This window comes from Pararge aegeria, chromosome 10 (genome assembly GCF_905163445.1).
Source record: "Pararge aegeria chromosome 10, ilParAegt1.1, whole genome shotgun sequence".
In the NCBI taxonomy this organism is placed as follows: Eukaryota; Metazoa; Arthropoda; class Insecta; order Lepidoptera; family Nymphalidae; genus Pararge; species Pararge aegeria.
This window is the reverse complement of record NC_053189.1, coordinates 8,269,216-8,341,304: the sequence shown is the minus strand read 5'-3', so window position 1 is coordinate 8,341,304 and position 72,089 is coordinate 8,269,216. Positions and strand designations below refer to the sequence as shown.

At 34.8% G+C, this 72,089-nt stretch overlaps 2 protein-coding genes across 2 annotated transcripts in view; both read right to left on the bottom strand.

Moving 5' to 3' along the window:
- LOC120627040 overlaps positions 1 to 2,499 on the bottom strand; it is a 3,264-nt gene extending 765 nt beyond the window's left edge. The window contains exons 1-2 of the mRNA XM_039894878.1: positions 1,884 to 2,499; positions 1 to 1,191 (exon numbers count right to left, since the gene is read on the bottom strand). The exon at positions 1 to 1,191 is cut by the window's left edge and continues 455 nt beyond it. Coding sequence (XP_039750812.1) covers positions 1 to 1,191; positions 1,884 to 2,499 — 1,807 coding nt within the window. The remainder of the gene's footprint in view (positions 1,192 to 1,883) is intronic.
- Positions 2,500 to 31,575: 29,076 nt separating this feature from the next.
- LOC120627147 (roundabout homolog 2-like) lies at positions 31,576 to 48,320 on the bottom strand. The gene is made up of 15 exons (XM_039895016.1): positions 48,003 to 48,320; positions 38,344 to 38,536; positions 37,871 to 37,974; positions 37,363 to 37,516; positions 36,771 to 36,975; positions 36,277 to 36,460; positions 35,731 to 36,185; positions 35,368 to 35,650; positions 35,180 to 35,295; positions 34,367 to 34,578; positions 33,106 to 33,260; positions 32,893 to 33,021; positions 32,657 to 32,811; positions 32,079 to 32,510; positions 31,576 to 31,914 (listed from the first exon to the last, which is right to left on the bottom strand). The coding sequence occupies exons 1-15, from the start codon at positions 48,109 to 48,111 to the stop codon at positions 31,885 to 31,887; spliced, it is 2,916 nt and encodes a 971-aa protein (XP_039750950.1). The 5' UTR covers positions 48,112 to 48,320; the 3' UTR covers positions 31,576 to 31,884.
- Between the last annotated feature and the right edge of the window lie 23,769 nt (positions 48,321 to 72,089).

Genomic DNA, 72,089 nt, shown 5'->3' with positions numbered 1-72,089 from the left:
AAAGATTCAAACTTTGAGTTCTAGTTTTATTTAAATTAGCTATAGATTTAATTTTACTCCAAAGTACTTTGCTATTATTTACAGAAAGAGCTAATTGTTGTCTATCATAATTCCGTTTTATCTTTTTAATCAGGCTGTTACAGTAGTTACGATACCGCTTAAAGCTGATTTTTAATATTTCATTATCAGGATCGGCCCTTAGCCTATTTTGCATATTATTCCTGTTTCTTATACATCGTAGGAGGCCAGATGTCATCCAAGGTTTGATATTGCGTTTATTTTTAGGGAGGTACATAACAATCGAGCTCTCTTTCAGTGAGTCAGTCAATTTCTTTACAAGTTCTTTAACTACCAACTTAGGATCTTCAGAGTAAAGCAATGTATCCAAATTTTGTTCCATAAGTATTCTTATAGCTTTGTCATAGTCTACGAAGAGCTTGGTTTTTGGGCACTTGTGGTTACTATGCAATTTAGCTATGCATAAAAATATCATGTAGTGATCGGTAATCGAAGTGTTGAGAACTGATATGAAAGGAGATACGTTCTTTTTCTCTAATTTTAATATGAAATGATCAAGGCAGTTACTACCTCGAGTTGGAAGGGAATGACCTGGGAGTAGGCCATACATAGAGAGCATGTTTAGGTAGTTGACCCTATTATTGGATTCATTATTAGATTCGTTATCTTTAGGTATAAGGTTTATATTTATATCTCCCGTAATTATAATATTTTTATGTGATTTGATAGAATCAAGATATCCACTAAGCGAGTTTATATAGTTATTTGCATTGGTATTTGATGGAGACCGGTAGATTCCTAAAATAATATAATCGTTAATTTCTAATTGCAAACACGATGCATGTTCTAATATTACCTCCTTAGCACTAGCCAAAAGAGTATTTCTAACATAGATAACTACACCATCGTTTTGATTAAGGTGGTGTTTAGTGTTGAATGAGTTGTAATTATTGAGGGATGGAATGATTTTTAGAGGATTTAGTCGACATTCTGTCAGGACTAAAACATCTATATGAAACTTTAGTTGAGATAATGAAATTTGAAGATCATCCAGATTTGAATAAATACTGCGTATATTCTGTGAAACTACTTTTAGATCATTTTTTTTAATAGTCTTTATTTGGTTAAGCTCCTCAATATCACATTGCTGTGATAATGGAGCCATAGACTGGTCTATTTCGTTTAAAGTGACAAGAGAATTAAAATTCATACTGAGGCCTGACTTATGAATACAAGGTGATAAATTAAGTTGATACCTGAGGGTATATCGATAAATAACCAGTAAGATTTAATGATATACACAGTGCAACATTTATAAGTTATTTGTATGCCTGACTTATATATGTGAGGAGTGATAACATTATTTAATGAGTATGAGTATTTGTGTAGTATGTATATTGTGCCACGTATTGTGTGTGTAGATTTTTGTGTGAGCTCAAGCAAAATGAATAATGAATCGCTTACAGGTAGACTAAACAGTAAAATACAAGTGCAATAACAATAAACAAAACTGTTTGCAAAGACTAAATAAATATTATAGAAGTCAGCATGCAATGACAAAGTGAGATTAAAGAGTATGGCCATTTTAGAGAATAGTCATTTTTCTTGCAATAGCTTGTGAATTTGGGGTTCATTCGTGATTAGGATAATGTGGGAACCCTCATCTTTTCTTAAATATACCTTGCCATAGGCCGTCCAGCAGAATTTGTAAGCTTTTGATTTAACAAGATCGCGTGCTAGAAAATATAAACGGGCCGCTTTAGACGTAAGCTGTTCCGAAATGAAAATAGGTGTGTCTTCACAGGTACGGAACCCCAGATGCTTGGCACATAACTTTGATTTGTGTTTGATATTATAAGACTTACTCATCTTAAGAATCTCAGTTTTTAATATAGTAGAAGACGTTTCTACAATAATTGGTGTATTTTGGACACCCTCTTTTTTTGAACGAATTCTGTATATATCTCTTATATCAGATTTATTGATTTTACAGTCAATGTTGTTAGACAGGCTTAATATCATATCCATTAAGTCCTCTTTAGTTTCATTGTTTTTCTTAGGTACGTTTTTCATCTCAAAGTTTGTTTTGCGGGTATCTCTCTGCACTTCTTCTATTTTATCCTCTAGAATAGTAATATACTTCTTGTCCTCCTTTATTTGTCCTTCTAAGCCTTCTATCTTTTTCCTATACTCTTCGTTCTGTGCAGAAAGAAATGCCACCGAGTTCTCAATGTTAGTATTAGTTCGTAAAATTTCTTTGAGGGTAGTTGCATTTTTCTTAAACTCACTTTCTTGATTTGACATTAAAGTTGAAATCATTTTCCTCACTTCCTCCTTAAAATTGTTAAACTCTTGGGAGATATCTTCTTCTCTTTTCCGTTTATTTCGCATAGATATGAAATTGGGTGGTGTAATGGCGGATTGTGTACCCGATATGTGAATATCAGAGTCCGAGATGAATCTATCTAATGTGGTATCCATTTCTCATGTACCAGGGAAGCATAAATCAAAAGGCTGGTTGAAGTCACAGCCTGATAGGGGGTGTGGCCTGTTGTTTGATAATCATATAGTCAGAGGCGTAGCCCTCAAGTTAGTGGGTGTGACCTATTGCATGAAGAAGGTCCAATCTCGTTATAAGAGGAGAGGAACTATGCCACATTAACATTATCAGGAACTTTATTACCTAAATATGTATGTCATAGACACCGTGTAGATGCTATTTATAACATAGCACTAAGAATAAGAGTGGCCACCAACGTTTAAAAATAGGTGACCAATTTATTCCCGTTAAATATTAAAAATATGTACTCACATATTGTCATATTGAAACACACACTTCTTTTAAAAAGTCGTTCAAAAACAAAATTGGTGCTTAAAGCACCTTCAAACGCAAGGCTGATTCGTTCGAAACTCAATAACCGACAGTTGTCCAACTATAAACTTTCTATTAAAGGACGAAACATAAAATAAATCCTATAATAATTTCAGAGAAATTATTTAATCTGCCAGAAGAAAAACCAGTGATTGAGTTAATAAAAAAAATCTGTTAAGTAATCTAAATAAAAATTTAAAAAATGATTTAGACTGATAAGTAATACCTCGTTTACAGATGCCCAAGGCACATGTGAAAATAAGTCTATGAAACAATTTATTATACAATTTATAATCTAAAAGCCATTGCTAAAATAACCTTCCTTCGCAATTCTAACAACGAGATTAATTAATAACATCAATTTTAATATTATACGGCTAGAATTGCTGACTGTTTAATTGCCCGAGCCAACCAATTCTACAGCAGACAGGAGCGGTGGCAAATAAATTTCAAACACAACCGGGTGAGAGCTGCAATTGCATGCTAGGCTTAAATTGCAGTTAACTGTGATTTTCGGCGAACATTGCTTCACTATATCTGTTGAATTCCATTTACCGCTTGTAGAGGCCTACAAACAAAGCTAACTTTTTTTTTATATAACTCGTATTCACTCGCATCGATTGGTCATGGCTGAAACGGAAATCACAACGGAATGAATCACATTCCAAATGAATGCAAAGCGGACTAGTTGTTTACGTAACTATTTATTTTATACTCTGTGTTTTTTTGTCTGCGAACATCTTAATCTACAACAACTCTAAGCAATATTCAAAATAATTAAAGTTAAAAAATTTATTTAGAATAGTAGACTTTCGACGGATTCATTGGGACTCTGCTGTACGATGAAAAAAGGCAACGTGTGTTTTATTTTGGTTAATTTATATGAAATATAATTTTCAGGACTAATTTATAATTTATGGTTTTATTCCTAAACTAAGTAAGTAAACAAGCATGACACCATGAATATTAATATACCTTATTTCGTGTTTTAAAATTCAAGTCGAGCCTCATATAGCAAGATAAGCTGAGTCCTTATCAGTAACACTAAGTGATAATAAATTACACACTATGATTCTTAAAACTGTTTAAGAAGTGCAAATTCGATGCAAGAAAATGCGTCAGTATTCGACAGATTTCATGTGACATTATTTTAGCCCTATAACTTTCAAATACACTTGAAGCTCTATAACCAAATCACCTCAAAACCCCTCTTCGTTCCAATTATGGCCAAATCGATCAGTAATCGTTCACCTCTATAATTTAAAGCGAAGATGTGCTCACCTTCTAAGGCGGCCTATTCTGGGTACCCACTCGACCACCCAAGCTCAGGCTGTTATTTTAGGCTCGTATAATTGAGCTGTCGCGAGCGTAGCGAACGACGACCCGCTGTGACACGCATAATGCGCTGTTTTACATTTGTACCTTTACCCTGCGATCGCTTAGCGTCAGACCACACTTCGGACTTTCTGCTCTGTCGCATACACTTGCAACGAGGACACAAAAAAACTAACTACTTTAATGGGGCGTATATCTTAGGTAGATCACTTATTAGTGATTGAAGAGCGTATGCTGTTATCTTAAGCTCGTATAATTGAGCTGTTGCGAGCGTAGTACCTATACGACGACCCGCTGTGTCACGCATAACGCGCTGTTATACATTTGTACTAGTATGCTGCGATCGCTTATCGTCAGAAAACATTACCTCCAAACTTTTTGTTCTGCTACCTGCTTGCATACATTTACGACGAGGATATGAAAAATTAACTATTTTAGAGGGTCGTATATCTTAGGATAAAGTAGCTCAATTAAATATAAAAAATTATATAATAAGAAAAGCATAATTTTAAGCTTATATAATTGAGCTGACACGAGTTATATTTTTCATCCTAGCTTTTATATCATCTAGTGAGATGATGATGGTATTGACTGAAGTGTACCATGCGTGGGCAGTGCGCGGTCAACTCGTCGTAATAGTAACGAAGAATCGCGCCTGGTCTTATTTCCATAAAGACAAATGTTTTGAAGTTTGATAACTTTGCCTTGAGTAGCAAAATTAAAGGCATAGGCAATGTTACCTGTCTTTTTAACGAAATTGTTTTGGTGACCCGGTGAAGCGTCCTACATTGTAACGCCGCAGTATAAAGTTGTACTTAGCAAGGCAACAGGGCGAGAAGTTGCGGAACAAAAAGTCACTAGTGTGTTCTAAACCTAACCCTGCCATCGCTTACGGTGAAGTGTTTTATGTTTCAACATTTGTAATGCGATTGTAAAGTACTCAGAACGTACGTTCTAAAGAAAAATATATGGAATTATTAAATATTTATTAGTGACTTTAATGGCACTTGTATAAATTCACAGCTTCATGTTATACCAACAGAAGATATTACGCTTCAAAGTAACATCCTTACCTCCCTAGCCTATTCAAAGTCTTACTGCTAAATAATAATAATAATAATAAGATTTATTGCATAAATACACGTAGATAATCAGATGTGACGATTAAGCTTTTTTATTGAAACAGTGTATTACCATTAATTTGGTGTGCAACTCACAATGATATATGAAAAAAAAAAACATTAAAAAAACATTAAAAATAAATTTACAACCATAATCAGAACGCAAAAATATATAAATTATAATAGGGATAATTAAAATAATCTAATGATAAAGGCCTCATCTCTCATAGAAGAGGGGTTTAGAGCACAGATTCACTATATTGCTCCACTTTAAGTTGATCATCATTCATCATTTTTTAATTTAGACCATCAAGAATGTTAATCATAAATTTAATAATAATTAAGTAACAAAACTGTAGATATAACTCTTTCAACATAAATTTCGTATAACTACTAGGTAGGATTTATTAAACTGCATCATAGAGCGAGAGTTAGAATTGCTCGAAGAATTTACTTCCGAAGTTAATAATAATCTATTAACGGCCAAATTAAAAATCAAAATTAATAATTAATATTGAATCTAGTAGTGTTACTCTTTTTATGTATGTACATGACATACTAAATTTAATCTGCCATCTGAAACTCATGCTGAAAGTTTGTATTCTCGTATTCTTGTATTTATATATATATAAATACCCGGCTAAGTTTGTTGTGGGCTTCTTCTTAGACCAGGACGCGCGTTTGTAACCCTCGTAGCTTTAGTTTTAAGTTTACGAATGTGGTTATCGCCATCATCTCACTACCGTGTAATTCTTATGTACGCATCAAAAGTGCCACCTATGGGCCTACTTGAATAAAGATATTTTTGACTTTGACTTTGACTTTATAATTGGAATCTCGGAATCGGCTCCAACGATGAAATTTATTATACATGAAGTTTTGGGGGCGATAAATCGATCTAGCTAGGATTCATTTTTAGAAAATGTTATTTGTGTTTTCCGGTAATAACCGATTTGGTGCAGACGAAGTTGTAGGGGTGAGCTAGTTTTTGCGAGTTTTGTGAGTTAGTTCACGCCTCAACTACTCAACTACAAGAAGAAGAAGAACTACTCAACTATACTGAAATATATCATGAAACTTAACATACGCGTTATTAGAAATACAAAGAGGACATATCTTTCACCCAGAAAAATACTGTTGTCCGAGCGACAGAAAAACTTTTAGAAAAGGACAACTTGAATTGTTTGTTAAATCTACTAAATTAATGCAAGCAAAGCCGCGGGCAAAAGCTAGTTTTGCTTATACGGGTTTCTGTGCCAAGCAGTCGGATGTAATGTGTCGGATGTAAGTATTGTACAATGGAATCACCTAACAAAAAAAAAAGTTTCTCTGACCGATTTCTGTTACGCGTGTCAAACTCTTGAAGACTTTCCAACTGCGCGGGATGTGTGTGATTATGTGAAAACTGTGCACACACCAGTGCAACGTCTATTCCCTCCCTCTCATACTCCGAAGAAAGAGAGGCGTAGGAACGACAGGTTATCGTGCTCTCCGAGATCCAGGGTTAAATTACCGCTAATTTCTAAATACCGGGCTGGTACTAAGAATTTCTTAATAGAAAAACCCAATACTATAAATTGACCCGACACAGAGATCGAACCCAGGATCTCGTGATCTACAGTCCGAAATGCTTACCACTAGACCAACGAGGCAGTTAATCTTTACCTATAAGCAACTCCTATATACTCCATATTGTATTACGTCGTTTTAATCCTACGCTTGGCATTTTGTCCTGACCCAATTCACGGGAATGTCAGGAAAAATATGTTGCAGGAAAAACCCCGTATCACTAATGCGGCGTCACTATTAATCATGTTAGTACAATGCGTGTCAGTAGAGTTACATGGGGTTACAAAGGCCTGAACTTATTATAAGCTGAAATTGGATGAACTAAAAGGGCGTACTTTTAAATGTTGCTGAACGTTGTTGCTTTCAACACATTTTAATAAATTCACAGCACGCTTTTGGTATTCGTAATTATGGGTATGTTTGTAACTGTTACACATAAGTCATACAATCTTTTTTTTGTGATATGATGTAAATGAAATGCTTGGGTTATTCATAGACTGACCTCACATCAACACAATAATATAGTAGTGGTATTACCACATTTTTGTTTCTTCCAAATATAAACTCCTGGTAGTTACAACTTAACGAAACTAAGTTTTATGACACGCTTACAACAATGCAGTCTGTGCATATAATACCTTGCATAATTTTTCATAAGAACATTATGAGAACGATAACAATATTTGGTTGTAAGTACTTACACGCAGTACATGTTTTGCTGATTAATAAAAATACTCAATTATTTATGCTGGCAACAGAAACAGTTTATTGGACGGAAAATATAAAGGAATACAGACAAACTATGGTGAGAGAATCCACCGATCCGGGCCAGCGTGGTGGACTTCGGCTTTAACCCCTTCGCATTGTGCGATACACCCGTGCCCTGTAGTTGGCCGGTAACGGGTTTATATGATGATGATAATGATGATGATGATGATGAGAAAATGAAAAGCAGCAACCGTTGTTGTGCAAACATACCCTAACAACTGCAGCTACTTCCACTGACATGGTATGTTCAAGAAATAGTCTCGTTGTTGTCTGCAATTCACTTCATACTGCATCAAACACCTACATTGGAAAAGACAGTCAAAGATCTAGGAGTCTGCAAACCTTTCAAGTATTTGAAAGTAGAAAAAAAGACTGTCTGTAGAGTTTAGTAAGTAAATTGAAGATTTTAGTAACTCGAGAGCAAAAGATTAAAATAAAGTTATTTTACTTAGAACTCAACCACTAATATCAATATAAGCTTCAACATGTTTAAGACCACCTTTGAGATTTATGGAAGAATTATGTTTATAAACGAGAATTTATCTCCTTGTTTGAAGAAGCGGCTAAACCCGGTAGATAGTCTAAAATAACATGTAATTGTGAAAATAATAAATTATCTTATATGATTTACCGTCGAGATTAAGTCACGGAGACTAAGTCGTAGTACCTATTTATAACCTCTTTGAGATTATGCGAATTAAAATGAATATGATGCCGGAAGTGCATTCAACACCTTTGCAGAAAAGAGGAATTAAAAAAAAGTATCCAACCACCGATGGTTTTGTAACAATATACAAATAGTCACAAACAGGTCACAAACGTTAAAATCTCATTGAAATCGGATAATTAAGATTGCGCAGACTTGAAAATTTGTACATCGACGTCGGAAATTGCTTTCATAAAAGTTAACTACCATTCTCCGCACCGTAAAATTCTAATTCTCCTTTCCTTTGTATCATTTCCTTGTGTTCGGTTTTAGCCATCGACATTTAGATTACCACACCATAGTAATTGAGCCCATAGCAGTGAGGACACAACGAGCAACAATGGAATTGTCCTAGGCGTTCGGCATCGGATGCACACACTGTTTCTAGCAACAATGCAGCATTTTTTAACAATCTTTTCATTAATTTGTCTTTATCTAATAAATCTAATTTGTCTATATCTATATCTAATTAATTTACAGTGTATTTTTCTTAGCTCGATATAACAGGTTTTTCACTAAGAACTCGGCTACAATGTGCTTTTAGAGCTAACAAGAAAATCTTGAATGAATATTTAAGAAAAATAGATTATACTTACCAAGTCTTTTAGAATGCCAACGGTTATCAACAACTGAGCTCTGTAGTTTCATTAATTCATTCAATTATTTTTAAACCTTTTGCAAAAATTACTGGTATGTGTCTTTTGGAGTTTCCAAGTTCGATTCCTGATCCAGTTTCAAAATTCACACTATTGATATATTTAGTAAAGTCAGGCATTAGGCGCAACAAAGCTATTTAGCTTTCTGGAATGATACAGCCTAGATTCCATAACTTTTTATTCTTCTCCCAGCTTCTAGTACTGTAGTATTATAGCTAGAAGAACTTATAAAACTACAAACTAATAAGAATATACTTAATTTTCAATATGGTATATTTGTAGTGTAACTTTTTAGGCGATTCGATATTTTAATAGACGAAACTGAGAATGAGATTTCAAGGTCACATTTAGGCAGATTTAACATATATAACGTAAAATATTTAATATACAAATAGGATATTTATTTATTATACCACCTTATTATTTCTTGATGTTTTAGGACTTTAGTATATGCATAGAAAACAGTTACAACAATATTTTTTAGCGGTGGTCATTACACCTTTGCAGTGGTCTGTTCTGGCAAAGCCAATGAAATTCAACAGGCTTCCTAATAGCGTAGTTAGTTGTATTGGCAAAAGCATAGTGCTCGACTTTTAGTGGCCGCTAACGTCGATGCGTACATTGTGGGTAGTGAAATAAAATTGTGTTAGTGCGGGAATTGTATTGACTGTGAAAACAAGATTTTAAAAATGCTGGCACATATTTAGTTGGTATTATGCTTTAAAATTTTAGAATAATTGTCAAAAACTAGCAGTGCTTTGCAAATTTTCATAACGATTTATTTGGCAAAGCTATCGCCATTAACTCAATATGATAATGGTACTAACTATAAACAATAATACTCTAACTAAATAAAGTGTCAACCTGTTTATAGACTTCCTCGTCAGTGAGAGTACATTAAATTAACACTCTTGAATCAAATTAGTATCTCTTTCAAATGCAAATTTACTGTTATACCTACATTAGCGGAGTGTCCAACGTTTTAGTACGTAATAAAGACATTTCCGTCATGTGACTGCGAAACAACATTATTGATATTAAAATTTATTTATGAATACGACAGCGGGTGATAAAATGACTGCTCAGCGCCCGGTGCTTTTGCTTAGTGATTCTGAGAATCAGTGTAATTAATTATGCCGATGTAACTCATTGCCGGCAATCCTTTGTTTTTCCCCACCATTTGTAGAACAATGCGCCTCGACTTTTATCTCGCAACAATCGTCACATTGACTTTTTGTTTTCTCTCGCGACTGACTCTATTGCTACCGCCATTTTTTTTCAAAATGAAATGTTACTTGTCTCGTGAGAACTATTATACTTTTTCCAACCGAGTTATATCTATGAAACGGTAGGTAAACTTTTACAAAAGTGTAAATATTATAGCGCGTTGTAATAGTAGAGTAGATAGGGCTTGTACAAGAAAGTTCTAGCAATATGCTTATTTCTTGGTTATTAGTGCAATCACGGGACATGAAGCTTAGCACCTACGCTTCAGTTTGATGGACACACGATTGCAGTTTGTAGAATGTGTATCTTGCATGCCCTGCGAATTGTTCCTTCGGATGGGCCAACTAATAGTAGTAGTATTTCATTTAAAACTCTTTTATCATCTGCAGACCGATGGAAATTCTCTGCCCCATGCCAGTAATAATTAACCTATAATGATTTTGTCTGTCAGTTTACGGTATTGTACGGTGTGCAGCTTGTGCTGTTTTTATTGAACTCTCGACGATTCACTTGCCGTTTATTTACCAACGCTGCGCCATACGGGATACACTCCAGAACACTGGTACCCATCCATCAGTGAACAGGATAAATTTTATGTATTTATTGAGTATGCAATTAATTCTACTAAAGTTCTGCTATGTGTAGCTAATCCTTCTTTTGTCCTCACCATTTGTAGAACAATACGATGCGACTTTTATCTTGTAACAAACATCTCATCGACTTTTTGTTTTCTCTCGCGGCTCGTCCCTTTTCACTCGCAATTTTATCTCTAAAAGACTATTCGAATTGTTCCTCGACTTTTCAAGATTCGAAAGTATACGTATTTAAGTCGTTCGTGGAAGGCCAATGGAATCGAACAAAGTCGCTTTTTATTACGATTGGAATTTAAAGGCTTAAAACTTTTAGATTACGTCCGTCTTATATCGCGAAATTATTCGTTTATATTTTTTATTTTATAACTTAATATTTAGCTTATGTAAGCATGAAAGTATTCCAAAATGTTATCTGCGTGCTGTTTCGAAAGTGGCAATATTTATAAATGTCACAGTAATCGAAAAAGTTGAACACGCTTACCAGCTAGATTAACTTGTTTTTAAACTTGGTTGCCTCTTGCTTTTATTTGGTTTGCAGATGGCTAATGATGTCATTAAGCTTTTTTAAGAGATACTTTTGATAGAGAAAAAACTGTCCAATAGGTGTAACAATCTAAGGCCTTTCTGTTCAACAAAATACACTAAAATCCGATGACATACCAGCATACTTATTATCTATAGAATTCAAATCGTAGCTTATCTCTATAACCAATTTATAATATACATATTGAAAGCCCAGATTATGAACGAGTGTTTTTGAAACACCATTTTTGTTTTTTTTTTCTGTGTGTTTGAGTGGGTTTCCGTACCCCGACCCTATAGGTGGTGTTATTATCAGATTTCACTTTCTGTTTCTTTCAGGGCCGGGTCGTAAGTTGTACCTAGTGAAATAAGTTAAGGCCTAGGAGTGTTAACAGTGAGTTGGAATAAAATGTTTATCAACGTACATTTAATGATCTGTAATTTTCCAATTGTTGTTCTATTTCATTATTGGCTTAAGTATGCAATCCTAACGAGAGAGCCTGAGAGAGAGACCTGCATTTGGCCAATGAAACAGTTGTTATAAATAATCTCAATTTAATGAACAGAAGTTTAGTGCTATGTCCCAGGTGCGTATTTTATGGTAAGATTTTACCGTGCTATGTTACACAACCTATCCTTTTGAAACATTATTTCTATAACTTTCAACATCATCGATCAATATGATAGATGTTGGAGATTTCACACTAGACTACTTAAGCGGTAAAATGCCAATGGAGTCAAACCATCACGTGTCGAACTAACATTGTCCACAAAAGCATAGAGACTTAAAAGCTTTAGATTATCTCGTTTCGGCATAGACTTTTTCCCTTGTACTTTTTACAGATATTTATAGTGCTGCTCTAATGGAAAGATCAAACGGACGGTACAGTTAGTTTTAATGTCTCAGTGTAAACGGCAGTGTGCCCGTTAGATATAATTAGCGGCATCGGTTAGGCCCGACTTGGCGCTTTGCATAGCGCTCGCCGCCTGCGATATTTTGATCTCGCTGACATTTATTATGTCACCGACTTCGACGAAGTGGACTTTCTCGATCACTAAACTTACGTTCTGAATAGATAAGCACCTGAATTACTCACTCTCTTCGAGACGCTAGTTATTAGTCTTCTCCGTGATGGCCGTCTTTAACCAACTTTAAAAAGGTTTCGTTAGAACCATTCTTTGTAAGTACGTTTTTCGTGTACACCTATGCCGTTTCTCTTTAATGAGGAAGTTCCCAGATCGGTTCCATTATCTTTTTTTTAGTTATTGAATGAACGGGTCGGTATGGTAAGGGTGGCTTGTCTCGGAAAAGGTGTGTTATTTTTTTATAAGCTGGTGAAAGTATCGTTAAATTTTTTCCCAACTAGTTTCGATTTTCTGAGCGGCAACATACTTACTTACTGGTTATTTATTTGGAAAAGTGATATAAAGCTAAACCTAAGTTTGTATTTAAAGTTTTCTTGAATATTTAATTATGCTTGTATATTTTTAGCACAGTCAAAACTTCAAACGGAAACTCGTACAACAATGTTTTAATATAGCTTACCTTATTAAACACGAGGCAACTCCATATGACGGGTACCGGCGTACACAATTTTATACTCAGGGTACTAGACTGTCGAATATGGTGCTTCGACTTCACAGCAATTTGGTAAGGTAACGTGCTGACAGCGGCATTTTGCAAGGATCAAAGTTGTTTTATGGCGCAGGAAGAATATAGCATCATACATTCTAAACTGACGGTCCTGACTGTCCTATTTCGTTGGAATAAGTGTCATTATTCGCCGAAAACGTTTACCAGTTTAGGGTAATGCTTAGTACAGACTAGCGGATGAAACCTTGCAGAATAAACAAAGAAAACTGTCTGTAAATGTTTATCTAAATTTGCGAGATTATATCATAAGAATTAACATCATAAAAATAAATTATTAAAATAAATGAGTTTTTTAATTGTTACTTCCTAAATTTGATTATCATAATAGGGCTAAGAAGACTTTTATTGAAATAACATACTTTACTCATTGACAATTTTAACTAATTGGCCTTAAATTAAGAATGGTGATAGTTTATGTTCATAAAATTAAGCTATATTTTAATAGGAAATTGAAAAAAATGCATACTGTCCATACTAGAAAACTAGTTTGCGATTGTAAATATCCATATTTCATACTAAAGCTTTTAATAGAAATATATAGGTTAATTTCAATAATCTGACTAGTGAGTTCTACATTGTGAATTCAAATGCAGTTTAATATCTAAGTAATGGCTGTGATAAGTCCACAAATTGTAATAAGACTTTTCATGTAATAAAATACAAGCTTCTCCTCATCCACACAAGTATGTACCAAGCTTTGCATTATAAGGCGTCGAAGCAACGACTCTCATCAAGTTTAACGAGCCATTCCCACTCGCTAGGTGAGCGCACCTAGGGGAACTCGTAATTTTCGGAACTGCTAACGTGTAATTATTTGGAAAAGGGCGTCAATAGCACAACCGCAACGAATTTGTATGCGTCTCGCAACTTGGAATGATCAAACAAGTCAGGACTTGATAGATCTGATGCAATATCATGTGATGCCTTGGTACCTGTGTGACACATTGTGCCTTAGCAGTTATGGCCATGTTTCTACTAAAGCTAGTTAGATAGATAAGTAGAGCTTATCGGTGCAAATGCGAAGCTAAGCTGCAAAAACTATAAAATCATTTCCACCAAAGCTAAGTGGAAGTAAGTAAGATGAAATAAGCAAATAAAATGTATGAGTTTTTTGAGAGCGCTAAACTATGTCGTTTAGGAGCTGTACTTATAGGTGGAGATGCGAACCTAAGCTGCCAAACTATAAAACTTTTTCTCAAGCAAATAAGATTTTGTATCTAGTACATTCAATGTCGGTTTCACTTTTATCTTGTATGTTTAACATAATTATGACATTTTAATGATTTATATCCTCAGAAAAAGGATACTGCATACAATATTAATTAACTTACTATGTATTTATTTTCTTATAGACATGACTAGAATTTGGAACGCCCTTCAGATTTTTGTGTTTCATAATTCTTACAGCCTATCTTATAAACATGTACGAGTATATTAAAAACAAGAGTGAATAGGCTTCTTCTAGGCAAGCGCGTCCCATATGCACTTTCCATGAGGTGAGACTATGGTATTCTTTTGGTCATTTCTTAAGTCTTTATTTTGAAACGTTAATTTTAAGTGTTTTGTTTAAGTAAATGATAATAGGCAAGAGGTTACTGAACTGTGAGTGGCAGTACTGTAGGTAATAGTGATAAGTTTGAAGAATGTATTCAATCAAAATATATAGGTACCTATGTTAAAGATGTAAGAAGTTAGAAGCGTTCGAAATGAAAAATTTTGAGAATTTCATGAGTTCAAGGAACACGTCTGTATTACAGATAAGACAAAAACTAGGCATCCTTAACATAATTAAAGCTGGAAGTTAGACCAAGATATTATGGTCATACTTAAAGATTTATATGACCCCGTTTAGCTCACCATCATCATTATTTCAACCGATTGACGTCCAATGCTGGACGTAGGTTTTCCGTAGGGCGTTCCAAAAACAACGAACATGAGCCGCTTGTGTCCATCGGCTTCCCACGATACAAATGATGTCGTCTGCGTTTACCTTCAGCTCATCACTCAGGGGAATATAGCTGGCAAGATACCAACTAACCTGGCTGATGGTTCGAGAAAAGTATCCGATCGTTGTTATGTGCGATTGCAAGTACAGAAATGGTTGCCAACCTCCGAAAGGAGATGGCACTGAAAGAAAAGAGGACGTTAACAATATTTTGTGCCATTGTATAACTTTGACAGCCGAAATACTTTGTGAGCACCTATCTTAATACAATTGGCTCAAAAACCAATGACAATATCACTCGCCAAATAAGGCCGCGCGTAGTGGAGATTGTTCCCGAAAGTATCCAGTTAGTTGTCGAGACTGAAATATCGTTCGCAAAAAGAGAAACATCAAAGCATTGAGGCGCGGTGAGTGCGACGTGATGCGGTTTAGAAATAACCTCGGTAGTCACTACAAGAGCTGTCGACGCCTGGACAGTCCGCCTCTCGCCTAAATTGCAGTGTTTATATTCATCTGATAGTGATTTACTTAGTTTTTTGGCAATAAATTAGATTTTTAATAATTACTCCTTTCATAGTCATCATAACAATTTCTTCATCAGATATAATGGACATTCGAAAAAATAAGATAAAACATGGTTAATCATATTAATTAGAAAACTCCCTAATATTAATTATTTACGAATAAAAACGCTTAAAAATTTTGTATTTATATATATATTGAAGATAAACAAAAATTCGCTCATCTTGTCCTAATCCAATAGTATGGACCTAATCCTGGCAGACATTGCTACAAAGCGATAAGGTGGCCTTTTGTATTCTACTTCTGTCTTTGTATTTATATTTTTCTCTTATTTTCCTAACTTCATAGTGGTGTACAAATAAAAGAGTTAAAAAAAACTACAGTAAAACGAATAGATTAAAGCAAAAGAGCTAAAAATATTTTTTTCTTTGTTTAACAAGATAAAGATAAAGATTTCGTGGCACTGTGGTAATTGCTGTGATCTTTCAAACGCAGGTCCCGGATTCAATCTTGACAGGAGCAACTTGAGTATAACTTGAATTTTCTCTGGTCCACTAACGACAAACAAGTGCTGCCAAGCTATATACCGTTCCGGTACGATGTCGCGTAAAAACCTATCACAGGTATGGGTTTAATAAACATGCCCTAATTGCTTAAGCTCACTATCACTTTGACTGCATCGTCACTTAAACCTATGAGATTGCAGTTAAAGGCAGTTTGCCTTTGACTGCAATCTCTGTCATCAATCTTGTAATGAAATAAAAAAACAAAACTTTTTTCAAAAATATCCGACTTACAGTGTTAAAGATTTAAACAAGATTTAAGGATAAATCAAACAACCGATAGTAGAGCAATAGTTGGCGGCCGCTTTATTTTCAGCACGAATGTGGTAAGAGATAAAAGCACGCAGTAAAACTTGGTTGTGTGGGCGAGGAATAGATAAGGGGCGGCTGCAGAGATATCTCTTAAAGCGATAATTTGTTAGTACTCGTCTTTACTTCTGATAAAAAGAGAAATATGACTCTGGTTCTTTAAAAGTTCAAGGCAACGTTTAACGTCACATAAACTATGTATACAGAGTCGTTTACGGTTGTTTATACGGGCACTTCTATATTGATATTTCATAAAAGTTTTTATTGAGTTTTATCATCTTAGCTTTTGAAACATTTAACTATCGATAATGAATCAACGCTGACATGTCACTGAGTCGTATACAATTATCCATAAAAAGCAAATATTAATTTCTTTCATACTTTTTTCAACAAAAATATATATAGCAAAATAGAATTTCCTGCTTCATTGTTAAAATAAATCGAGATAACTATGCAGATATAATATACACATAATAAAGTTCAAGGCTTGACCCTTCATACGGTTACGTTTGGAAATTTACTACGGTTCTCTACGGTTGGACCGATCTGTATAATTTTTTTTTTTACGAGTTTTGACACGGTTTAGATTTGCAATCGGACCCTGTGCGTTTCAATCGGGTTCTAGTCATTTTTTCAGAGCAGATCAACGACCGACGGCACCAGATAATTATAAGAATATTTAAATCTTATTAAATTTTTTTTTTCCTATATTTCATAACAATTATTCGTCTGGTTTATGTGAATTATACTTACGTCTTAGATATTCAAATGCTCTTACAACCGCTATGAATTATTGTACAACGAAGTGTATGTAACAACGCGTTTATAAAAGGACCCTAAAGAGGGTTAAATGCTCGGCACATTTATTAATTTAATATTCTTTTTATTGGTGGTAATTTAAGGGATATAAAACCCTTTATCGATCGATCGAAATGTTTTTCGATCTCCATCGCACACCTATGTGCGAATTCGAAGAGAGAGAGAGATCGCGAGATCGAAAAACATTAATGGTGCCATAAATTTATTCAGGCTTTAAAAAAAGCTCGTTCAAATGAGACTTAACTAGCTATGAAGGAACTAAACTCAAACCGACTGTAAAATCAGTCAACTTCCCCGACTGACCTTAGGCGACAAAATAAACATTGTTTGTGACGTTATGGTAAATATTATAAATGGTAAAGCTCATATAAATTTTTTGTCTAGCAAATTTTTACCCTATTTTTTTGACAGGGGTTTCGGCAAGGTCCCGGGTTCGATCCCCGGCTGGGGCAACTTGGGAATTAATAATTTCTGAATTTTCTCTGGTTTGGTCCGGTGGACTTTGCACTTCTTTTATTACGATTCAGAGTTCCGGTGTGATGTCGTGTCGCGTAGAAACTGATAAGATTTATGGGTTTATTAAAGCTGCTATAACCATGGTAAGCCATCTTAGAATGTGTCATCACTTTCCATCTGGTGGGATTGCAGTCCCCCTGACTCTTAACTTAACGTGTAGGTGAATAACAAAGGCCTTAAAAAACGTGTCATAACTTTGGGATAGTTGGTACAAAAAACTGCATAACTATTCCACCACATATATACATATATAAGCCATATATATGTGGTGGAATTGTTATGCAGTTCTTTGTCACAATTCAACTGACCTTTCAAATGGTAAAACCTGATAAAACTCTGAACTTATCAGTAACATATCCCTTTAGCGTTTAAGGGATATGTTATCTTTACATAATATAAAACAAAGTCACTCCCGCTGTTTATAAGCTTAGTTCTTTTAAACTACGCAACGGATTTTAATTAAGTGAAAATACATAATATAGCAGAGAATGCAAAGATTTGTAATGTGATATGGTAACAAACATATTTTTGTGCGCATTGCAAACGCTGAATAAACCTTACAAGATATGAATTGATCTTCTGCGAAAATGAGTTTTTATTCATTCCATACTGCCCAGATACATCGTAGATATCAACGTTGCAGACATGCGAAGCCGGGGCGTTGTCTGTTATAATACGAGTATATATTAATGTGGTAGGTAAGTCAATTAATATCATCAACCATATAATAGAGTCCATATGCAAAACATTTGGGATATGCATTAATAAAATAATGTTATGTTATTGCACATTATGGTTGCAATACGTGCCGTCAGCTGTGATCACAATAATATTATCGTCAAATCGTAATACAACTCAATTTGAATCACTTTTACTATTTTATGATGTCAAAAATATAGCATTTCGAGTTATCTGAGGATCAATTGGTAGCAAATTCAGTTGAAACGTTACGAAAATATTGGCCTAAAATCTTAACTCCGTTTTAACGCATTTTCCACAACGCATGTATTGAGATATTAGATGTTTATATGAAGATACTGAATCTGATTTTATTCACAAGTTATTAATGATAGTAATATAATTTTTGACGGCTGATTGGCGTAGTGGGTAGCGACCCTGCTTTCAGAGGCAAAGGCCGCGGGTTCGATTCCCACAACGGGAAAAATGTTTGTGTGACGAACATAAATGTTTTTCAGTGTAGGTATATTATAACTATAATGTATATTATTATTCATAAAAATATTCATCAGTAATCATGGTACCCAAAACACAAGCTAAGCTTACTTTGGGGCTAGATGGCGATGTGTGTATTGTCGTAGTATGTTTATTTATTATTATTAGCTAGCTTTTGCCCACGGCTTCGCTCACGTTAAGATCAATTTTGGATTTGGTAAATTTTAACTATAAAGGTTTAAAAAAAAGTCTTGCTGCTAACAGAAAAATATGAACGTAAATTACTTAAACAATAAGAAGCGTAAAAGTTTTCATACCCTATTTGATGCCTTTGGAGTTGGTATTTTTAAAATTTGTGTAACACGTATTTCCTTATTTTTAACCAAAAATTTTAAATCAAAGTTTCCTGGATGTAACTTGAAAAATAAATTGATAAATGAAGGATTTTATACAAACTTTCATCCCCCATTTAACCCTCTTATGGTTGGAGTTTTCAAGAATCCTTTCTGAGAGGACCAGAATTTTGCGCACAAAGTTATTACAACGTAGCCACGTTGTAATAACTTTGTGGTCCGTCAAGTGGTTAAAGCTGTGCGTTGATAGATCAGTCAATCAGTCAGTCAGTCAGTCACCTTTGCCTTTTAGATATATAGTAGATTTAAACCTTATCTTTCTTTCATCGCAGTATTTCGTTGACGATATTATAATACTTATATCAGCCACACTTTATGGTCAATCTTTTTTATTACTGTTGTCAGAATTAAATGACCATAACAAAAATAAAACCGAAGATACGTAATAATAGGGTACGGATCCAGCGCCAAGGGCGTTTATTAAAAAGCAGTTTCGAGTTTATTCTATCAGTTTAGCAATTTAACGTTATTAAAATAACAGCTTTTTCGATGTAAGAGAAGCGTTCTTTTTATTGCTCTATCGGTACGTTTACAAGTAATTGCTTGTATTATGCCCATATTTCATAAACGACCTAGAAATGTTCGGGTGGGTATTAAAATATTGTTTGGTCGGTATTAAAACTTTATGCGGATGTTATGCTTTGATTGCTGGTAGAGGCGTTTAATAGTCTCCATATCAAGTTGATGTATTGTATGTTCTAATTGAGATTACGCTACTTTTATTACAGCCATTATTATTTCGTGGCGAGGAAATGGTTCCTATGAAGAAGTATATTTCATAAAGTGCAAGCGATTGTGTAAAACTGTTAATTTGCTTACTTTTACTAGGGGACTAAGAGAATATAACCGAGATCGGAAGCATTCTCTACTATCACCAACCCCATCGTAGTAATTATAGGCAAACCATCCCGTGGGCAGAGGCCTTTAAAGACTGTTATAGGGTATTTATGGCTCACATTACAACACATGAAATAGTTAAAAAGACTAAAAATAATGAAATAAACTAGCTTATAAATAACATGTATTTCCGATGCCGCGTAGAAACCAATTTGGGTGCTATACCCCAAACTGTCTAGTACGCTACCATTTTTAACCCTCAACGCATAAATAACGACTGTGACAACGTATTTCTTGAATGGATGAACCGATTTTGATTTTGTTGTTTGACAGGTGAATTCGTCGGGAGTGTTCTTAGCTATGTTTAATTAAATTCGGTTCAAGAAGGCCGCCACCAAAAAATGGCGGATTGCATATTTTTTTCACAACTCCCTCAATGGGTATGAAATGGTTTGGGTATTTTTTAAATTGAAATTTTTAGATAATCACACACTACCAGGTGCGATTGCAGTCAAGGGCTGACAAGTTTTATATTCAAACTTAAAGTTTAGTTAAAAAATGGTAGGCTGTCTCAATATGAAACGGATAATCCTATGCAGTGTAATATTTCTACGTAACTAACACTACAGCCCTACAAAACTCAATCCTATACTGTAACGGTAATGGCTCCCTAACAATTAAGTTCGATGATAAGACCAGTATCGAGTTGCAGACAACCCTAAGATAGGTTAGATGTTTAAGATAGAGACTACATACGTTCAAGAGAGAGCGTTTTAAGTTTATCATAATTTATGGGCGGAAAATATACGGAGTTTTTCAAAATCCTAAATTTATTTTTAAATAATATGTCCGGTGTTAAGGAAAGTACTATCTTCCTCATACCAGACAATACAATTTTTAAAAAAACCTACCCTCACGAAGATTTACTTCATCGCGCATCTTCTGTAATTATTAAAACGATTTGGATTCGAGTAATTCATGTTCAGAGTAAAAGAACCTATAAAATGACATAGCGTTTGTCGAACATAAAGTTAATGACGACTTGTGTCTGTTTCTTATTAATTGAATTCAGGCATTACTTATTCAGTCAACTCTGCGCGACTGTCGCGTGCGTACCTACTGATAACTTGTGTAAAGATAGAGATAACAACTAGCTTTTGCGCGAGACTTAAGCTCGATTTTTTTTTTGTAAGTCATATAGGTATAAATTTTTAATCCCTTTTTTACTCCTTTAAGCACGATCCGTTCACTGGTTTGAACAGTGCGTAATAAATAAGTTATCTTTTTATATACAGGGTGACATTACACTGTGAAACTAAATACATAAAATTAGAGTCGTTGTTCGTTGCTGGCGCTATTGCCAATGTTACATTACAGAGTACTAACAAGTAGAGTTGTTTTCTTCTTAGTCGTGCACACTTGGTAGAGTGGTCGTGGCTGCTGAGATAAATTTCATGGCGTTAGGCATCATTGGATTGCATGGCTTTTCGCGCGAATCTTATCCACTTTTGGTGGTTGGGAACTTGTCGAAAGCATTCCACCACAGTTGTCGAGGTCAGCGATTTCACCGTACCTGTCCAACGAGTAGGTGACCACCCTCTTGCCCTCTTTCCTTCAACCTGTCCTTGCACCACCAATCGTTCAATCGACCCCTCATCCCTTGAGATGTGGCCAAAAAACTTAAATATTCTTAACTGCACCGTCGACGAAAGTCGTTCCTAGATATCAGTTCTTTTAAAATGGAATTGTTGGTGCGGAATGCAGTCAAAGGAATCTTTAAAAGGCGTCTCCAGCACCACATCTCTAGGGCATCGATTTTTCGGCGGTCTTGTAGTCTAAGTGACCAGGTCTCCGCTCCATGTAAAAATATTGGAAACACAAGGCACCTCATGAGTCGAATCTTATTAGAGGATATATTTAAATATTAAATATTGAATATTTCACAAACTATCGGGTTAAACAAACGTTTTAGTTTCAATGTAAACATCACAGCCGAGAGCTTTCTGGATTTTTTTATTTAATCCTGTACAAAGATAAAAAAATACTCAATGCGGCGGGATTTAAACCCGCTTCGCTGAATAGTGTGTCCAACTCCTAAATAAGAATCCCATGAAAGACTAGGGGGCGTGAAGCCTCAGTGTTACCTCGAATTTCGTAATTAAACGCTCGGTGTAATTGCGACCTTTCCCTTGCCAGAACCTTTATTCACACTCTGTTACACTTTAATCTCTAAGTGCCACATTGGTACCTTTGATTAACAGAGCTGCTGTTGAGTGTTGCAGACAAACAAGTACGGTTCTAATCGGTATAGACGTAACCCGAAAATGCATATCGAATGTACGCTGGACTTACTGTAATGCTGATATTTTATGCATGAATACTCAACTGTAGCTAGTTAATATGTTCATTGTCGCATGATTGCATTACGGTATAGTTTGTTATGGAACATTATTGAGTTATTTGCCAGAGGCGAAAAAGTAACTTAAATATTCACTTGCTTTCTTCATATATCGTCTGACCTTTTAATAAGACATCATCTTTAACTCAGAGTCAGCTGCTTATATGGGGTTAAATTACAACAATGCCTTGCCCAACCAAGTTTTAGGAACAAACCTCGGGTTATATTTGAACCCACCAATATTGAACAGTTAAATTACTAACTCGGGATTAATGTCAAAATTTATTAGTATGATCTCTCATACTGCCTTGGCTTTGCAATAGAACCAAATTGAGGAATAGTTTCGAAAGTCAAACAACCAAAACGAAACGTCTTTCGAAACGTGTTCCTAATTCGTCTCAATCATAGTTCACTCATTTATATTTGGTCGACGACATTATTATATACCAGCGTAAGAATTAAGAAAACCCGGATTAACTAGCTCTGTGTTTTTTTCATTCGCGCCCGATCCTAAAATTACTAAACCCGGTGTTGTGTAATTGTAACCCAACTATTAGCGCAAGCAGGCCTAAGAACTGTCGCTGTCATCTTTGTTATTCATTGAGGAAAGCTAAAGAAATATACCTTGCGATGTTATAATGCCTGCTTTTCCTTTTTATTTTCGTTCTGAAAAACAGGTTCAAAATTGTGTCAGATAGCTGTATTGCGTAATGGCCCGGTTCATAAAGAAATGCATCATAAATCTGCTTTAATAAATCTTTACTAATACAGGAAGACATAAAAGTCGACGATGGCAGCATTTATGTAAATTGTTTCCGTTCAAATTCGCTAAGATTTATGTATTAACGTCAACAACAATTAAATTTGGACCACAATTTCACGCTCGGAATAAATTATTCATCGTCAAGCAATTTTCCATGGATCTGATAAGTCCAATTAAACCTTTCCTTCCGAAATATTAATTGTAGACGCTTAGTGGAGATTCAAACCCAGTTATAACAAATACATCTACAGTGAAATATAGGAAAGTAGTGAAGGTGATACTGAAAACTGATACTGATTACTAAGCTCGTAAGTAAGCTTCATTCGCGAATAACTGCAAAGATGTCTGTACCTTTTCGGTATGTGCATTTACAGGTAGGTCCATCAGTGCCTCTTATGGTGGCCGCTGCAGTATTAAATCCCTATTAAATATTACTCGCAATGTCATCTGCATTAAATAAAATCGTAAAGAAATGGTCACGGAGATACCTAACTCATAGCCGTAAACCCCTTAGGTAGGCCCCGTAAAACAAATTGTAGTCCTGGAATACCTCTGTTACCAATACGCAGACAAATTCTGCATAGAGATTGCTCTCATCCTAGATAAGATATTTTTAATACCGACTACACAAACGCTTCCCGCAGGAAATTTCTTAAATTGCATCATCAAATAACTCTAAGTATTAACCAGAATCACCTCATCAGAATTAGGTACAGAAAAAGTGTGTATATGACCTAGTTAATCCTTGTTTATTTGGTGGATTCTTTATTTGAATTGGGTATTACAAATCGCCACATGCGGTTCGGTTGGTTGAGCCACAATCAGAACGCAAAACAATAATCAACACAGACCTCCAAAATTGGTGGTAACCAATTAGGGATAGGGCAACCCCCGACGGTTAATACTGTCCTTAGGTATAAGGACAGTATTAACCGTCGGGGGTTGCCCTATTCTCTCCAGCACCGACCCCACGAGATGGTTGCTTCGCTCGACGTTACGCTAACCCCGGAAGGGATCAAAACTAGCCTAGCATACTTTGGTGAAAAATCACTTCAGTCAGTTACAGGGACTTTGTACATTTCTGTTATCATAAATATTATTCATGTTCAAAAAATTAGACGTGATATGCCAAATGTAGGTCACATTAAACAGAGACTGAAAAGAATATAAAACTAATTAAAAATTGTATGCCCTTAACAGTATGCGCCATTGGAATTTTCTCTATGGTAATAAGCCAGCAACTTTTCTCTTTAACGAGCGAAATCCCTGAGAGAACATTTTGCGGCAATAACTAGTCCGTGGATAATTTAAAGCGATAATGGATCACTGGTTTGTCAAGGAGGTTTTAACGGATAAGTACCTAAAAGGAGGCGGCTATAAATGGTTACCCTGGTTTTATATATTGGTATCTATGATTTTAATTGGGTCTATTTGAGATTTCATTTCGGAGTCTGTTCAAAATTTCATTGTTTGAATACGACGAAGATTTTATGAGCCTGGTAAACGTACAAACACAGAAAATATAAGCATTACACTTTCACTACAACTACTTCCTGAACATAAATCTTAAAGTCATTTTGTCCCATTTATATGAAACAATTTTGCAGCGTGAGATACTTGATGTAGTCTTAATGCATAATTAAGATAGAACTATCCTTATTGCTGCAGCCCCTGAGGTCATAAAATATTCAAGGATTTTTTACAATAACGTAAATGTATATCAAATGCTTTTGAACAATTCAATTCTACACAAGCAATATTATTCAATTCTTCCTGTACATATTTTTAGAGACCACCACTGCATCATAAAGAAGATCCTATTAAAAAACCGGCAAGGAATCAAACGGTTACTCTTGTTATCATGAGATTTTATTATTTAAAATCTCCATGTAAAGCAATTTTTGCGGTTAGTTTAGCTTAAGTTTGTATTATAATATTTTAAAATACTAATTAATCTTAACACAGCATGACATAAAGATGTAGTTCCGTATATATTTCAGTGCAGAAAAAGAATTACCTGAAGACATAAAACAATAATAAATATTTTATTCGTAAGGAATAAAGTTAAAGTGAGGGCGGCACCCTAAGATAGGGTCGATCGAGTATACCTGTCCAGCTGTTTTATTGGCATTTATATTAACTTTTCATGTTCGGCTAATGGATTAGTGCAGTCTAGGCCGTAAGGGAATATGTAGGTACGTTCGTAAATTGCACCGGCTTTACTCTGATATAACGTTTTACCGGTAAAAATTTCTTGATAGCCAAAAAAGGAATGAAACAAGAACTGAACTATTTTAGAGTTATATTAAACAGAGAAGTTTGTTTTAAGCAATGGAAACCTCACTTCACGGTGAAGGAAAACATTCTGAGGCAACCTGTATGCCCGAGAGTTCTCCATAACGTTCTCAAAAGGCGTGTAAAATCTACCAATCCATACTTGACTAGCGTGGTGGGCAACTTTTTTATTCTTACGGGAGAGCCAAACCCGTGGGCTGTTAAAGAGTTTATAACGATGATGATTAAACAGTCATTATTAATATTAAGTCTTATATATTGTTTAAATATTTACCTACTTAGGTTACGTTAGCCTCCCCATGATTTTGTTTCAGTCTGATCAATACCCTATATTTCAATGCTGTCATCTGTTGCCCAAATCATCATTTTTCAGAATAAATTTCATGAACTACATCATTTTTATGTTTATTTGTAATAAAATTGTTGGAAAAAAAATTATGCATTTTATTTTAATCCTAGCTTGAGTTTGTGCGATATAAAAAATAGGAGACTAAACTATTTTAACTTGCAAATCTGGCTTACTTTTCACGATAAACAGTGCCCCCGTGGAAATAGTCCAGCCGATAACATTAGCATGAATTATACTCACAGATTGTTCACATCTTACCATCTTTGCTACATTTACATAAGTGGTACGCAATAAGTTGTTTGGAAATATATGATTTTATCAGCAAGACATAAAGGTTATCTTCGCATCTCTGTAACTTGTAAGGATATTGTGTTCAGTGTTATTTATGTTTATCAATTCACATATCTTTAGTTATATTACAAACACCTTAGCAACTTACGTATTTCGATCTGATTACTGGAAACATATTCTGGAATCTATAACGTGCTGTATCGGATTACGGATACATTGGATTGTATGGCTTAACGTAAAGAAAGGTTACAACTAAACAAAAAAAAAAGTTATTTTTCAAGATGTTATTATGGATTTTGACGATTTGTTTAAATCTAGAGTAGAACGCGAATAAAAGGTTACTTAGGGTGCGTAAAACTTTTTTTAAATAATGACTACTAAATTATAATTTTACTTTGTACTTATTTTTAAACATATAACCAAAGTAAAGTAAGCGTTTTCATTTGAATAAGTCGGTCATTCGTCGTCATTCATCTTCTAAAACGCCAAAAAGGGTATATTTTTAAATAAGCTATAAGTAACTGTATTAAAGCAAGACAGAAATGAATTAGGTTCCAGGATTTATTGCGAAATGCTCTCAACCAGAGACTTCATCGAGTTTCGTGGGATTTTCATTTTCTTTATTGCATTCGACACTGTCATTAATTAAAGTCTGGAAATTTTATCAAAGGATTGCACTGTCTGGTTGGATTTGAGGTAATTTATTATTATGGGAATTTAACACTTAGAAATGAAAATAAAATAAAAAATAAGTTTTATTAATTATTATAAAACAGGTTGTATTAAATGTTTTTTTTTCCGAGCTAAAAATTATTCCACGTTCATCAAAAATATGCAAACTAGCTAAATGCAAAATTCATTCGTGCTTAGACAGTAGCTTTTCAAGGATAAAAAATCTATTATTTGTCCGTTTCCAGAATATATACTATCTCTGCATCAAATTGAATCTAGATCGTTAAGCCGAACATATATAACAAACAGACTTTCGTAATATTTAAACACTGACGTAATATGATTTAAGGTAAGTGTATTTAAAGATATTATTATGGATTAGTCTTGGGTTAGGTTCAGTCAAAAGACTACATTTTATTTATATATTTATGTGACAGTTCGTCCGGGGAAGTACTACCGCCATGTTTATTTATATACTACTAGCTGTTGCCCGCGACTTCGTCAGCGTTTTAATTTTGATCTTTGACGTGGCATTCAATTTAGTTGGATTTCTAAAAAAAATTTGGGATTTGCTGCTGTTTGCTGAGGAGTTCTGTCCTCTATCTCCAACCACAGTTTGGACAAAAATATACATACTCATCACACAGACATTTTTCAGTAGTGGGAATCGAACCCACGGCCCTGGGCCGTCTATGTAATACAAATATATGCGATAGTTCTACCATCCCTTGGGCCAACTGAGTAGTCCGTCATTTAATAATTACTTTAAAAAAACCTCTCTATAACGCGAGAATGTCTGTGTATGCCGAGAATATAATTACTCAAATGATTGTGATTATGAAACCATGGCTATAATTTATTTTTTTATATAATTAGCGGGCAAACGAGCAAGTGGGTCACCTGATGATAAGTGATCACCGCCGGCGATTGGCGCAGTTTGCAGCGATCCTGCTTTCTGAGCCCTAGGCCGTGGGTTCGATTCCTACTATTGAAAAATGTCTGTGTGATGAGTATGTATATTTTTCAGTGTCTGGGTGTTTAAATGTATATTTTAAGTATTTATGTATGTTATTCATAAAAATATTCATCAGTTGTCTTAGTACCCATAACACAAGCTACGCTTACTTTGGGGCTAGATGGCGATGTGTGTATTGTCCTAGTATATTTATTTTTTTATCCACAGCACCAGAGGAGCCACCGATGCGTTGCCGGCTTTTAAGGAATTTGTTTATCCGCCACTTGAATAACCCTAGATTGTATTTTTGAGGAAAAACATCAGATGGGAGATTGTTCCATAATTTGCAAGTGCGCGGTAGAAATGATCTGGTATTTCGAACAGTAGAAGAATACCAGGCATCCAGATGCTGAGCAGCAGACTCTAAGCAGACTTACTCAGTAGTGTACACGCTATATAGGGATGGTCGTTATAGGTGAAGAGATAGTGTATTGAAAACATATACAATGTCTTTTACCATACTTTTATTCTAAAACTTATTATTTTTTATTTTGTTTAGGTTATCCGATTGTAATGCTTACATTAATCAAGTTTAAGCTCTATTATTATTTTAAAGCAGCTAAATTTGTATACAGCTTGTAACCGTTGGCCATTTTTTTAATATAGTCTTTCCTGCACGTCGATTGCCTTTTAATGTGAGGTCGCGAATCCAGCACTTAATCTACCATTGAGTATTCTGCATTTTATAATGAAGTAGCCATGCCAAGTCAGTACGGGTACATACTAACTTATTAACTCCGATCGTAAAAACAACATGGCCATAACTGAAATATAACGCCATTACTGAAAATGAACACGAAAGCAGCTGTATTCAAAACCGGCTTTGGATTTTACGGCCACACAAAGAGTTCTAAGCCACAGGTAACGACGTGCTTTATTACTAAGTAGTGTATTATTAATGTCGCCCTAGAATGTTTAACGTGATATAAACCCTTGTTTAACACCCTTTATACAGCTTACGTAGAATAACGTATTTGACCATGAAAGTCTAGTAGTCCGAATGTATGGATTTTGACCAATGGGTCGTTGGTCTAATCGCTGGAAATATATCAGGAGTCCTTTGCCAGTTTATTGGTGAGTGTGCTCAATAACTTCACAACCTTAATCGCCATCAAGAGACAATGAACGGTGGCTTTTTATTTTTTTGACATTCATTTAATTAGTACTGACAGTTTTCATTTAACTTTCCGATACTCCTCCAGCATCTGTGTTTTTGCTTTATGTGAGTTAAGTTACACATCTTTTAAGTTTCATGGACTTAAAAAATAACAGTAAATGTGCATTTTTTAACTAAGGGTGCCTCAATCAAAACCTTTTGCTTTCCTTCAGGCATAATCTCAGCTTTGAGTTATCTCTGAAAACTATTTTGGCTTTCAAACGTCCGTTTATTGAGGATAGTAGTCAGATAATCAGCTAGACCTCGCTTGAATGGGATACTATTGAATCCGTAGCCATATAGTCAGCCTTTAACGTCTCACTGCTGGACTCAAACCTCCTTTCTTGAAGTTGAGAGGAAATCAGATCATTGCCTAACCTCGCTGCTCTAATTTGAGTTGGCGAGCTAGCTATCCTATGTTCAGTTCAAATTTATAACCGATCTAAATGAAATTTAGTGCGCATTTAGCTTGTATACTGGCAATAGGCACATAATAATATTTATCCCGGAAAAGCTGCTGGTAAAAGTTACCCGCGGAATTACCTATGCATGGCTTCATTGCAAATTTTTTAAACCAGAAACTAAACGCGGGCAAAGCTAGTTTTTTTTTTTATTATTATTAATCATTTTAAATATATAAATAAAAAGCACTATTAAAATTTTCTACTTCTCAGCTTGCGGGGCTATTGAATGCCCAAGCAACTGGCGGTCAGGGCTTCAGAGTGAGGAACTTCGTAACAATTTGCGCCGTTTCAAGGACTACTGCCTTCTGTATCCGACCCGTGATGCAACAACCAGCGACAGCGAAAGCTTTGTAAGATGTTTGTCGAAGTTTTCGCACGAAGACCATTGACTGAATCGACTATCGGAACTATAACGGTCGATTCACTACTAACTTTATTATTATGATTACGAGTACTAGAAAAAGTTGTATATAAGTATATAAACATCTAAAATAACACCAAAATTATTTGTACCTACTGATTATAATGTGTAATGGTTAATGTAATTCTTTATCTAACTAGCTAACTTTCAAATGGACATTTTATCGGTACCCAACACTTTCGAAGTTAAAGTAAGGCAATTATGAAAGCAGCCGAAGCCAATGTTTACTTAAATCACTTTCCCTATCACCTACCTTATTTAAATAAATGTGCCATCCACAAAAGTTTTTGGACTAATTTGCCAAATTAAAATTTAACAGAACTTGAAACCTTAATGTTTAATCCCTATGGTTAAGAGCGATCATTTTGGCGAATGGCAGACGAACGAATACACCACTTATTTTTCAGCAGCAAGTAGCAACCTAATTTTGTTAAGAATTAAAATTTTTGAAAAGTTCCAGCTATGCCATGCATTTTTTTTTACTAGAAAAACCTGCTACTTGTCAATGTTTTTTTAGATACGGAAATAGACGAATCTCATAGTTTTTGATCTGAAATATGGAAGCAATTGTATTTTTATGATACTTAAAAACCACATCCGTTAATAAAAAGTTAGGTAAACTAGCTACCTTTTAAGGAATTGTATTTATTACAGGAAAGTAAAACACAAGGTTATTATAAAATTGCTATAATATTCTGAAACTTTAAATAACACAATAAGAAAATATTTGGATTGCAAAAACAAATATTATTTTTCAATAAGAAGGGATTACAAAGACGTATAGTTAAGGACAGTTTAAAATATTGAAATCGTGGAGTTTGTTACATTTAGATACAATAGGTAGAATTATACAATAATTTCTAATACACGAATTAATATAAATATCACAGTCAAATATTATACAACTAAACCACTAATTCTAAATTGTAAATGGCAGTGCAATAAGAGATCCTAATTAAAAAGACCCATTAGATAAAATAAATCTTGTCATCCTATAGTAGCATGAAGAGTTTTAACAATATATTAGTGAGATATCTATTGTTACAACATTAACCATAATGAGAAGCTATATAAAAACGGAAAAACTCGAAGGAATTTAGATCAACGTGGCGCGGGAGATTGCTTTCCGCCTTATCACACAAACGAGTTAATGACTAAGGTAGCAGTCGGACATATCACGAAGTAAATTCCCTAGAACCTTAGCCGTTAATATAATTATTATGCTCATGATTACCACATGTACAATTCATGACAGTTTAAACGCTAAAATGTGAAGCTAGTCTAATACTGTGACTAGAATTAGGAATAATTTATGATATACAATTATCAATATTTTGGTAGCTACATGTAACAATATTAATGCCTCTACGATTCTTAAATACTTATAAATTACAGGGTTTATTTTAATTCTACAATGATTTTAATACCTTTACAATGTAGGTATATTTATTCTGCTGATTTCAAATTGGAAATCCTCGCCATAAAAATGCGTACAGCCAATCAAATATTGTTTTAATTCTAGTTCAAAACTATTCAAAATATGTCAATTAATGTTAACTACAGAAATGGCATTTTAATTTAACGTTTGTTGACTTCGTTTAGCATCGATTTAGCATTAATTAATGGGATGATATCTAAAGATTAGCACAACGGTAGGCATTATTGTGGTGGATGCCAGATAATATATGTATAAAAAGAATTGTCATACATTGTTCATTACCCTTGAGCTTCATAAGACAGTAGTAAAAAGACATTTCTGAAAGATACCTAACTAGTATAAATAGACACACATATTTTTTGTAACAGTTACATTACTCACTGGATCTAAGACCTTTTAACATTGAAAAAAAAATGATATTAAATATTGCTTTACGTTTCTTTTTTTACTTCACTACTAACTACCAAATACGATGACCATAACATTACTTATTTTGACCTTTATTCTCAGGACTCTGAAACAAAAAAAAACTTGAAAGAAGGGAAACTTATTATAATTGTAAAGTAGGATACCGCATTTTTATAATCCTCTCTAAATAATTAAAATGTTTTGATACTTCTGGGACTAATAATGTTTTTTTTTTAATTTTGAGGAAACTAAATGTAGGAAAATACTTACTTCGTAGGGTGGTGGTGGCAGTATATCATTAAGATTTATTTGACAGCCTTGCTCGGACCGCGCCATATTCGAATGTCGTCCTGACTGAACGGGAATTTTAAAACTATTCTCCCTTCCTAACCAATGCCATTGGGGGTAGTCGTATTCTAAATCACTAGCAGGACACACTTTACTTTTGTCCTGTCGACTCCTTGATCCTGATCTATTTGTGTGACAGGAAGCACAATCATCTTCAACTATATTTACATCATTGTGTAAGTTCTCATGTCTCATTTCCCTGTAATCTTTTGTTGATCTACTGGAAGTGCTGTGACAACATGTCGAACATTCCCCATTGGAATATTGAATGCTGCCATTGCACGATCTTACAATACTATTGTTGTGAGATCGCCTTTCCGGACAACTTCGAGCATCTCCGATGTCACCATTGTCCTATAAGAAAATTTGTATTAGGTACTGTATAAATGATTTTGAACACAACATATTTAAACTTTGATAGCGTTATGTGCAAATCAAATAGGTCCTACGTCTTATCGTTAGTCAACAACGAAATTCTCATAATGCTTATCTTATAGTACCTTGAAATTGAGTTCAGTGTAAATAGCACTGGAAGCGTAGGGTTCCGGTGGGCCCCTTTTTATTCTGTCTACACTTGAGGTGTCTAAACCTTGGATAGAGTTTTGGGGTAGGCAATACTCCGGCTCAACGTTCATAATGTTTGGTGAATGACCACCTAGAAATGGAGAATTAATTTAATATCTGCTCAAATGTTTGATCAATATAGCATAAAATAGTTTATAAAATATTAGCATACCTTGCAATAAACTTTGGTGGCAGCTCGTAACGTCTAACCCAGAATCTGGAGGCGCAAACACTGGTCGGTCTCTTAGCCAAATTGTATCTTTATTCAATAGACACTGTTGAGCCGTAACAATAGATTGACCTACAACGGAGGTCACTATTTCAATTACAAGTATCATGGAGGGGCTAACAAATTGATAAATGATGTTATGCATATGTCACTTACCGTTCGACTTCTTCCTTTGGATATTGTTGCGGCGCTTTATGTAATAGATACTAACGATGCCAATCACAATAATAGAGAATAAAGTTAACGCTAAAGCAAGCAACCATGTCTCTTGAAGTAAATGCGGTATTGAGGCATCATTCGGTGGTTCAGTCCTAAAATAAAGTGTTCAAGGTAAGAATAGATTTTTTAATTATTGTAAAAGTTATAGACCATAGGTAATGCATACATTTCATAGATAGTTCGCGCTCCAGAAACTCAGTGTCATTGCTTAAAGACGTATTAATTGTAATTTAAAAACCAACATACTCTAATATTTTGAAAATTAATTTAATATATCAGTATATGTTCAAGAAAATCTTTTTAAATACAGGTCAGTGTTATTTGATGCTTTAATTTATTACATGTTCACTATACTCCTTTATTTTTAGGACTCGTGCCACGACCATAGTCATGGTCGTGTGGCGGTCCTCTTGAATTAGAAATCACATTTTGGATCCTTTTTAAGTGTCATTGTAACTTGACACCTATATATTGGTCACGCTCTTCGCTCGGGCGGTTCGTGGTTTGAAATCTAATCAAGGCAAAGGGAGAGCTTGTCAAAGTTGGACATTATAATCTCCGAATCGATCCGAGCACCTTAATGTAAATGGCTTTAATAAATGTTTGAGTCTACAGTATTTATTTACTAATAAATACTACGGTGCTTAAGATGTATAGTACAATACGTAGTATTATAGTATTTTGTAGTGATCCGCAATTTCATAAATTTTTATTACACACACAAACTTTCATTCCATATACTTGTGGATTGTTTGTAAATAAAATATTTATTTAATTGAAGATTTTAATGTCTCTAACCTAAAAACCACAGACATTTTATACAGTCCATTTGCCAATTGACCCATTTTGGGAGTATTGTTGATGAAACGACTTCTTAGCCAAAACCCTAAAATGCCTTTTTAAACTAAACTAATACTTATACTTACTTCTAACCATTAGTAAAACCTTTAAGGGTAGATTTCCGCAGTAAAATAGAGTACCTGTCCGGCTAAAACCTAAAATATAACTTAAACAAAATGAAAACTAAAAGCGCCGATCCACCGAAAAAATCCTTTGGATCGCTGATTTCGTGCGGCCGACAAAGTTTTTAAAACTTTTAGCGAAATGTGACGTCGCCGACTAACGCGCCGACAAGTCGACAAGTCGACGGATTGTGTCGGCGGGTCGGCGGCTTATAAACTCATTTAGAACTACTTACTGCACATAATGTCTCTGCGAATGCATGGGCAGCATGTGAATTTGAGCGGGCGCGCTAAACGGTCCATGACCTCTACGAGTGACAGCTGCAGCCCTGGCACTGTAGCGGCCTCCGGATCGTAAAGAACTCGCCGCTGCAGCCCTAGTACGCGCCCCGAGAGACATTTGACCTACCACACGACCGCTGTTGCCACCTCCCACACGAATTTCAATCTAAATAATTGCCAAATTATATAAAAACATTTACAGGTTTTTAAATATTTGCATAAACACAATAATTGCAAAACTACATTCTAGCTATATATATAATCTAGAGAGACATGTTTATTTTAAGCGATATTTTACAAATTTACAAGACAGTAACTAAAAAAAAAAGTTTTATTACACATCAACAAATGGTATTTGATGCAAAAAAGGTTTTAATTGAAAGCCAAGAAGGCTTTTAATGAAAACGGACTAGCTAATTATCTCATATTATGTGAGTCATATTTCAAAAAATGTCTCTTAAAATACAAACTGCCTTTGTCGCCTCGAAATAAATTGTCTCATATTAACTTTAGATCAAACTCTTGAAGACGATAATGTAAGTGGGACAAAATACAAAATCAGCCCGAGGTAAAATGTTATTTTTTTTTAAATACGATATTAAAATATGTAAACTTATACGTTTAATACGTTGAACACAATGAACGCTTTTGCTTTATGTGGAATAGTATGATATGTTTGTTCCGATATTATTAACCAAAAGCGTTTATTGTGTTCCGATATTATGACAAATAAATAATTTAAGGGGCGTAACAATTTGTAAGCTCACCAAATAGCCTGTAAGTTCCCCGTTCCAAGTATTCGCAGGTGGTGGTTCCCATCGTATCCAAGCCGAAGTAGCGTTAATTACACCCGCTGTCACGCTTTGGGGCGGTGCGGATGGAACTAAAATTATAACATACGTTACCACTACACAAAACACCTAGTTACGAAACAAACTTTTAGAATAAAACTCACCATCCCCATCCGTATAACCTGTCATCGAATTAGAAGGTTTCCCAAGCAACATTTTATAGAACGGCATAAGAAAAATATCATACTGTGTGTACGACGACAACCCAGATAAAATATAGCTTGATGACCCACTGTTATCAACGTTTGTCAGAGATCCATTAGGACAAGTATCTAGTTGAGACGAATTTAATATTGTTATCTCTTCAGTACTATTGCGCCAGTTCATAGAAGTTCCATTGTACCAAATCTTAACTCCTTCCAAATATTCGTTGTAATCTGTTAACACCTAAAATGGTTTGAATGTTTCTTAAGTACTATACATTTCATATTCGATTAATATAACACAAGTATAATGCGAATACTCACGTCCCAAACAACTTTCAGAGAACTCGACGACAAAGTTTCCACCCTCCTTAGGACTAAAACATTTTGTTGTAAATACTTCCTTGCTTGAACAAACTCATACTCTGTCATACGAACCTCGTGTTCATAATTATTACCGAAGTTTTCGTCTGAGGAGCGGGCTTTCAATGGATTATTGGTTTTCTTTAACACATTTAGATAAGCTTCTTGCATAACACTGCCGGCCGCATTTACTGCAACGCAGATAACCCTTCCGCCGTGTTCCACTTTCGCATCGTCCAGATACAACAGACTTGAATTACTCCTAGTGCACTCAGGAAAAAGCAAAGAGTCTTCAGTGCCTTCTAGTATCCAAAAGGTGGTAGGTGTCGGTAAGCCTTTGGCTTCACATGGAATGGACACCACATCACCCTCCCATGCGGTCAAATTGGACGGTATCTGCGTGAAGTGCGGTAAAGCTGGAACAGATGGCCGTATTAAAATAGCTCAAAACAGATATCAAAAATACACACGCAATAAAATCGAACCGAATCATAAAATAGGACTCACAGTAAACGGTTAGTGATGCGCTGGCGATGCTCGTGCCGGCGTGGCTATCTGCCCGGCAGGAATAGACACCCGCATCGGATGCGGACACCTGTTCCAACCGTAATAGTCCCCGGATTATTGTTGCATGTGACGGCAACACGCCGTCTTCCTTGACCCATGTTATTTTTACGCTTGTATCATAGCTCTAAAAACAAATCAATATGAATTTAGCTTCCAGTCATCTTTCAGTAAATAAATATTCAACTATCTGTTTAATTTCAGAAATGTTCTCTTTACGTAAAATTGTTAAGACCAATTTGCTAGATATTAAGTTATCAGTCGTCTAAAATGTCCATGCAAAATGTTCTCATCCATGAATTGTTAACCTACTCGTATTTTCGTTATTTACTAATCAGAAACAAAATGTGTGTTTGCTTGACATCAGTGCAAATTCGACAGATCTTTAAATAACCGAAAAGTACATTTTAATTACATAGAAAATATATATAATATACCTGGCAATTTAATTCTACGTTTTGTCCAACTAAAGCTGTTACATTACTAGGTTTCACAACAAAATGTGGGCGTCTTAAAACAATTAAAGCTGCAGCTCTGGACTGTCTCTCGCCGGCTATATTTGATGCAACACATCTGTATAGACCACTATCATTTGGCAATGTTTCTACTATTTTCAAGCTACCAGTTTCTATTATTGTTACCCTGAAACAAATTTCACATTCATATTCTTAAAAAGTAACATATATCTTTGAACAAATAAATGATGAAAACATGAATAATTTGTAAAGTTTGCGGTTCCTCTCTTCTTCTTTAATAGCCTCTATATGTATAAAAGTAACTATAGCTATCTTCTTATCTAACAAGGTAATAACAAGCTGAAGGAGATAAATCGCTTGAATATGTGTGTAATGAAATAATCGCTTAAACGTAAACAGAAAACAATGTTCTCTTTTTGTATTAAGACTCCGAATGTAGCTAATATATTTCTTGCCCTACATTTTAGTATGCAGTATTTTATACTTGTATTTATTTTGCATTGAAAACGAAATTATGTAAAACTAGTATATCTTTAATATTTAGAAATATTACCTTCCATTAACTTCAATATCATACAATTGACCATCTTTCAACCAATGCATTGACGGTTCTGGAATACCTCGAGGAGGCACACATTCTAATAAAGCCGGCTCCCCTGCAGCCACTTGAACGTCTCTAGGTTCAACCCTGAAGTCATCACGTAGAACTAAAATAAATATAAAGTATTACAACACTGCACAGCAGTATTCACGAGGCTGTCGAAATGCAGAGACTTAGTTCAATCCAGTTTACTACTATATTCTGTATTTAAAAATAAACCAATAAGCCAGAAGCGATTTTTTTAACTTCTTGAGATTGATTGTATTATATTTACGATAGTAGACGTAGACGAACGTAACGTATTGTTATTAAAATAATATCTATCATAAAAGACTTGATTTTTATTTTAGTTCCTAATGCTGCACTAAAGTCGTGTGATTTTAATAAATTGAACACAACTTCTTTATTTACCAATGACTAAAGTAAGAAACCTACAATAAAACGAACAGATAAATCTTACCAGCAACATTTAATGAAGCGTTCTGACTTACAGCCTCCCCGGCTATATTGCGAGCCACACACCAATAAATCCCCTCATCACTCTCCTTCTTCCCCCGGTTTACCCTATGATGACAGAAGAAATTATTAGTTACACTCAGGAAAATTACTATGATTTTTACGGCTTTGTTTTTTTCCCAAAAACTACCTGAGACTAGAGGAATTGAATCCATGCAGTATCATAGTTATATATTTTTTCTTTTATCTTGCCAATAATATTAAATGATAAATAGTATGTTTTTTGAAGATAACTTGAAAATATTATAATGTTTAGAACTTTGAAATATAAAACAGAGAATAATAACCATTGTTGTAAAACAAAACAAAATATGAACAAGTAATCTATATATTCACAGTAAATATCAGTCGGAATTGCGATTCAATAATAAAATTGATGAATGATTGAATGAACAATCATTGATGTATTAAAGTTACCTTAAAAATAATAGGCCGTCTTCCAAAAGCACTCTATGACCATCTTCTGCCGGTGGTAAAGGTGCACCATCTTTGAACCACTGCACGGTTGGCTTAGGTCTGCCTTCCACCACACACCGTAGGGTCGCCGGTTCACTGCGGCCGGATACCGTGCTGGATGGGTGCTCTTTTATACGCGGTGCTCGATTTTGCGCTAAGGAATGACATTTACTTTACAACATTAACTCGGATAAATTTATAGCACGATTAGAATGTGGATATAGGATGAAGAATCGGGTGTCATCGATTCACTAATAGCAGGACTAAACGACTGTCCCAACAGGAGACTTTGCTCATTATGACTGCACTCAGCAGACGAGTTTGTGATCGCAGTGGATTATATTAAATTGCGTCATCAGATCCACCACGCTGCTCCAATGTTGATAATTAGTAATGAATCGACGAATCAAATGAATTTAAGATGATGTTTTGGCATATTGTGACTTTTTGTTCACAATTATCTTAAAACGTTTCTGCAAACGTTAGTCTGTGACTTATAACTGTTTTCATAAGTCCGAGTCACAAATATATTGTGTATGATGGAAAACTCGCGCTAATGAAAAATGTCTGTATAGGTGACGAAACATTTCCCTACATTAATTATCTATTGATGTTATTTTAGTTTTGAACTGTGTCCAAAGTTTTGACGGTGCCAAACAGGTCTTCTTCCTTCCTGTTGCGGTTTCCGCACGACGCTTCCGTCCATATTGGGCCCAAGTTTGAGAAACTGTATATTTTTATTAAGTAGAACTTCATTAGCTCAATTAAATTTAAGGGTTATAATAAATCAATATAAAAGTGAGCGTGCACTTAATTTTATGACAACTAATAACAATAAATTCTAATTATACAACCGAGTTTGTAGCTATTTTCGTTCCTCTTTTTACAAATCTTTCAAAAGGTTCGTTTAAGTGAACGGATAAATGTTAAAAAAATATATATATATATATATATTTATGTCTCAATGATATAGCCTCTGCACTGTTTTATCATTGCATTTAGATCGAAGTCTGATAAACTGACACGAAACGAAGACTTATTGTAATATTGTAATTAAGGCATGCTACACAACTGCGCAGCGACTCAGTAACGACAATAGCTTGGACAGTTTGCAGGACCGATTTACGTTGGCATGGTGCTATAATAGCAGCCCCAGAAGGTTATATTTATATCAGACCCAATCACAGGTGGCCAGAAGTGGGTATATTATACACAAGTGGGTATGTATTAAATATTAATCACACTGCAATTTCTAAGGTATCTAATTTTAAAATAAAGAAACCGTTTCTATTCAGAAGTCAACGTCTCATATAGAACTTTGTTCGTAAAAATCTTTAAATTATTTTAACCGATGTACTTTCGTACAATGTATCACTGGATTTTAAAAGCAAATTATACTTTATCTATATACTCGTACCATTCAAAATAGGTTCCAAACATCATTGGAGGCAAATAAATAGAGGTTGGTTATTTCAAAATCACAGACAGTTATTTCAATTAAATTTGTTTGTACGGATATGTCAGTAGTTTATGTAGATCAAATGTTTATTTTTTGTTTTATGAAATTTTTGTTTTTTTCGTTTATTCGCGTATTTCCTTCGCCGAGAGAATGTTAGACAAAAGATACTATTCATATATTATATGTTCAATGGAAAGATATGTCATCCGACTTGGATCGTTATAGATTCAAAGTCTAGGTTTTATAAGCCTCCTTAATTTTTCTACCACTGTCGTGCCGGGCCGGGCCGGTCAAGCGCGGTAGTTGTCCTTTATTAATACTTGTCACAGTCAAGATAACCCGGACAATGTACGCATTATCTTGACACGTCTGTCTTTTTGTACACCCGTACAAGTGGGCGATGGAAATAACATATTCTGTTACGAAAATAATTTATCATTTTACTCCGTGGTAAATAAGTATAAAATGCCACTAATTTATTATTTATTATCATGATTTTTATACTATGTATGCCCAGTGGTGGGCATAGAAAATCACTTAAAGTTAAAGGATCTTGTGTGCATATTTCTAGCGGCATTCTGTGATCAGTTTAATGGTATCTGACCACCTCATAGTATGTCTACCAGCGCTACCTTTTGTGGTGCTAGTTATCTTTTTCAAAACTTTAGAATTCCTTGCCCTTTCCTTTTGAATCTGCTTTAATTGCCATGAGTTCATAGCAACTTTAACAGCTCATGGCAATTTTAACTTCGCATCTAGTAGTCAGTTTTTTAGACCCTTTCAAAGATCTTATTTCCAATATTACGATTGCGTTTACCTAACTTAAAATCTTATATGTTAATTTCATCTATTAATTATTATTTATTTATTTATTTTATTTATTTATAAAGCATAGAATTATTTTTAGATTAAAGAAATATTAAATAATAAGCTAAATGTTAACAATATAGTATAACTTTGCAAAAGTGTGCGTCCTGGAAACTCTCATAGTTTTAAGCCTAGCTAAGCATTTAAGATGATCTCCTTGGATGATTTTGGAGCTATTAAGCTTTAACTAAGTTAATAGTGTATAAACCAATAGTCACCAATATTTGGGTCTAGAGTATAATATAATATGTCTAGAGTATCTTTTGATTTATTTACCAAAATAAACAAAATCCAAAAGATATTCACTTCAAACTTTGGTTTTCAAGCCCAATCACTATGCAAAGCAAATTGGAATAAAACGATAACCGCTAACAGGTAGGTACAAGCGAAAACAAAATAAAAATACTTCTGTAACTACCCGTGAACTCTAATTAAACCCGGACTTGGAAAAAAAAGACTCCATTGTTTCGTAAACGCAACGCTTTTACCGAACTACATTTTGTTAATTGGCTTCCAACTACTTTTAATTACTCAACAGTACAGTACAAGTCCAAAGGTTAAGTAAAAATTTGTGCATTCGATTTTAACATTTCCTACACTATAATAAGAAATATAATTGTTTAAAATAATACCTACAATTAATTTGGCTGTATGAATTTTATCATAATGGTTATTTTAGATACTGTTTATTGGTTAATTAATATCCATTATGTCCATAAGGTGAAGCACAGTGACTTAATAAGGAAGTATGGCTGCAAGCTTTTGTTAAGATCTATGACCAAAATATAAAGAATATGTACAGGCAAATGATTGATTGATTCAAAAAAAAAGATAACGTGTTTCTCATATTATGTTCTACTTACAAATATGCAACAACTAGTTATTCAGTGCTACACATTATAAACTATGTTATCGGGCACTGGCAAGAATGACGCATGGCAAAAATAAGTAAAAGCCGCTGGTAAGAGCACAATCAAAAACACATTTTTCATACAATATATCCGATAATATCCATGCAAGATGACTTATAAAGGGTACGTCTTTACTCTGGTGGGGATTGACAGGACACGCAGAAAGGTAAAAAATATAGGCGCAATACATATGTAGCATACACCTAAAATCGTTGGATAATAAGCACTTCGAAAACATACTCGTAGTGCAGCACTATTCATAAATAAGCAGAGTAAAAATAGGAAAGCTTAAATAATCCGGTTTAATACTAATATTATATATGCTAGTGTATTTTTTGGTTTGCCCTTTAATCACAAAGCAACAGAGAAAATTAGCCTATTTTTTATGCGATAGCTTATGAGCTGGAGAATGTTAAAGGCTGCTTTTCAAACCGGAAAAATGCGCAGTTGTTATAGAATAGAGCTAAAGTGCAATATTGTTATAACCTCTCCACACTTTTACGCTTTCGCGTTTATTGCGTTAGTTGGAAAAAAAGGGACACAGAGCATTATAGAATAGTACCAGCAGACGAAACTACGGGCACTTCTTGTGTGCATTAAAAAAACTGAACAAAAACAATATAAAAGTAGAGAAAGACAGAAAAAATAAGTTCCGTAATTTTTTTTAAAGTGCTCCTGGCATTGTTCGGGAAACTTAAAAATGACTAATCAATTAAACCTTCACTGCATGCCACGACCACGATATGATTTTAAATTAAGGGTCTGATAAAAAACCTCAAGAGAAGAAAGAATCTCTTGAGGTTTAGAGAACTATAAAATCCTACCAGAAATGAAGAATTTAAAAACCAGCATAACAATCAACCTACAAACATAGCTGAACAAGTAGCACAGAAAAAGTTCAAATTGGCAGATACTGGAATTCACGATACCATATCGGAAATAGTAGCTCACGCAGATCTCTAAATATTTGATCAGACGACTTTTAAATGGGAACACAGTCTCTGGGCACAAGCGACACAAGCGATATAGCGTGGCTATATCAAAGCACTTACGCCCAGTATTGATGACGATGATTATGACAAAATATTCAGAATTCTCACGAACTACAGTGGCATTTGCAAAAATCACGACTGAAGCACGAAAATAATTATTAACTCCTTATTTAACTGAAAATTAAAAGAGAAGAGTGTGTATTAAGAGTGAGTGATCTCTCACTCACTCTTAATACACACTCTTCTCTTCAATATTCTCTCATAATGCACTCTCGTGCATTATGTTGAAAACGATAATCATCATTCTTATTCACTTAATAGTAAGAACTTTCACTCTCATAGGACAGAAGGATTAAGCGCTTAGTTGCTCCGTACTGCTCAAATACGGATAGTCAGACCTTTAAATTTATTTATTAATCAAATTCAAATTCAAATTCAAAAACGTTTTATTCATACAGACCTTATCACAAGCACTTATGAAGCGTTCATACATTTAACATGTTCCACTAATGTTAGTGATGGTGATAACTGCATTCGTTAACTTAAAACTAAAGCGGAAGGGTTCCAAACGCGCCCTGGTCTAAAAAGAGCCCACAACAAACTTAGCCAGCATTTTTTTGTTATCACCATCTCACAGTCTAGTTAATGTTGATACCCAAGATTTTTATTATACATGTAATCCTTAACATTATAATAGGATTTTTCTATAAGCTTACGTTTTATATAAACTTTGAACTTATTGAGCGACATCTCATCTGGTAATTTCTTATAAAATGATATACAATTACCCTTAAATGAATTACTAATTTTATGCAGCCCAGTAAACTGCAATACAAGTTTATTTTTACTTGTAATAATAATATTGTAACAGTCCACTTTCTTTTTAAATTTTGAGACTATTTTTATTAATCTTGAATGATAAACACTAGAAACGATGGTGTACTTATGCAAGAGCGTCTTTCTGTGATGCTTGAAGCCAGATATGAAAACACAAAACCGTCAAAAAAAGAATAGGAAAAAGAAAAAATCCTATGACTTTGTGACCCGTAGTCAAATATGTTAAATAAAATATCAATGGGGCAGTAAAATAGCTGAAGATGAAAATGGTCGCTTGGTTTGATGTATTTTAGTAAGGAGCCCTTGATAACCATAACGAACCCAATGCCACCCATCACTGTGTTATCGCTGAGATGACGTCTCACAAACTAAACACAGAGTAGATAAATAACTAACTGTGTCTTAAAAAACTTCAAACTAAGATTTATTAAAAACATCTATCAAATGGAAGTTGACGAGTCACTGTTTTTTGTTAAACAAATTCCAATTTAATATACACATACCTACATACAATTTATAGCTAATGTTTTTAAAATTAACTGTTAAGTACTAAAGACTTGCACTTTTCCTTTCTGTTCCGTTGTAAAGTCTCATTTTCCATGTATGGCGCTGATCTTTAACAAATTAAAAGTCACGTAGAAGTAAGCCTTTTCTAAATGAAAACAAAATGTTTTAAATCGGTTTTGGTTTGTCTCATTGAAGATGCAGGACGAGGAGTATTTGATGACTTAATATGCTCAAAGATGAACGACGGTTACCTACTCCGGGATCTTAGGTTCAGCATGAGAATAAAATCCAAACCGAGGTCAAACATGGTAACAACTGGGTCGGCAAGGTAGTTGATAAACAAACTCAATCCAAAAAAGAGGTAACAGGAAAATAAAGGAAGTTTATCAAAGTTCTATACGAGGCGAAATTATTGTTCGTCAACGTTTTAACCTGCATACTTGCTGAATAAAATAATATGAAGAGTTCCTGAAGTTCATACAGCCCTACAATATCTATAGAAAAAAACAAAATACTCAGAGCTTTTAGAAGCATGTAAATGCCGCAAATTCCGTAGTTTGGTAATAAACATTACACCTTAGTACATGTTCAAGCCGAGGGGTTTAAGCACGGTTTAAGTATTTGACAGCGTTATATTTTCCCTTTATTTTCAACAACAAACCACTATGAAGTAGCATTTCATGGATAAGTGTTTTTCACGTTTTCTCTACTACTCACTGGGTTATCACCGCCATATTTTTAAATATAATAGTGTCCGACAGAATATTCAATCAAAATCAATCAAAAATACTTTATTGCACACAAGAAAAATAAATAAATAAAAGAGACAAAAACAACAAAGGTACAATTAAATTTTTGTAACTAAGGCGGCCTTATCACTTATAGTGATTTCTTCCAGGCAACCATTATGAGGAAATGAATCCTTATAGCGGTGCGCAAAACTCTAAGAATATACATACATATTAATAATTACAAAAATTACAAAAACAGTACATCTATAAAATAAAATAAAATACTATATGGTAAAATAACTAATATTAAAAATTAAATTTATAATAATGTTATCTAACTATAAAATAAATATAATAATATAATCTAACTATAATTAAATATGAAATATTCTATTTTGATTTCATTTTTTGGCATCAAACGGTTTCTGCCTTAGTTTCGGTTTCGGTTGAATGACAGCCTAAACTACATGCTGGTTATTACGCAGTACGATCAAATAATATGTTTGGTGCACTTTTTCAAATTGCAAGTATATATAATTATCATTATTTTTAAATAAGCTTTATATCGCTATTGTTGTGATAATTATAATAAAGACTAATTAGGAGAGATAATTATCTTTACATTATTTTTAAGTTTCGGTTTCAGTTTCGGTTTCAGCCACAAAAATTGATTTAGTCGGTGTAACGTGGCTATTAAATATTTAACAATATCATGCTCTACATGTGAACTCATAATCTCATGCTGCACGCATCTCGGCTTACATCGACGACGGATTGGTTACACAAGTGTCGATAACCATATTAAAGTGCACGCTACCCATTACCGACTGCGCTATCGCCAGACGACGAATGAAGGGGGCTGACGTTTGACAGATTGTAAATAACAAACAGATATAAATTGTTATATACTTTGCGACGATAGTCCCGTGGGTAGGACACGACTGCACTTTCACGAGTTCGGATCTTATATTACCTTAAACACAAATGACTTAGAAAACTTATATGTGTTTTCGGCAATTAAAATATTACTTGTTTCAACGGTGAAGGAAAACATCGTAAGGGAACCTGCATGCCTGAGAGATGTTCTCAAAGGTGGGTGGAGTCCACCAATCCGTACTGAGCCATCCTGGTGGATTGTGGGAGGGGACCTGTGCCCTGTAGTGGGCCGGTAATGGGTTGCTATGATGATGTTATATTGTGAAATGCCTCTTTGCGCTATGGGTGGCATCTGGCATCTTGACCTTCCTGGCGCAGTGTAGATCGGTGTGGTATTATAAGTAACAGATCCTTGATTCGATTCCCAGGGTATCAAGAATTTAAGCATTTAAAATATCAGAATTTTCGCTGGTCAGTTCTGGTAGGAGGCTTCCACCTTGGCTACCCTACCATCAAAGAAAGGCAAGCAATTTAGCGTTACGGTGCGGTGCCGCTTAGAAACTGATTAAGGTTATGACTTTATTAAAACTGTCATACCACTAATAGCCAAGCCTGCTACCATTTTTAATTTAAAATTACAGTCAAGGGCTAACGTGAATTTGCACATATAAAAAACATCTTCAAGATTCAGGAGCTGGAATTGTGCGAGAGAAAAAAAAAGTAGTTACTGGAATTTTCCGATCAGATTCTCATTCCAGCCTGGTGTTAAGACTTTGGCATGGGCATGGCTCGGAGTTAATGTTATTGTGTTAAATAAACTAACAACATATAAGAATCGTTAAACCAGCCAACCCGCATTGGAAAAAAGTTGAAAATCTTTTTCTGCTATGAGAGAATTTTTTATCCCAGCTGTGGGACATTATTATTCTAAGAATGGTGATGAATTGTGTATGTAAAACCAATAGCAACGTGTTTGGAACACTCTAAGATTTCATTTTAAATTTACAAATGTGGTTATCGAAATTAAATTTACAAAAAATCGAAACAAAAAAAATCATGATGACCGATCACAGGCACTTATGAAGCGTTGATAAACACTTTATCCTATGAGGTACTTACTGTAGGGTGCTCGTGATAGCTACAGACCGACCGAAAACTTCTACCGACAACAACAAACTCTATGTTATTTTTATGTTACATATCATCTTCTCGCAGTGTTATAAGTTTATGGTCAAGTTTATTTCTAGAAACATACAATAAATTCATACGCAGGATTTCATATGATTTCTGAGCTATAGCAGCCACGCCTTGCTCAGTCTGGTATTCATTTTACTGGAAGAAATAAAATTCGAAAACAATAAGTTAGTTGTTAAGAATTTACTGTTTTTGTAAAATCTAATTGATAAGAACTATATAAAATACTTATTTAAAAGCCCATTGACACTAGTATGTAAAATTTTAAAGTTAATCTATTCACTGTTTTTACAGGTTTGCTGCAACCAACCTGCAATATGAATTATTATATTAGGTATTTTATACTTTATGTTTTAATAGTATTTTTCTGTAAGTTTATATTCTTCATAACTTTAAATTCAATAAGGGATGTCGTGTATTTATCTGTAAGATAATAAAATGCTGGTTCCATTTAAGAAGAAAAGAATAATTTATATGAGTTTAATTAAAAGATTGCGTACCGATCCCGGATTAGTAACCTTGCCCAGGTTTACATTTTTACCTTTAACATGAAAATCATGAAAAAATTAGGGAATTCTTTTGCAATTGTCCTCCATATCTTTGTGAAATCTTAACTGATTCCAATATATCATTTTATATTTAAATGATTTCAATTTAATTCATCTTATTTAAAATTGATAAAGATATTAAAAAGGGACGAAACCCGTCACCAGAAACTGTAATAAGAAAGAATATAAATAGTCGCACTATTTAAAATCCTATTAGTAATTAGGCTACCTACACACCCACTAAATATGGTAATCTGATAACTTATGTCAACTATATCAAAGCTGAGGGGTAAAAGGGTTCTAGCCATAAATTTTCGCTATTTACATGCATTTTTACATGTACAATGTTCAATCAAAAACAAAACAAAACAGAAACTTCAGAGATCATAAAAGGACCTCCCAAATACCTAACTGCGAATTAAAATGATTGCCAAAGTTTACTAAACATTCCTAGTACCTACCAATAGCTTCCTACGAGACGTTTAAATTAGGTACAAATTAAATTGAAGTACCTAGTTGTTTTTTTATCCTAATATTTTCATTTCTATTAATTAAAACTTGTTAACGCACACATAATTCTACGACGATATCTAAGTTAAATAAATATTCATTATAATATTTCGATAGAGTATGGTAAAAATAAGTAGATACAATTTTTAATTATACTTAAATAAATCATAGAATTTAAAAATATTTACCATTAGTTCCATTCAGTCCAATAAGTAACAAATGCACAAAAACGAGAAATACAAATTGGTTCCTCCCGTTTATGGTGTTATGACACTCATTACCACCGACATCCACCATACTGCCTCTGAATTACACCAATAAAACACCCTCGGATTTTTTACATGATTGTAAGACCTAATTAGGAAAAAGTTTTCATATGCCACTAGTGTAATATTTTTATTGTCTATGGTTGCATTTAAAAAGTCATTGTTGTTTCAAAATTCGAACGTTCAAAGTTCTGATTAAATACGCGGCAACATAAGTATAGCGCGCGAAAGCCGAACCGAATGGCCGTCCGTGACGCGACCTACTCGCTTCAAACCGTGTGTCGTACTATTGCCTCCCTCCCTCATCTGTGTTTACTCTCTCTCAAATGGGGGGATTCAAAGGCGCCGTGCCGTTGATCTAATGGGATATTACAACTGTTTGACCCATTGTAAATAAACTAAGAGAGCCATGAACTTATGACGTAACACCATAGATCATAGCAATTGCTTAATTGCAGCGTTCGTATCTATAAATCAGTATCACTCCTACTTGATACCAATTAGAGTCATGTTTATTGATGTTTGATTTTGATTAACAAATCTATATTTCAGTTTAATTTAGATGTTAGTTACGTAATCAACTGATAAATAGTTCTACTCTTAACCATAGTCATAGAGTCCGTAGACTTATTATTATGTTTCAATAATTTAAACCTTTACGAATTGTACAATTGTTCATATTATATTATGTCAATTGTATGCCAGTTAAGCTATATTGTAGCAGTAAAGATGGTATATCCTCTGAATCCGTCTCTCCTATGAAAGACATTTCCTCTAGCCTGTGCCTAGCTTTGGAACTTTAATAGGGTGATGAATATATGTATAATGATGATGATAATTATATATAAGACTACCTGTCAACACTAAGTTTTTATGCTTTGTTGCAACTTGGCCCGGTATGCTTTGTTGTAACTTGACCCGGTTGTTTAGACCACTCTCAATGGTGTTAAATATAGGCATAACTGTAAAAGCTCGACATATTTTCTATTACGTCAGATTAATGAAAAAAATCTTAACAGGAAATCGCATTCATGTGACCCTTTTCCAAAGTACGCAACAAGAACTCGTTAACAATTTAAAGCTTCTAAAAAGCTCCCCATCATTGCCATTGTAGAAATCTTACAATAATTCCTGCACGCAAGCAAGCTTAAGAAACTATTGACCCTGTATGTAACCCCAAACGTTTCGTAACCCCCACAAAAAAAGGCCATTCAAAAAGGAAGGGAAACAAAATACGGCTTATTTCATTCGACGTATTTGTCGAGTTAGCGCATGCGCGCCGGGCGGCCGCCGACAAAGACTCTGCTCAAAAAAAATAAAACGTTCTAATTTCAAACCGGTCGCCCCTCTGCCGCACGCGCTCCTGCGCATCCCTTTGCCCATTATTATGCTGAAGAGGTCATTCACAGTTCGCACAATAGCTCTCATACAACGTGAACTGCTAATAGGTGAGGCTGGCTTCAAGCCCTTATTGGAAATTCCGGGGTTCCGCACCAAATGATAAAACCTGTACCCAGCTCATTCCGAATTGTAAGTTCTTTCTAGGTTTACCTCAATAACTAACCACATTTTAACATCGATTATAAATGCAAAACGAGAGTAAATGATATAGTATTAGAAATGCCTTCAAAACCTAAAAAACTAAAGTTAAAAAACCCTATGTACTCGTATTTCATACGAGTACATAGGGTTTTTTAACTGACGACATAAAAGATTCGCAGGAATATAGAGGCCCGAAGCCGTGGAAACTTTGAAATTCTCTACAAAAAACATGTGTCCAGCAGTGGACGCCCATTGGTTGATATCATGATGTTGATAAAAATATACCAGGTTCGGAAGTTTTGAATATCAGCTACATAGCTTTACATTTTGTTTTATGGAGCTCTCAATAAAAACTAAAGAATATCAGATGGTGCTTTAAAAACACGCTCTTAGTGAAATTACTCCAAAAACTACAGTTAATAAAATGAAAGTTGGAGTCTTCAATTAAATTACCATACCCCTACAAAAGCAAAATACCACTTGCTGAGGGACTGATTGACTTGCCAATCTGAGGAACTGTTAAGCCGAATGCTCAAAGAAAGAACATACCTTTGTACGTATCTGGATGGACGTATACATAAAATAAGATTATTTATATAAGATAGTCTTCTTCAAACACACCACGGTTAATATAAAACCCCATTGATAACGTATAAATGTACTGAATAATCAACGCGTAACGCCCAACTCTTACTTGTTGGCTTTTTTTCATCATAAATTCTGTTTTGAAGGGCGCAATAAACCACGGGCTAATGCGCGTTCTGAAGTAAAAACGTGAGAGATGCATTAACATCATCCTGTAACAACTCCAGTAAATAAAAAGAAAGATAGAGCCTTAAATTAACACACTCCTCGTATCCAGCCTACTCCTTTGTAATTCTTAATATGGGAATGGGAACGAATTGAATATAACGTATAAGTTGTTGCCTGCGACTTCGTTCGCGTAGGAATCGTAATTTGTATATCTATGCTTTTCTCCGACTCAGGAACTACCACTATGCAAAAGAAAAAGATATATATGCCATTGGAACCGTACATGTTTCTCGAAATAGCCTATGTGCTATTCCAGACTGTATCGGTCCCTAAACTGAAGTTTACCCAGATCCGTTAAGCCGTTTTGGCGTGATTGGGTAACAAATCGAAGCATCGCTCAAAACTAACATTTATACTATTAGAATAGATTATGGGATTCAGTACCTCTCATGCTTTTAATATTGAAAAGAGTAGGAATATAGATTTATGCTTTTTTAGTAATCCGATGACTTATGTTGCTTTGCGAGGCCAGGGGATGGAAAAATCCAGACTAACACTGAGACAGGCTAACTGATGAGAGATACCTCACATTTTCTTGGCCCGACCCGGGAATTGAATCCCGGACAGACCATTAGACCATTAAGATATTAATGTATGAAAGTATAAGGCACAGATGAAGGTACATATTTATCAGTCAGAGCTTAAATAATAAAGCGTGTCGTACAAAAAGCTCCGAACAGTAACGGAAGCGAAGGTAGTAAAGGGTCATTCAATTTACATTTTAAAAGAATCCCGGTCCAGGGCGGGAGAGATTAAATGATAATTGCCTCAAACCGCATTAATATAAAAATAACATTGACAAGCATAATGGAATATCATACTGAGTTTACATTCACTTCTTAATTAAGGGTATCAGTTTTATTATTTTTCATTATATTCGACTATATGTTAGCCCTTGACTGCAATCCCGTATGATAGTAAGTTATGATACAGTCTAATATGGTAGTGAATTAACCAGTTAGATGTATAGCAGTTGTATTAGCATACATAGCATTTTAATGTTTTATTTATTTATTTATTTTATTTATCATAGGTAGGTAAATGTACAAGTACAGTAAAGTAAAGTAATTATAATAATTAGTCAACCAAATGCGTACCTCACATATTATATTGGTGAGTATAATCACTTGGTAGCAAGTCTTTGTCGGTAGAATGGTAGCAATCCAGATCGGGAAAATAATCTGAAATTATAAACTCCCAAATAGCCTTTGCCGCGGATCAAATATGGTATCTCCTACTTATTACCACAGTCTTCATCACTTCGCCAGAGGGTTTGTCAATACTGAATAATTGGTTTGTTAATATACCAGCATTCATTAAGAAACTGTGTGCTATATACTGCCCTATTAATCCTTATCCTTACTAACATATTACAACACTCACAATAAGAAGGGTTTAGGCCGTAGTCCACCACGCTGGCCAGTGCGGATTGGTGGACTCCACACGCCTTTGAGAACACGATGGAAAACTCTCAGGTATGCCGGTTTCCACACGATGTTTCCCTTAATCGTTGAAATTAGTGATATTTTAGACCCAACCACTAGGCTATCACCGCTTACTAATATTATAAAAGTGAAAGTGTGTGTTTGTTTGTATGCCCTTTGCGCCCTTATTAGCCAATCAACTTGCTTTAGTATAGATATAGTTTAAAGGAAGAAAAGTAACATAGGCCACTTTGTAACCCAGGAAACCAACAGTTTCAACGGGATTTTTAAAAACCCGTGGCAACAAGTAATGTTTTATATGCGATAGAGTCTTATTCCAAGCCTAACGAACGCTAACACCAAATAACATCAAAATCTGTTCGGTCATTTTTGCGTGAAACGGTATTATAATATTTGAGTTTCACTTGAGCTGTATCAGTATAGGCCTTGACACCGAGGTCGATAAACTCTATGCTAAAAATCACGTGAAAGACAAACTAACAAACACTTTCGCATAATATTAGTAGAAATATATTTAGTTCTTTAAATATTGTTTATACTAAAAGAGTTTAATTCGTCGTCATTCGATGATAATATTCAAATTGATTCCGAAGAAGAAATCATAAAATCAAAGGAATCATAAAACCGAAGGAATCAAAGGTAAAAAAACCTTTGCTGTAATTTTAATTTAATTGGAACAGAATATACTTTATTTTATCTTATCCTTTGAAGATTAGTAGTACTTTGTATTAATTACGTACCTACTCTTAAGAGATATTCATAAAAATGTTGTTAAGTTGGTAAATTAATAAAAAGGCTCCTGCCATATCGTTTTTTTCTTTAATTATTTCCACAATATAATTGTTTGCATTGTAACAATATCTCATAAGTACTTCTCAAAAATACAATAACTATAAAAGCAGTTAACTTTGTAATCACTTAATCTACTTTAGCTAAAGCTTATTATAGAACAAGAACTTATATTTGTTATTGTGAATGCCTGCGTCAAATATACGAGTACATAAATAAACATAAAAATAAATTTTCAAAAAGGTAAAGCATACCGTCTAGTACTTGGTTAATGTTATTAACTCATTTTAATACCGTTATATTAAATGTATAAAAATAAAACTTACATATTTCTGTTTATAAGACAATTTTCAGAGCTATAGAATCAAAAATCGAATCACGAAAACCTTTCCGTTTACTTGAAAGGAAATGCACATATACTTCAAAAAATTTTTGGTAACTATATTCTTTTTAACTTGCTTTAAAATACCATCGAAATAAAAATGCAAGTAGGCAATTTGAAAAAATTATCAGGCTAACAAAAGTCTTAAAAAAATGTAGTACCTATGAAACCATTTTTAAAAAGTCGGGCCGTAACAAGCCGTTAACAGGACATACCATCTGATTTGTTTTGTAAAAGCAGCTCGGGAAATAACTTCAGTATTTGTAATCAGTGTGGAAACCAGAAGTCACAAGGATGTGCTACTTGTTACGTGATCACAATCTCAATGAAGCGGCGTTGGGTAAACTTTGGCCTATAACTAGAGGCATTGATATGTTAAAACCTTTAGAAGGATCTAGCAACATACTGCCTGCCATCGTAACTCTCAGGAAGTAAGTTCCAAATCTCAAAAAAATCACATCAGCATTTATATTACAAATAAATACATATTTATTTGTTTCAATGCAATCACAGAAAATATTATTTTTATTTACGCCCCTCGTCTCCTTTTATACCAACCATAGTTACTTTTCGTGTGATATCATCGTCATAGAGTTACCATTACGAGCTTAAAGTTGCATACTTTAGAGAGCGGACCTGAATCCGACTGATCAGTTACTTATAGGTCTGAAAATTTTTAGTGGGGTTTTGTTTAGATATAATTTAGAAGACGCTATATGCGAGGTTATGCTTTTACAATTCCTATGAGACACAATATTTATTTTACTATTTAACTTATAGCAAATACACAATAATAAACTTATAATATAATTGCACTTTTCACAATTAGTCTACAACTATAGAAAATTATTACTGTATAGGTCCGAGGTCAGAGGTATTATTACGCGACGCGGCCTATGACACGATGTATGAAAACATCTCACTGCCTTTTACGAGGAGTGCTTTTATATGAGCAAAGTTCGGCAATAGTGGAAAAGACTCTCGTTACGTCGGCATACCACGGTTTTATTGTCTGTCAGAAAATACATAAAAAGCATTGACCGTAGAATATTTAGGAGGCGCAAGGTTCAAATAAAGAAGTTATCACTATGATGGTAACGATAAAATTACATTAATAATTTTTAAGAACCAAATCTTAATGCGTTTCCGCCACCACGTTCGTATAATACCCACCGAAGTTTTTTTTTATATCACAAAGAAAAAAAAACGAAATGTTACTAAATTCTATGTAACACAGTTTTTTTTTTATAAATTAGCTTGATTCACAGTAACAGAACAATTTAACTTTTAACACACGAACTAAGGTACTAGATTATACAAAAACATTTTCCCGTTGTTGGAATCGAACCCACAGCCCTGGGGTTCAGAATTCGCTGCCCTCTGCGCCAATCGGCCGTCAAAATCGAATTTTCATGGGCGTTGGTAATCTCTTAACATCAGGCTACTCGCTCCCGTTCTTGCCCGCTAATATCCATATATAACTTCTCATGGTTTACTTAGGTGATATAGTATTTTATCTGCATATCTGTCAGAATTAAGGAATGTCATCAACACCATTATCGACACATAACCAGCCAAATACAGAGCACGTATCTCCTCCCAGAATGATAAGGCGTTAGGCCGTGGTCCACAACACCCGCCTGGGCGTTTTGTTGAACTTCACACGCCTTTGAGAAATGAATTATTCTCTACTTGGTTTTGTGACAGAGCTCGTCCGTGGAAGTTCTACCTACTACCATGCTTATTTCTGTCGCTAAGAAGTACTGTTACAATGCAGTGTTCCGGTCTGAAGGGCATGGTTGCTGGAGTAATTGTAGACAAATAAGCTTAACACTTATGTCTCAGGTTGATGGACATAGGGCGGCATGCTGCATGACGTGCTCTCTGCATGCGATGATATTCCCCTTACTCTCAGCTTGGTCCGTCAATTATTACTATAATGAAAGTATCAAATAGAGATTTTTTATATACTAGCTGTTGCCCGCGACTTCGTCTGCGTATGATTTTGGTTTTAAAGTATTCAGTATCGTTAAGCCTTAAATGAGTAAAGTAGTATATATATGTATAACATGTGACTGTCAATTAATTAAAGACAAATAATTTGCAATAAAATAAAATTGCGACTATAATTAAAGATCTAAGCTATCCTATCTCTTAAGTTGGAGCAGACTGCTCACGGTGTGCCAATTTAATTTAAAATCGGTTAAGTAGTTTAGGAGTCCATCGCGGACAAACATCGTGACAGGAGATTTATATATATTAAGATATATATAGGCCAGCGCTTGACGACAGTCATGCCCGTTAGAAAGCAATGATGAGGTCTAAGTTGGAGCACGCTTGCCTAGAAAAAGAATATCCACTCTTGCCTTGAAGGTACTCAAATTATACGCGGCATGAAACATAGTCGCCGGGAGGGCGTTCCACATCCTAGCGGTACGTATCAGAAACGTGGATAAAAAACGTTAATTATAATAACATGAATAGCGGTGGTTAGGCTATTTAAAACACGAATCAGTGTGAACGGTCGCTCTACGTTCAATGTAGGTGGCTCTACAAGTCCACATCATTGATTGATGGATCGGACAACTGCGGCGTTTTGCATTCAGCTATTTACGGGCATTTCCTCCGCTCAACCCGTCTACCAATGATTAATGATCACCAGCGCCACCTATTAGAAGCTGGATGTACGCTCCGATAGTTATGGAAGGAAGTGAGGATAAGTCATGTCAAATTACAATTCAGAGTGAGTTCCTGTTGCTTATAAGTTTTTTTTTATTTATGTATAGACTGACTTAAGGGGTAAGATTTCATAACACTTTTTACAAACTTGTATAAAATACTACCGGCTTCTCGCGACTTCGTCCGTGTATAAGTCAAGTTTAAAAGATACATATATGCTGTAGAACATTTTTTTTAGAAATTTTAAAGAGGAACAACTTTTGTAGTTTATTATTTTATCGTAACTTTACCTGTTTACGCAGCGCACGCAGCAGAAGCTCGCAAAAGGGAAAACCCCCCGATTTTGAAACATTCTTCATTGGTGCTATGCTACTTTTGGTCTTAGCGAGATGATAAATAGCCTATCGTCTTCCTCAATAAATAGACTATCCAGCAGTGAAATAATTTTTCAAATCGAACCAATTTGTGAGATCGCGTTCAAGTTAACAAGCAAACAAACAAACTCTTCATCTTTATATATTCATCATCATCGTATCAACCCATCACCAGCCCACTAAAGGGCACGGGTCTCATCCCACAACGGGAAGGGGTTAATCGGGGCCGTAGTCCACCACGCTGTCCCAGTGCAGATTGGTGGACTTCACACACTTTTGAGAACATTATGGATAACTCTCAGGCATGCAGAATTCCCCACGATTTATTCCTTCACCGGATATTTTAAATGCTAAAAACGCACGAGACTTAGAAAATTTAGAGGCTTAAAAACATAGTGCTTGCTGTGTACATTTGTCTTGTGTGGTTTATGAGTATAAATAAAATTATGATTTCCACCATGCAGGTCCCTTGTTGTCGCGATTATAGTACAATTTGCATTGTTTGTGTGACACACAACAATGTAGCGATTGTGAACTTTTAGATGAAAAATAGCTTTTACGACGGGAAAATAATTGGGGCGCATATCACTCGTACACAATCCAGGTCGAGGCAGCTAAGAAAACATGTCCTAAATTTTTATGCTCGCATTTTTGCACTGATATCCGAGTAACGAAAAGTAACTAAAATAAGAAATTGAAAATTGAAAAGTAACTTAAAACAAGTATTAAACTTAATTTGCGCTTTGTTAAAATTGAAATAGAATATATAATTGAATAAGTGGGCGTGGTTGCCGGTGTTATTACAGGTACATGAGACTTAACAGTACCAGCAATTTGGTTTTTCAAACCTACGCTTATTTTAGAAAAAAAATATTAATCTTATTGCAAACTTTAATCTCTAAAAAAAACCTTGAAACTCTATTTTACCTCCTGGATTTTATTACACCTATAAATAAACTATAACTTCACAAAAAAAAAATAGAACGATTGTGTAGGTTAGGATACTTTTCAACGTATTAGTAACGCCTAGATGTGATACCGCCGACTAACCTAACTCCTGCAGTGTGTAGGCTCCTTTAAGAACATGAAAACACAAACAAATATCATATTCTTTTGTATTTAACAAACTCATCAAATAAGTAAAAAAAACAACAGCGTTTTTGAATTGTTGGTTCCAACGAACAGACAAAAGAGTGGTCCCGTATTTGCATGTAAATACTAAAAAGGGCCTTACTTCATGTCACAACAATCGCTTTCCAATAACTTATGTGGAAGTGATGTTAAAGGGTGCCGCGTAGGCTCTCGCCCACGTACTGTTTCGGCCGCGGATAATTTGCAGCTTGCTAATAGCTCGGAAAACAGCGTGTAGAGTATGCTGCAAGTCAAGCGTGTTAGCGTTCTTTACAAAGCAGAATGTTACTATTGCATGCTCTTATGAAGCGGTGTACGTATTTTTTTGCATTTTTTGTTAGGCGATTTATTCTATTACTTACCATAAAATCGCCAACCCACTTTGGAGCAGCTGGGGGTCTATACTCTTGAACCATGCTCCCTATGAGAGAGGACGTCTGTGCCCAAGGCAATAATAGGCTGCGGATGACGAAACGAGCATTTGATACCCAAGATTATACAACGTGTAACCGAATTACGAAACACTGGTGAAGGGGGCTTAAGTATATTTCATAAGGAATCGCATTCTAAGTTTTTACTTATGAAAACTCTATAGAAGACAAAAGGCCGACACGCGCATAGTACCTACGCTACGCGACGTCTACCTAATAAAGTTGCAGGAGTCACTTTATTTTAATTTTGCATGTGATTTTTTGTAGGCTGTATGTGATTTTTTTCAGTAAAAACGATGGCAATGGTTTACTCAAAAAACTTTTAGTGCTTCGGTTTCGCCTATAAGTCTTAGAGACAGTAAATAATGTAACTTTAAAGCATGCGAAGTAATATTTCGGGTTTCATTTACACATTGTACACACAAAGTTTCTTTTGCAAGGTAATTAGGGACACCAAGGAAATATTTTTAAAATTTATTATTTCCATTTGTTTTTTGTAAGGTCTTATTAACCGGAATAGTACTTATCTGCTTTAAAATAATATCTTAAACTCATTAATTATGCTTGTGTTAAAGTTAAGATTTTACGTATTTAACTATTTTATTTCAAAGTTTGACTAAATGTTAATGTGATAAAAAAATATCGATTTATTAAAACCAACAGTTTCACCTAAACGATTCTCGTTTATTTTTAGTCTTTTTCATTTTATTAGCGCTTTAGACTAAATCCAAGCATGCACTTAACCAGCGTGGGCCGTCCCACGGTTTAATAGCAGCGTAGTTCCGTGCGGTTGTACATCCAACTACATTAAGTGCAAGATCTAGTACCAAAGTAAGGCCAAAGTAATAGATAGATTTATGATATTCCTGCTATTATATTTTACCGTATTGTGTAACAAGCAATATCTACAGAAAAAAAAGCAAAAATAATTATTTAAATTTTTTTTATAGGTCTACGTTTTTATATAATGAAAATTAAGCTTAATTTTCTATAATTCGCGAAAAGCAGGGGAATCTGTATGGTGTAATTTATAATTTCTTCAATCTTTATACTCCACACTAAACAGATCTTCGGCTAATAACCCTCTTCGCACGTTTCGCTCCGAAACCGGAGCATCCTCAGGAGATGTTGACTTTACAGAGGATGCTCCGGTTTTGGAGCGAAACGTGCGTAGAAGGTACATTGCCGAAGATTTGTTTGGTGCAAATGTTTTATTTTATTAGATTTACTTTTAGATATTTATTACAAGTCAAATTTTAGCTTCATTTAATCCTTTGGTAAGTGACTTGAACAAGAATATACGTAAATTTGTACCTTCGTTACAAAATGACATTAAAATTAATACAGCAAAAGCAAATTATATACATAATCTTACTTAAAGCGAAAAAAATATAATAAATGGTGCAATTTAGTTAACGACGCTGTTATCCTCGTTCCGTGATTGTCTCAAAAAACGTATTACTTACTGTGTTGTACTTTTTGTCGTCCTTTAAGGGCCGGCACAGGCGACGAACCATTTTTTTAAATATTCAAATTAATCAAAGGCATCTAAGAACTAATAATGACAAAGATTGTGAATTACAGTAAAATACATGTAGATTGGAAGCGGTGATAGCGCAAAGGGTAAGAGCTCGACTTCACTTTCGGGGGGCCGAGTTTGAATCCCAGCACGCACCTCTAACTTTTAAGTTAAGTTAAGTTATGTGCGTTTTAAGTAATTACAAATATCACTTGCTGCTTTGATGGTGAAGGAAAACATCGTAAGGAAATCTGCATGCCTGAGAGTTCTACATAATGTTCTCAAAGGTGTGTGGAGTCCACCAATACGTACTGGGCCAACGTGTTGGACTACGGCCTAAACCTATTCTCATTGTGGGAGGAGACCTATGCCCTGTAGTGGGCAGGAAATGGGTTGATATGATAATGATGAATGATCAATTTTCAGGCTTTTATTATATTTATGTAAGGTTTCGGTACACGAAATAAAACTAAGCAAAACTAAGATTCATAGCTTCCAAAATCAGCGCCACCTGCGTATTTCACTCTTTTCTTTCAAAGTCTTTATGTTTCCAGTTTCGAAATTAAAGGGTAAGGTACGTATATGGAACGTTTCATCAAAAGTGCCGTCTATGGGGCCATAGATGGCACTTTTGATGCTACGTTGTGTATAAAATAGAATGGGTGCTACGTGTTTGAATAAATAAATATTTAACTTTGACTTTGGCAGGTAGAACGTCTGTCCATCAGTAAGAACTCTCAAAAAACTTTTGAATTAAAGCACGTAATTCATTTTCAAATTTAAAATTTCCTGTGATACACTGACAAATATGAAAGCGACTCAAAATTATGTACGTACATTGGAATCTATTATATTATTGTAGTTTTATAAATAAATGCTAAAACGTGTATGTTTGTTTGGTACCTATATGTGGCCCCGCTACACAGATCTTTATTAGTACAGATATAGAAGAATCTGGTATCCTGTAGTAGATACTTTTTTATAGACAAAACTAACGCTTTCCGCGTTATTAAAAAAAAAACTATACTATCGCGGGCACTTTCAGATTGTAATACCAAGAAGAGATTAAAACAACAACCAAAAACCGACTACTAGTTTTTGGTTGTTGTTTTACTCCGCTAGCCCACCGAACCGCATTGGAGCTGCGTGGTGGGTCTATGCTTTATAACTCTTATGGGAAAGGAGGACTGTACCCCGAAGTGGGACGCTGGTAGGCTGCGGATGATCATGATGGTCACTCCGCTCAGTAGCACAGCAACAACACAATTATTGTCTAGTAACACGCCACTGGAGCTTTGGTCCATCAAGTTTATTTGTCATTAGTATGCAACAGCCCTAAAGGAAGACTGACGCGGAAAGTTTTCTTGTTCATTTTATGAAATTCCATTGAAATATACCGCCTTGCAATACCTCGTGTTGCTTGCTCTTTTTACGAGGCTCGAGCTCGCGCAGTACTAAAACTTGTACCTAAGTTTAAAGCTTCATTTTAATTTTCTTTGCTCGCGTTCGCTACAGAAAAAACGTTGACTACTTTGCACGTGCCGGAAATAAAGTAGATTTTATAGCGAAGCGGCATTCGGACATTGCTGCATGCCCCGTTTTGTCCATTTTAATGCTCTACGTTGTGCCCTTTACGAATTATGTGCTTTTTAACATGTTTTACAACATTGCTGTCGGAATCGTCACTAACGAAAATCCATACTGGAATCATAAATACGAGAGTTTGCATTTTTGTTGGTTTGTATACCTACTCAATTGTTGAACCTATCTTGATAAAATTTAGCAGAGCTTCGCTTCCATCTTGGAAATGGAAATAGGGTAATATTCAGCTTTTATGGGATAATTGCTTAATATCCCGGATAAGCTGCTGGTAACAGTTACCCGCAGGATTCAAACAATAGTATTTGTTATCATCATATAAACCCATTACCGGTCAACTATATATATATATATATATATATATATATACCTATATGTAGCTGCTGTTACCTATGCATTCAACTTATCTCGGTGAAATTTCGCATCACAATTGTTTGCACCCTGGAGATGGCTAAAGGATATGTTTTATCCCGGCAAAACAAAAGATTTCCACTGGATTTCTTTAAACCTAAAATTAAACACGGACGAATTCGCGGGCAACGTTCGTATTACGAATGGACCGATTAATGAATCTAAAAAAGGAAAATTCAAACCACTATAATAACTAACCAATTACATTGTTGAAATCACAAAAGTATTTACAGTACAAGCCTTTAAATTGCACGAACACAAATTTCACAATTAATCGCCAATAAAGGCCCATAAATTATCGATTTAGAACAATACGGACCGCTAAACACAATAGGGTTCGGTACGTGTATGCCTATTTATTAGTACCTCGGAACGTGAAGCTTCGCTTATAAACGTTTTAAAATTTATAGGCGAACTCGACATAGGTTCCATACTAAAGACCCTAAAGGAGCATTAAGCGGAGTTACGCCCTCGAAGAATACTACTAAATGTCTTTTAAAAAGGTAAACGTGTATATAAATAGTAAGATTAGTACAGAAAAATCCTATTATGATATAGAATTATATGAAAAACGAAAAGCTAATTAGTATTAACATTGTAAGATGTATATATGAGAAAAGAAATACGCGGTAAACATTTTTGAGTAAAAACTCTTGATTTAGAGAATTTAGGAGGTAACCTGTGGCAAAATTAGTTGAATAAATGATTTTTTTTTATTGCATACCACAAAAAGTAAATAAATATAGAAAAATATAACAAAACAACGTAGACTAAATGAAATTGGCATATATGGCAAATTTCTTCCACGCAACCAATGGCGAATAAAACAAATACAGAAAATATGTAGGTGGTGTATACCTATACACAAAAATAATATTATTTCAATTTTTAAATAAATATATATAACAATACTTGTACCTTAATACAAAACAAAAACACTCAGACATGCAGGTTTCCTCATGATGTTTTCTTTAACCGTCAAAGCAAGTGATATTTTAATTACTTAAAAACGCACATAACTTAGAAAAGTTAGAGGTGTGCTTTGATTCGAACTCAGCCGCCTGAAAGTGAAGTCGAGCTTCTATCCACTGGGCTATCAACGCTTCTAAAAACATAAACATTCATTAGCATAAATAATATTCGTAAGAAAATATAGTATAAGCAAGTTTATATTTAAATGGAGCAACTAAGCAGATAGCTCGTACAGGAGGTAGGAGAGCCCGAGGCAAGTCATTTCCCAGTGGTCAGGGCCCACCTCAAACTAACTAATCGTGAGATTAACTAAATCCCAACTGTGTTTGATAGGTACGATATAGCTTTTATACTGTAGCTTGAGCCTTCTATTTAAATTGATTTTTGATGTTAATGTATGGAAGCAGTGAAAGCCTACTGTTAGGACTTTGGCATTACTTCCGGGGGGGGTGGATTTAGAATCCCGGAAATCACCTCTAACTTTTAACTAAGTTGTGTGCGTTTTGAGCAATAAAATATTACTTGCATTAACGGTGAAGGAAATTATCGTGAGGGAACCTGCGTACCTGACAGTTCTCCATTATGTTACACCAATGTGCAATTAGCCAGCTCGGTGGACTACGCCTATAACCTTCTCATTGCGTAAGAAGACCCGTGTCTGTAAAGGCCTGGTTGATATGATGATAAAGATGATGATGATGTAGGGCCTTCCTAATTAACGTTGTATGTTAGTTTTACAATGTTAGCTGTCAATAATAACTTAACATTTGAAAGGAGAAGACAAAACAATGTGTAACTATGCAACTACCTTTATATTCTAACCGACATTTAATTTAATAAAAAAATGTTCTAGGCACTTTATGTTTCCCGAGTACAATTGAAATAAAGTGTGTTTGTTTGCTCATTGGTTTGTTATCTATATTGCACTGATTTGGTATGGAGAGAGCTTTCATCATGGAACCGATAAGGTACTTTTACCTACTGTACTTTTTATACCGGAAAAGCAAGCGGAAACAATAACTGCGTAATTAAAAAAATAAATTACTATGTTATGTATACATGGCTTAACAGAAAAACCAAAATTGTCAATTTTGCATTATTATAGCTTGGCCACAACTCTGGAGAAAAGCACAGCATTTTATTTACCGAAGTAATGTACAGTTGCTGTCGGCTTATGAAAATAGGAACAAACGTTTATATCACTTATTCAATAAACTTGGCAAACACCTACAATTTTTTTGAAAATTTTAAATTTTACTTTCTTTTAAGTACTTTTTTTTCAAATAATTTTATAGCATTTAAATGGATGACAAGGTTTTAAAGTGTACTAAAAATTTATAGCGGATAAATCTACTCAATAAATCTGTATTGATCACTTGCGTACACGTCCAACACTTTACGATCGCGAGATACAATCAGACCGTTCAGCGTCCTCGCCTATAAGTCATAAAAACGCTGCGTCAGCGCCTCTGATATTTTCCCTATACTCATTTATAGTCCAGGCGCAACAGCACATGACCATTTCCCAAACGCGTTCTACATGTATACGGGCCATCTAGTCCAAGTTACGACATACGCGGCCCTTCTTATGCTCTCAGCTGCGCGGCTGTGGCCCATCCACTGATTATTACCTCTGTTATGTGATAAGAATCCTGAATCGAACACGAATCGATTCTTTTATAGAGTCATTAAATTCCTTTTGTGCACTTCATACCGTATGAATAAAAAATCTAGTATCTGTTATATATATATGTATATATATATATTTTATTAGTAATATTTACGGTTGTATCTCTCTTAAGATACGCTGAATAGCATAGTATTATGAGAAAAATAAATGTTTTTAATTATGATAAACAAGAAGCGTTGATAGCCTAGTGGTTAGCGCAAAGGCCCTTCACCCTTTGGGGCCGAGGTCGATTCCCGGCACGCACATCAAAATTTTCGGATTTCTCTCTCACGGTGAAGGAAAACATCGTTAAGAAACCTGCATACCTGAAAGTTCCCTATAATATTCTCAAAGGCGTGTGCGGCGTGTTAAACTACGGCCTTAACCTTTCTTATTCTGAGACCCGTGCCCTGTGGTGGGCCGGAATCGTGTTGATAAAGATGATGATGATGAAATACTTATTACAAAAATTAAACCTAGATTGACTGTTTATAATTTTGTTTTCCCCGTATATATTTGTTTGTTTCTTTATTATCACCACCGATGTACGTCCACAGCTGGGCATATATCTTTTGCAGGGATTTTTAATTTCCATGGTCCTGTGTCTCTTGTGACCAGCAAACTCCGACCTGTGAGCAACAGATCGCCTATCCACTAAAGAAGAAGAAGTCTTCCAACGCTGTGATTATAATGTTTGCTCCTTTAGACCTCAACATCCACTGCCCATTTGAGCTGGGCCATTGGTGATTGTTAACACATCACCGTCCAACTTCATGGCACGGTTCTTTCAGAATGATGAGGGTTTAGGCCGTAGTCGACCGTGCTGGCCAAGTGCGAATACCTTGGGAAAATATAAGACTTGCAGAATTACTCACAGCATTTTCTTTCTCCGTTAAAGCAAGTGATATATTATAGCTTAAAACGCACATAACTTAGAAAAGTTAGTGATGCGTGCTAGGGATCGATCACGTCTTCCTGAAAGGGTAGGCTAGAAGTCCTCACAACTAGGCTATCACCGCTTCGTAACAATCACAATTATTACGCAGTATTATTCATTTTAATTACATTAAACTCTGCGTAAAAATTAAGGTAGGTATACAAAGAAGACAGTCTATGAACTCGATTCCACTTTTAAACTTCCAAGTCTCTATAAAAATACTTTTAATTAAAAAGAAAAGTCAGAAGATGGGGGAGTGAGTTGCAAATCCGGCTCGGCTTACACTGGGATATTACGGATAAAACTTTCCGACATAAAAACCGTTTTTTCATCTTACAATACTGGATACGCATAGGTAGCTATAATTTATATTGTAATATTGAGTTTTAAGAAAGTAATATGATATTTTTCATATACAATTTAATATTCGTTTGTGTACATAATGGTGCCGATTCTGTTATACACAATACTCAAAACTGAATTAACTAGTCGAATAGTGCTTATTCTTCTTTACAAAGAACGATATGAAAGGAATGGCACTTAGGCCAATTTAGTATAGTGATTTTTTTAAAACAGAATTGGTACTAAAATCTATAATTATCATATTAACATATAGACATATTTTTATTCGATAACACTGAAATATCTTGTGTATAGCATTGTATATAGGAATCTCTCTGCGACAATTTTGATGTATGTCTACTTAACGGCACAGTAGATCGCTTTTTTAATGAGTTATCATTTAATATACATATTGGATAGAAGCAGGCGTTACTTTGCAATTTATTACAAAGATTTTAATACAGTTATTACAGCGAGGTTACTATACAATTGATGAATTTTTTAATGACAAGGTTTCTTGGAAGCATCCAGCTCCGCTTTCAGCTCTCACAAGATAGAAAAATGAATGTTAAAATGCAAAATGTAAATTGTTGATGTTGGAAAAGAGCAACTGCTGAGTTTCTTGCCGGCTTCTTCTCGGTAGAATCTGCCTTCCGAACCGGTGGTAGAATCACTACAAACAGACAGACTTGACGTTTCAAAAGTGCTTATATTAGGCCTACTTGAAATAAATGAATTTTGAATTTGAATTTTGCGTTGCGGAAATACATGAAATATTATGAAAATTAAGCTTAATATTCTCCGTGAAAACCAGGAAACGTGTGTAATTTATAATTTCTTCAATCCTTATACTCCACACCAAACAGATCTTCGGCAATGTACCCTCTACGCACGTTTCGCTCCGAAACCGGAGCAACCTCAGGAGATGTTGACTTTACAATGAATAATTGTTAATAATTTATTATGATTCATTATAAAATATGATAATTTATTATAAATTAAATTTATTTAAATAATTTATTATAGCAAATTAACTTTAATTATCATAATTGAATATACAAATGTTGAATACATACTTTGGATTTTTTCGAACTACATAGATAAATATCGAACTTAAAAATGCGTTAATATCGTCCATTGCTCGTAATTAGTCTTCATGGCTGAGCGTATCATCATCATAGCTACTCCGTTAAATAGATTATTTGTCTAAGAAGAAGCAAGCGATTAAATATTTGCTTGCTTTAACGGAAAAGCAAAACATCATGAGGAAACTTGCGAAGAGTTCTCCACAATGTTCTCAAGAGCATGTGGTGGCCCCAGCGCGTCTGATTCTGAGAAGAGATCCGCCCGCTCTATAATGGGTAGAAAATGATAAGTTATCGGGTTTTCTGTTAACAAATTCACAGTAACAGCTTGCTTTTATAGAATTGGCTTTGTTTCAACTTTGTTGCCTTAAAGAGCACATTAAGCCGTCGGTCCTGATTATTGTCACTAGCCTGTGATAATAATCGTTAAAGCCCGCCATTTCACATTAGGGTAGTATAGAGGATCTAAGCTCCAAAATTCCTGAATCCTATGAGGGGCACAGCAGTATAAAAGTAATGTTTATTTGAAAAGAGATGAGTAAATTCTGCAGTTCCGAAAATCAAATGTTCTTTTAGCCAAAAAAATGCCTCTGTAACTTCCACGTATATGAGAATAAAAAATTCTCACACGTTCCTCGCAACTTAGGAAGTAACAAATGAGACGAAAGAAAAATCGTCGAAATATGTGCTTTAGGTTGATTTTTCTCCAGAGACCTCTTAGCCTGTTGCGATTACTTACGTGTGTCGGAATTAATGATGCCAATATATTTAGAGCCGAGTCGCAGAGGACATTTGTTAGACCCAAGTACGGAATGCGGACTTTATTGTAAGACCAGCTTCATTTAGAAACAGACAATTTTAGAGAATAGTTTTTTCTCCAGAGCTTTTTTCGTTAATTAATGTAATAACCACTATTTGAGATACTGCGTCATAATAATGACTTGAACCAGAACCATGACGTAAATATCTTACTGAGCCCTGAGTGCCTAAAGTTAGATTTAATCGTCACGATTTCACTCTTATCATAACATAATTTAGACAAAGAGGATATAAACACTACGTATAGATAATCACGGCATTAAATAACTGAGCATCTTTATGAACACGTATCATATACTGGCCGTTACTTACTAAACTTTGAAGATGGCATGTCTTCAAACTTTAGTAGCTATCAGAAAAATTCAACACAGTAAAAGCGCTTTAATATTTATGAATAATAAAATATCACTAACTACAGTATATACTCAATATGTCTTCTCTTAGAATATGAAGATAATAAGTAAGTATATTTTTTTAGTTCAACAACCCCCTTTATAGATTTTCCAAAAGGTACACTTGACAAAGTAAATGTGCCGATTTGGCACAACTAAAAGCCAAAAATCAAAGAAATATATAATGGAGGTGACCTCGAGGTTGTGTTATATTATTAACGCCCACAATTCTTCTAAAGCGGTTTAATGCAAAGCCTATAATACAGTATGGTAAATACGGTGTTATAAGATATGACTATTCAGTTGTATTTCTTATTACGTTTCTACTTTTCCGATACTATGTATTCTCAATGGATATATTAATTTGTAGGCGCCACAAAATGAGTGGGACGCGATTCTTCCCGGGGCCTCGATCTGTATTTATTGTACCCGGTAGACCTTAATTTACATTCTGATTTCTAATACCGGCTGTATATTATAAAATTAGTGGATGCCCGCGAGTCCGTCCGTTTGCGTTTAATTTCTGATGACCCTTGAAATTAAGATATTTAATAACTTAAAATAATATGCAAAATAAATTTGAGTATTTTTGGACTCCTTACAGATTGATTTGATAATTTTATTAACATTCTCAGCCTCCAAACGTCCCGCTACATTGCATGGGCCTCCGCTCTTATTAGAGATTTAAGACATTATTTTACTATTTCACTTTAATAATCAGGACTAAGGGTTTATTCCCAGTATCAGGATGGGTACCTACGCCAATTTCCTAACTCTAGGTCCTGAGAATTAGCTTGATCAAAAATTATTTTTTTCGGCCCAACTCTGGTCCTGTGGTTCAGTATAGTAGACAAACAATTTTATTAAGGCAGTTAATCGTTATTAGCCTTAATAGAACCAACTCCAGAACGGTCGTCAAAGAAGATAAAATAATAAATAATAGATTATTTCACAATATTCAAATGACATGTAATATCCACAAACATGGATAAGACGTATAAAATACTCATTTTCATAAATAAAAATATTACAATTCACGTGATACAGCGATTTACGATCACACAGAAAATTAGTCTAGATACATAAAAAACCGGATATCAAGGTTTTATGGGATAGAATTAACATACGAAGCGTGAAAATACATGGATGGCGAGACGAGAAGTTTTAATATATTTTTATGAAAGGCGTTTTTGGCGCGAGACCGAAATGATAAATGGCGACCCTTCACACGGGATTTGATGTAAACCCGATTTTGCAAAGTTGGCTCGGAATATGCTCAAGATAAGAGCAATTTCACCTCAGTATTAGCAAGTAGCTGGTTGGGAGTTTGTATGCGATGAATTTACTTTGAGAAATTGTACGTCTTACATACATAAACTCTATACAAAAATTTATTAAATATATCATCATAATATTATGGGATTGGTCGATATTTCGACCAAGTTGCGTGGATCCCGTCGTGACCACGATCCATGCAATTGTTGAACTTCTTTTAAAAAATGTTTATTAACCACGAAATTTTTTGTATCAAATCAATACATAAAGCTTCTCTGCTGCGTGAAAGAAGAATTTTCTTGTAAATACAGTACCTATAGCAATTACAATAAAGCGAAATAAAGTCTAGTTGTTAAGGCTTCGGCCTCTCTCTCGGGGTGACCGAGTTCGATCAATAGCACGCTTCTCTAATTTTTCGCAATTATGTGCGTTTTTAATACAAGGAATTGAAATGATCACTTGCTTTTGCCGTGAAGGAAAACATCTTTAGGATAACTGCTCGCCTAAGGGTTTTTCGTAAAGTTTTGGGTGTGAATTCTATCTATCCGCACTTGACCTGCTAAACCATCTTCATTCTGAGAGGAAACCAGTGGTTTGTAGTGGGCCGGTGATGGGTTGATAATGATGACGATGATGATGAATTAAAATGTCTCTCGATGGAAAACTCATCACAGAAATTGCTAATCGAGAAAATATCTTATCTAATACCAGCAAATAGCGGAGGCACTTAGATATTATACATTATAAATGTGAATAGGAGTTAAATGGACTTAAAGTTTCTTTATTTGACGGCCGATTGGCCTAGTTTGCACTGACCCTGTTTTCTGAGTCCAAGGCCGTGGGTTCGATTCCCACAACTGGAAAATGTTTGTGTGATGAGCATGAATGTTTTTCAGTGTCCGGGTGTTTATATGTATATTCTAAGTATTTATGTATATTATTCATAAAAATATTCATCAGTCATCTTAGTACCCATTACAGAAGCTGTGCTTACTTTGGGGCTAGGTGGCGATGTATGTATTGTCGTAGTATATTTATTTATTTATTTATTGAACCTTACAAAATCTTATTCAACAGTTATCTCATAGCCAAGGAGGTGAACGTATTTACGGTACACAATGAGGTCGTACTTGGATTTAATAGGAGATCGAGTATAGAAAAGGGTCATAAACTTCAAGAACTTCTAAATTCATATAATATCTGTAATAGTAAGATTTTATTTTTCGTAATCAATATATTTTATTAAATTAACAATGCAGTGCAATGGTGTGCCAGACAGGTATTTTATTGGTAATTATAATTAAAGTTTCTCTAACTTTAATGTCTTCATCACTTTCGTTTAAAGTTAACAATTATACCTATAATCACCTGCCAATAATAGAAAAAGCTTTACAAGTTCCTGTGATAATCCTAAATTAATTAAGAATTTTTAAATTTAATTTAGTAATATCTGCACCGAGTTCACCTTACGAGTAGACCTGCAATTGATGTATTTTAACAAGCAAAATTAATCAACGCAATGAATTAGTTTTTCAAACAACATTCACAACAATTCAACGACCATCAATTCCATTCCAACTATCTGACGGGACATTTCTATTTTATTCACCGTTTTAAACCGTATTCAGTGCAAATTTTCAAATACACCGACATTTTCAACATAAATTGGATTTTAAATGATGGCTCGAGTAGATGCGAGACGGGCGATATTTTATACTGCGTTAATTTTTAGCTGAAATTCTAAAAGCCTTGTGTCACTCCACTAAAGCCTTTATGATGGCGTAATAAATGAGACGGACAAAATGCATAGAGCTTTGACGAGATTGCTGTATTATCCTAGCAAATAATAATAGAAATGTAAATATATCCCACATTTTACTTCTTTGTCACACTTTCATGGCTGAACTACTTAATCGATCGTCGCGAAGTTTTGCTTTCACTTTGTCAGGGTACAGCAGAGGACATACATCTTTTATGCCAAAAAAACCATGGTTCCCGAGGGATGGTGAAACAACCTCTTCCCGCGGGTGTCTTAGGAGGCAACTAAGGTGATTTAAATTGAGAAAGGACAGCAGCGACCTTTTGTGCTACTACTACCATCTCCTGCGATCACCAAATCTGTCCAGCGTGGTGACTATCGGCAAATACTCCCGTTGGGTTACAGGCTATTGATTGATGTTATCACAGAACTGGTGAGATTAAACGGACTGAAAAAGTGCGCGAGCATGTTTGAGCTGTTTTCTCCACACCGCCCTCAACTACTCACTCGCCACAGACACTTCTCGTACGGTGAAAGTTTCATTCATTCATAAAATGTTGGAAGTCTAGACGCTCTGTGTTATGTAATTCAACACATATCTTTCACGAAATAAGGTGAGAATTTAACATGTTTGAATACTTAAATTCGATTACCGGATAGGTCTAAAATCGTATGAACCAGGCGCTAAGAAAATGGCACTTTCCACTACATTCATCAGATAGTGTGTTAAGCCGTCAATGCCAGTTATTGTCATGTGATAAGCCCGCCAATCCGCATTGGAGCAGCGTGGTGGTTTTAAGCTCTAAATCTTTCTTTTCTATAAGAGAAGAAGCCTGGTACATTAAAGAAAAATTTAAATAGTTACATTACAGAGTATTGTGGGGCTGCGCCCTTCTGCAGTGCATCAAAAATGTTTGCGGAGAAACACGTTGATGACTTTTACGCAATCACGAGAACTAGATCTGCATCAATGATGGGCAGGACGCCCGGAGGCTCCAACAGTATTTTGAAAATATCAAGCAATAAATGGGAAAGTCCCTTTGGGTTGGCAAACACACACCCCGTACTTACTTACTAGCTTAATTAGGAGATATGTTTGGCCAATTTTCATTTATAATAAGACAATTGTTACAAGCTATGGAATTTTATCCGAAATAAATGTTGTTATTATTATTATTATTATTATTAAAAGATGAACCACAACTCTCTTCCCAACTTGTGCAATAATAGTGTCATACACTTAAGGAGTCTAGACGCTTTACGTAATGTGTTTCTTCACACACTTTTCACAAAATGATAAAGTATTATAAACTCGTATTCTCAATATGAGGTCTATAAAAAGGTGAAATGACTTATTGCCTAATTCTACGTACAGTCTGTAGCATCGGCGTCGGTTTAACATAACAATCGTAAAACACAACACAACACTGACAAAGTTACAAAATGTACCGACACTGATATATATATATATTTATAATACAAGATACACAGTTGCTTTTTAGTTAACAATGAATGATGATGGTAAAATACGAAAATGTGGGTCCATTTTCGTATTTTACCAAAAATGGGATTTAAAGTAAATAAAAATTTCCGAACCTTCTCTGGCTGGCTTCAATAGTTTAAGTCGTTTACGCCGAGGCACAG

Coding starts and splice junctions, on each gene's coding strand:
- LOC120627147 (XM_039895016.1), bottom strand. CDS start 48,111: ATGGTGGATGTCGGTGGTAATGAGTGTCATAACACCATAAACGGGAGG. Junction 36,461..36,770: donor ACGTAGAATTAAATTGCCAG/GTATATTATATA, acceptor ATTTGTTTTTAG/AGCTATGATACAAGCGTAAA. Junction 35,296..35,367: donor AGGTTATACGGATGGGGATG/GTGAGTTTTATT, acceptor TTATAATTTTAG/TTCCATCCGCACCGCCCCAA.